The following is a 72,089-nucleotide window of genomic DNA, read 5'->3' on the forward strand; positions in this document are numbered from 1 at the left end:
TCTCTCTCTCTCTCCCTGGCTCCCCACCCTACTCCCGCCGCGTCCAGCCCAGGCCAGGAGGCACCGAAACCCGTCACTGTTCCCACGCCCCGCCTGGCCACAAGCTCTGCTGGGGATCGATGGAGCGCCGGGAGTCTAGAAGCCCCGTTCCCAGCAATAGCAGCCTCTTCGCCGGGCTTTTTGCCTATGGGAAGAACGTCTGATTCTCCTTCCTGTCCCTTATGGGCGGGGAGAAGAAGACGGAGGAGAAGAAGAAGGGAAAGTGGTTCCAGAGAGGGAAACGCCACTCCCCCGCGTTCCTCGCTTCCTCTCTGACGCGCCCCCGCGCGATCGCCCCGCTGTGGGTGCCGCAGCTGTTCTCCGGGTGGGCGCGCAGCTCTCTCCTTCGTCCTCAAACATCTGCCGGCGCTGCGGGAGGCGGAAGGAAGACCTCCCGGCTCCGCCACCGGCCTCACCCCGTAGGGGGCTGGGAGGTATCAAAAACAGGATCACCTTCCTGCTGTTTCGTCGCAGCCTTTTGGCGAGCCTACCTAGCGCGCGTTTAAGAGGGTTGGAAAGGCGAAACCGCTGGGAGCGACTCTTCCCCAGCCAAGCGGAGTGTCTAGTTGCTGAGCTGAGATCTGGTGGCATCGTCAATCCGAGGGGATCGGGCCGCCCTGGGAGAAAAGGGGATTATCTTGGGGACAAAACCCTTAAGATGTGTCCCAGGAGGGAGAAAGGGACAGGTTGCAAGCTACCTCCCTATTATCCTCATTCCTGTAAGTTGTTGGTCTAGAGGTAGGCGCAGCTCGTGATTTAAGCCAGGGGTTGGGAACCTGTAGGGTTAAACCACAGAGCCTAGGACTTGCTGATCAGAAGGTCGGCGGTTCGAATCCCTGCGACGGGGTGAGCTCCTATTGCTTGGTCCCTGCTCCTGCCAACCTAGCAGTTTGAAAGCATGTCAAAGTGCAAGTAGATAAATAGGTACCACTCTGGCGGGAAGGTAAACGGCGCTTCTGTGCGCTGCTCTGGTTTGCCAGAAGCAGCTTAGTCATGCTGGCCACATGACCCGGAAGCTGTCTGATGACAAACTCTGGCTCCTTCGGCCAATAAAGCGAGATGAGCGCCGCAACCCCAGAGTCAGCCACGACTGGACCTAATGGTCAGGGGTCCCTTTACCTTTACCTTTTGGGAACCTGTGGCTCTCCAGGTGTTCAATGGACTCCAACTCCCATCAGCCTTAGCCAGTATAATGTAGCCCAGGAAAAAAACAAAACCAAAACAACTCTCCCTTTCTCTGGAGAGCCTGGATTAAGCTCTGTGGGTTGTTTTCCTTTCTCATACACTGGACCTAGTGGGCCCTTTTTGTCCAAGCTAAACCACCTGTAGCATTGGAATCTCCCATGAACATTGTGATCTGCGATCACCTCGCAGTCGCTTTCTGATTAAGATGCTCCTGTCCTGCCTTCTTGTGCCAGAGCACCCCAAGGCATCTCGCAATCAGATTGGGCGGGTGAATCAATCAAAGCATCACATAGTAAAACACTAATTGAGCACACAAATAAAAACATACCGGCAGCAGATACATTGTTGGTGCTCTCTCTCTCTCTGTGTGTGTGTGTGTGTGTTCCCTTCCTGGATGCAGCAAGGGAAGAAATAGTTAGCGCTCCTCATGCACTGAGACCTTATCTTGCCCCCAATCATCCTTGATTCACTTAGGCTTGGAAAAAGCATACTGTTCCAATAGGAGGAGGGGTTTTTTGGGGGGGGGGTTATTTATTTTGCCTCTAATTCCTATGATAGAGACTATTTTTGGATAGTAGTAGCAGCGGGTGAGGGTATCATTAGCCCTTTCCTCACCATGCATTGGAAACCCTTTCCCCAAAATCAGCCCCCTGCAGGGCTTGAAAACAGCCTTCTGTTTGGTGCTAGTGGAGAGCAGTTTTCCAGCCTAACGGCCATGCAGAGAGGTTAACCTTTCCCTCCACACATGACAGTTTCGGGGGGGGGGGGAGAGAGAAATCATTCCAAGCAATATACATACATGCACACTCTTTCTCTCGTGCTCTTCTGCCCAGGAACTTAGTATTGAAAAAAGCATCCCCACCCCCCCCAAAGTCCAATTGCCTGGGATTGCCAGATCCGGCTCCCTGCTCACTTTGGCCACACCTACTTTTTGTTTTGGCTACATTCAGAAAGTTTGTTGCATGGGAATTGTGCTCCCAAGCTGGTAATGTTCCCCACATCTGTCCTATTCCATCCCACTCTCACACCCCCCCCCCCACCACAGAGTTATCAGTCTGTGTCCACTGAGCATGCTCAGTTTTCATTAGTCTGCTTCGAATCTTTGTTTGCCCTCTTACAGTTTTCCCCCAATGATTTTTTAGTACTTCTGGAAAGCCTGGGGTTCCCCGAATCCTGCCAGTACCTCCCTCTTGTGTGTGGATGTTCATGTTTTGGCTACGTAAGTATCCGCACTCAGAGAATGAGTTCTGCTGTCAGCGCTGAATACATTATATGAAAAAAAAGGTAGTAGAGAAATCCAGCCTGCTATTAAAAGCATGCCTGATTGGGCATACATCTTTAAAGTGTGCACCAAGGCTGGAGCTGTTAACCTTTTGTGTGAAGAACTCTTGACTTCGAGTCCTTGCTGCCCTCAAGAGTAACTTGGCAATGAATTGAATGTTAATTACAACGAAAGCCATTCATTTTCTTTCATAAACAGAAAGTCCCAGTTTCTAGTTCATCCTTTTTCTTTTTTTTTAAGGGAAGTAGCTACACAAGTAATAATAATAAAAATGAGAAAGAAAAACCATGTTTGTGTGAGTGAGACATGGGTGGTAGCCGTGGGACTAAAATTCATCATAAACCTCTCTGGAGCATTGAGTCATCATCACTGAAACCTCCTAAATTTGCTGCTCTAGTTGTAAAACTGGGATGTTGTTACCTTGCAGCAGTGCTGTGAGGACTAATTAGTTACTCCCCCCTCCCTCCCAGCACTTTGGAAATTAACAAAGTTCTAAGTATGGATGTTATTTTCAGCAGACATACGCTTTAATGAGAGAGGATTTCAGAAAACGAAACTGATTTTTACCTCTTGCTGAATAATTAAAGTTTCTCCTCACCACCCCCAAAGGACAATCCCTAAACATGTTGCTTTGAAGAGCGCAAGCAGCTGCTAAAATCATCGTTATAAATTACATTTGTGTCCCACTCTTCCTCCAAAGACAGTAGCAGGTAGGATACATGTGGAATTCTCTCATTTTAGTGAGATAGTTTAGGCTGAGATGTAGTATACAGTGGTACCTCGGGTTAAGTACTTAATTCGTTCCGGAGGTCCGTTCTTAACCTGAAACTGTTCTTAACCTGAAGCACCACTTAGCTAATGGGGCCTCCTGCTGCCGCCGCGCCGCCGCCTGTTCTCATCCTGAAGCAAAGTTCTTAACCCGAGGTACTATTTCTGGGTTAGCGGAGTCTGTAACCTGACGTGTATGTAACCAGAAGTGTATGTAACTCGAGGAACTACTGTACTGAGTTTCATGGCTGAGCAGGGACTTGAAACTAGGTTTACCCAAATCATGTCCTGCACACTGACCACTACATGATATTGTCTCTCCAGGTCAGCATCTCACAAGAATATTAATTGTCCTGGACAACATAAATACACACAAGCAAAGTCAGATGGACAGGGACAGCCTTGTTTCTGTCATACACGTGTATAGTTAATACATAAACAACGAATGATTAGATCTAAATCAAAGCCCCGGGTCATGTTTGATTTTTCTCCCTACATCATTGTTCAACTTAGAACAAATCCTTTCTCTTATCTCTTCCATATCACCTTACGATATGGCCATCTCTCACAAAACATCTTCATATTATTAGACATTAAACCTTCAGTTTAGTCACGTTTTATCACCAGAATGTTGTTATTGCTTTCTGTGGATGGTCATTCAAAATAATCAAAAGGATAAGCTCTCTCTGCATCACTGATGGGTTGCCCTTCTTCCTCCTCAGGGAAAAGCCCCCAAGAGCCGCACACACGCTCCGTGTAGCTCTTTAAAGGGAGCGCGGCTCTTGGGGGCTTTTCCGGGAAGTGGGGAGAAGGAACAGAGGGGCTGTCCTCTGTCCCTTCCCCTACTTCCTGCAAAAGCCAGCGGGATGAAGGCTCCCCGCTGCCCTGAAGAGGCCGCGCCTGGCTAAGCCAGAAACTAGAACAGCGAGAGGGAGCTCAGCGATCCCTCTCGCTGTTCTGGCTTCTGGGATAGCTGCACAGCCTGCATTCGCTCCATAAGACACACACACTTTCCCCTTTACCTTATAGGAGGGGAAAAGTGCATCTTATAGAGTGAAAAATAGAGTAGTTGTTTATTTCTTTGACATCTGATGGGAGGGCATTCCACAGGGTGGACGCCACTACCGAGAAAGCCCTCTGCCTGGTTCCCTGTAACTTCGCTTCTTTGTAATAAGTGTTACAAGGTTGCTGCCAAGTGGCATTTGTAACATCAAACCTGGAAACAAACACATCCTGAAATTCCAGGCAGGTGCTGTATTCAGGAGCATATCAAGATCACTTGATTGTGAGTGGCTAGAGAACTGGACTATATCAGTAGCAAACCATCCAATATGTCACATGTCTGCTTACTGCTCTTACTTGTCTCGATTCACCTTCATTGCACCTGCTCACATCTAGCCCTAATCATAGCTAGGTTGTGGGGAAGGTAAACAGCAGAGATATACAGCAAGCAGCTTCATATGTACTATAAAGGCAGACTCTTCAAGCATCCCTATTTTCCAGAGACAGTCCCAGATGTACAGAAGCTGTCCCAGTTTCTGATTTGATCCTGGAGTCCTTAGTACATCCCTATTTTCATTGGAGAAACGTTGGAGGGTATGGTAGGATGCCCCTATTTTCATGGGATAAATGTTGAGGTGGTTATGGCATTATGCAACCCCTGAGCCATCTGAAGGCAGCCCTGTATAGGGAAGTTTTTTAAATTTTTAAATATGTTTTTATATATGTCGGAAGTCACTGGGGTGGGGCAACCCGGTCAGATGGGAGAGGTATAAATAGTAAAATTATTATTGTGGAATAGTACGTCCCTATTTTCATCAGAGAAGTGTTGGAAGGAATGTAAAGGTGACAGATAATATGATGGACCTGAGTTTCTCCACAAGGGACTTCTGCAGTAACGGGTAATTACAGAGTTAATATTTCCCGCAGTTATTTTGGGCTGGCACTAAGGCACTACCCTTCAGCTTGTTCTTGTGGTTACTTTCATTTTCCTATTTAGCTGTGTGTTAGCCTCTTCATCAGTAAACAGTTTCTTGTTCTGGACCCACAAACAAGAACTTAACAGTGACGATGAGAAAGAATGTCAGCCAACGTGAAAATGGAGAAATTTAATCCAGGAAGAGAAGAATGGCAGCGATACATGGAAAGATTGGGCCATTATTTCCATGCTAACACAACCACTGAGGGTGACAAACAAAAGGCAGTATTTCTCACTATCTTTTAAGAAGTTCATTGCAACCACAAAAGCCAGGGGATAAAAGTTTGGCAGAGTTGCAAAAGCGCTTGTCTGACCACGGTATTCCAAGGCCAAACATAATTGTGGAATGCTTCAAATTCCACAATAGGAGGAGGAAGGGAGAATGTAGCTGATCTCAAAAAAGCTTACTCAAATTGTTCTATTGGAAATATTCTGGAGGAGAAGCTGAGAGATAGGCTTGTGTGCGCAGTTATTAAAAACTGAAAAGCAATTACTGGCTGATGGGTAGCTGATCTGCGACAAAACTGTAAAGGTGGCAGCAACCATGGAAGAAGCAGTGAGGAATTTATCTTGACAATAACACAAATCTATAAACTAGCCCACAACAGAAGCTTAGAGGTTTGGAGAGGTGTTGTCCTCGTGGAGAAAGGCATTTGTCCTCCGTAGACTGCATGAATGCTACAGATGGAGAAAAACTGGGCATTTAGCAAGAAACTGCAAAGGGGACTATCCGGTTGCACAATCAAGTCTGTTCAAGGAACAGGCAAGGGGGGGGGGGAGGAAGGTTTATCATTTACAGAAGGAAAGGAGAGAGGCAGCTGATGAGGAAGTCCACACTGTTTACTGTGTAATAGGGGAAAACTTGAGGCTTATAAAGTAGCTACAGTTCAATAATCATGCAGCAGGCATGATTTAGAGATACAAGGACTTCTGTTACAGTAGTGAATGAAGAGACTTTCCAACAATGTAAAAGGAGGTCTGAGTCCATTGGCAAATGTGAGAGTGAAATCAAGGAATTATACCCAGTCCTAGGACTAGTACTGAGGACGCAGGTGGCGCTGTGGTCTAAGCCACAGAGCCTAGGGCTTGCAGATCAGAAGGTCAGCAGTTCAAATCTCTGCAACGGGGATTCCCGGACCCCCCAGAACTGCTGCTGCCAGCACTGCCAACGGAGAGGAATTGGGGGTGCCCGGGCATCTATCAAAGGAGCCAAAACACCCCCCCACGACCTTGATTGAGCCGGAAAGGCACCCGACCCCCCCCCCCAACAGCCGAGAGGAGCTCCAAAACCCGGAGGACAGTGGAACTAACGCAAAGAGGGAGAAAGAAAGGGAGAGAGAGGAAGAAGAAGAAAGAAAGAAAAAGGAGCCCCAAATTTACCGTTGCTGCCCCCATCTCTGCCGACGGGAAAGCAGAGGAGAGGTAGGTGAGCACGGTGAAGGCAAAATAGGCTTCGGGGAGGAAGGAAAAAAAAAAACAAAAACGCACGTGGCTGAGCCCTACCGGGAGCTCCAGCGGCAAGGAGAACACAGAGAAGCTGCATAACAAAGGAGACCACAGAAAAGAAAAAACAACCTCCCCCCCCCTTTTTTTTAACACCCCCTTTTTTTAACCCTTTCCTCCCCCTCCCTCCCTCCCTTTAAAGAAAATATATATATACATCTTTCTTATCCCTCCCCCCCCATATACCTACTTTTACCACTTTTCTTTTTAAAAGAGGGGCCACTGCTGCTGCAGCCACCCTTTATTTGAATCTTTACTTTTATTTCTATCTTTTCTACTCACTATTTAAAGACACACTTTTCCACACACACATCCTCAATTTAAACCTCATTTTATTTCCACCTCAAACCCCCCTCTTAAGATTTAAAATGGCAGTACCCAGAAAACAGCCCTGAACCATCACAGGCCATTTCCTGGGACTGCCACTCCGCCCCAGACTTTCCACTCTCTTTTACCTACCCTCTTTTACCTATACTTTACTCATTTAAAAAAAAAAAAAAAAAAAAAAAGCTTTATTTAAAGACACCCCCCCTTTTTTTTTTACCTTTAATTCTCATTTTTATCTTTTACCCGTACATTTTTGGTTGCTTTTCTGCAGACGGAGAGTGGTGGCGGTGGTTGGGGGGACATATTATTATTATTTTTTAAAAGACAGAGCAGAGCCATACAATTATTCTTCTTTTCTTTCTCTTTTTAAAGCTCTTGTTCGCCTGCTCCTGAGGGGGGAATCTTTCGCCCCCAGCTACGACCACCACTCTCTTTTAAAACAAAAATTTCCTCCATATACCCATTTGGAGAACAAAAAATAACTGCATGGTTTTGTTTGATTTGTTTTTCTTAAGAATAATATTTCCCCCTGGTTATTGTTGTTATTTTTTGCTTGTGGGAAAGTAATTAAAAATGGAGGAAAATTAAACATATACCCTCTAATCTCTTGCATCTCTACCTGCTAACCCCCTTCCCTTTATATGAACTGTCTGTCCGTTAGTATACCCATCTCTACTTACCTGCCCCCCCCCCGCCTCGGCGGCACCGCTGAGGCATCTACAGAAGCCCTAGAGAAGTTCTTAAAACACAGGCTAGAAGTGACACAAATGACCACCTAATCGAAACGCTCTGTAAAAGCCACCAGCCAACAAAGCCTGATCAGCTCAGCAACCCAACAATACCCAGGAATCACCACTGCCACAACTCCTAACCACCACACGCCCAACCCCAAGAGGACGCCAAGCCAACCTCAAACCAAAACCATCAGGGAGACCGAGATGACACCAACCAGGGAGATGGCAAACAATGCTAAGATGGTAGCTCCCCTTCAAGATGATGACCACCCAATAACGAAACGAGATCTGAGGGAAATGGAAGCACGATTAGAAGAAGCACTGAAGGCCACAATGGCTCCCATGCAGGTACTAATCAACAATCTAACCTCCAAAGTGGAAGCTCTAGAGAACAAGAACCAAATGCAAGAAAGAATAATAGAACAATACCGGGAGGAGAACGCACGTGTGAACAAGAAACTGGACGAACTGGTAAACCAAATGGAAGCAGAACACAACGAGATGAAAATTAAGCAAGCCGACCTTGAAGACCGCAATAGACGTTGTAACATCCGCTTCCGCAACTTTCCTGAAAAAACAGAGGAGAAAAGCCCAGCAGACCTAATTATACGCTGGCTGAAAAACACAATCCCAAGCCTGAAACTTGAGGCAGAGGACTTGGAGAGGGCTCACAGAGCCCTAAAACCTATGCCAAAACCCAGCGCCCCCCCGAGAGACATCATTGTATGTTTCACACGCTACCGAAAGAAGGAAGAAATATGGCACCAACTCAGAAATTCAAGCAACCTTCGATATGGAGAAACCCCCATTCTGGCCTTACAGGACCTATCTCAGGATACCCTAAACCGGAGGAAAAGCCTGCGCCCATGCACCCAGCGTCTCCAACAAGCAGGGATCAAATACCGATGGGGCTTCCCCTTCCGCCTCATTGTAACAACGAACACAACACAACACATGGCTACCAACATACCTGAGGCCCTGCAACTACTAAAGAACCTTGAACTCGACCTCCCGCCGGAATGGAAACCGACAAACCCACCAAGCGACAGCCCCAACCACGAGGAAACAACAGCAAACAACTGGACAATGGTACAGAAGAAAAAGATACAACAGAAGCGGCGCAACAACGCAAACCAATACAGGCAAGCATCATGCTCAGAACCGTCCCGCCGGCCATACGACACAAGAAACCAGACCAAGATCAACCAAACCAACTCATCGCAGATGGACAACCCTACAACAACAACAACCCCGGCTGAAAGAAGCAACCAGGAAAAAACCACAAACTGAAGGACTGGTGATTCCCCCCCCCCTTTTTTCCCCTCCCCCCCCAAAACATAGATTTAGTTAACACCATCAACACCCCCCCCAGCCCCGCACCCCCACAGAAATCCCCACCCCAACACCAGTCCAGACGACCTCAACCACATTCCCCATCACCCACACCTTCAACATCCTCATACTCCATACTAAGGAAAAACAACTCCAACCTTAATAACACAACCCACAATCAGGCTAAAATCTGATACCCAACCAGCACTATGGTGGCACCAGAGCGTACCAGCACCCACATCCCCACCCCAACACACCAACAATGTTGCTCATAATACTGGCAACACTGCTTACAAACCTTATACCTGACAGCGACGTTACAAAGTCACTTCACACTGTCTCGCTGATCACCCCCTATCGCAGACAACAGGGGGGTCGGCCTGTCCTTGAACACGGCCTTCCACACCAGCTGAGACCTAGGACCAACTGGCTAAATGCCAGATGGCCCAAAATACCCCAAACAAACACCTATATGACTACATATAGGAAACTCCCTACAACTTACCCCCTACTCTTTAACCCAAATCTCACTCTAATCCTACTAGCCCCCCACCCACCACACCCTAGGTCAGCGCAACCCCACTGGTTCTTTAAACAACACGAAGAGAGAGACACAAGACAACCCGAACGGGTTGGCATGGAATCGCCCCACATAATAGATAAACAAAATGGCTAACCTAAAAGCAATTACATTAAACGTGAGGGGGCTGGGAAACCCCATCAAAAGAAAACGCATCACCTCATACATAAACACCATGAAACCACACATCACCTTCCTACAAGAAATACACAATCCACCCAAAGGCAGCAAACTCCTGAGCGACCCCCGCTTTAGTCAACAGTGGGTCGCACGAGGCTCAGGGAAAGCCCGTGGTGTAGCCATAATACTCAGTAGGGACCTGAACTTCACTGCCACAACAGTCCTCAAGGACAAAAAAGGCAGATTCATTTTCGCTAAAGGGACACTAGATGGCAAAATCAAACTGACAATCGGCTCCATATATGCCCCAAACACGAAACAACTAGAATTCTTCCAGAAAACACTAAACAAATTCCTCTCCTTCTCTGAAGGGGAAGCAATCCTAGGAGGGGACCTCAATCTAAATATGAAAGGTATATCCCTGAAAGATATCCACCCCACAACCCCATGGGCAACCTTCCTCCGAAGGAAACCCCCAACAACCAGGAACTCTTACAAGTTACTAAAAATGCTAAAAAACAGGGGTCTCTATGACATTTGGGGTGAGCAAAACCCGGGAGACATCAGCCATACATTCCAATCGGGACGCCATGATACAGTGTCCAGACTGGACAGCATTCTACTCACACAGGGTCTGATTCCCTCAGTAGAATCAACAAACATAGGTAACATTAAAATCACAGATCACGCCCCAGTAGAAGTCACTGTTAAAATAGGAGAAGGAACACAAACCACCCCATCCTGGTCCTTCAGTCCCATCCTAACTACAAACAAACAAATTAGAGAGAGTCTCACAAAAACCCTCCAAAACTACTTCAAAGAAAACGATGTAAACAATACAACAACCCCCCTCCTATGGGACGCAATGAAAGCGGTCACCAGAGGAGCTTGCATAAAAGAGAAAACATTCCTTAAAAAACAAACCTCCTCAAAAATTAGCAAAATAGAACAAGACATCACAGCCCTCTCATCACGCTACAAACAAACAGGATCTAAAAAACTCCTCAAACTTATAGAACAGAAAAGGAGAGAACTAGACTCCTTAGAAATCAACAAAACAATGATCAACATTCTATACTCTAAACAACGTTTCTATGAATATGGAGGGAAAAACTCCAGATTACTAGCAAATAGATGTAGGAAAAAAGCACTCAAAACAAGAATACACTGCATCACCAAAAAAGACGGCAACATAACATTCTCCCCCAAAGAAATAATTTCAGAATTTGCAGAATTTTACTCCAACCTATACACCTCCCATAACCCACCAGAGAGGGAAATCAAAAAATTTCTAGCAGGACTGACCATGCCTACCCTAACTGATGAGGAACAGGAATTCATGGATAGCCCTATCACCCCAGAGGAAATAGATGCGGTCCTCAAAAACTTGAAACCACACAAAGCCCCAGGCCCAGACGGCTTCACAGCAGAATTCTATAAGAAATTCAAAGAACCCTTGATGCCCTACATGACCCGCCTATTCAACGACATCATAAAAGGAGGCCCCATCCCCAAAACCTGGACCCACTCCAAAATAGTCTCCATCCCAAAACCACTAAAAGACAGCCTCAAAGTAGAATCATACCGCCCAATCTCATTAATAAACCAAGACTACAAGATATTCACATCAATCTTGGCCAACCGCCTAAAAATCTTCCTACACAAGTTAATAGCCCCAGACCAGACTGGCTTTGTCCCTGGCCGCAATATAACAGACCCCATCAGGAAACTACTGAACCTGATCGAACACAGCAAGGCAACCAAACTCCCATTGACAATTATGTCCCTAGACATACTCAAAGCCTTTGATTGCTTGGAGTGGAAATACATATTAGCAGTACTAACTAACATGAAATTTGGCCCCAACTTCCTACAAATCCTCAAACAAATATACTCCCAAGCCTCAGCAAAATGCAGAACTAACAATATGGATTCTAACACTATAGCTATCCAAAGAGGCACGAAACAAGGATGCCCACTGTCTCCCTTCTTATTTATCCTGGCTCTGGAACCCCTAGCAATCCGCATCCGAGCAGCCGCAGACATCAAGGGAGTGGAAATAAAAGGCAGGACCTATAAATTAGGGCTCTTTGCAGATGACCTAATGGTCACAACACCAGACCCCATAAGCACAGCAACCTCCCTAATCAGAGAACTCAACGCATTTGCAATGGTGTCGGGCCTACAGGTAAATTTCACAAAGTCAGAAGCTATGTGCTTCAACACCCCTCCTCACACCCAAAAAGAACTCACGAAGGTCACCAAAATAAAACTTTGCCACACCAAGTTCAGATACCTAGGGGTACAAATAACCAGAAACCTCAATAAATTATACCTCCACAACTACAAGCCCCTGTGGCGACAAATTAACAAAGACCTAAAGAGATGGAATAACATGAATTTCACTCTCTCAGACAAAATAGCCATGATCAAAATGATCACACTCCCAAAACTAACCTACCTATTCCAAACCCTCCCAATCTGGATCCCCTCAACCCAACTTCACAGTTGGCAGAGAAAACTACACTCTTTCATCTTCTCACATAAAAAACCAAGAATAAGCCCCAAATACCTGCACCTCCCCACCTCAGAAGGAGGATGGGGAATCCCCAACATAGAAGCATATTACAACGCCAACCAAATACGCCATATAATCCCATATATACTAGAAGATGAGACAAAACAATGGGTACACCTAGAGAGGGACACAATTGAAAACACCTGCACCACAACATACCCACTCCTCCCAAACAAACTAAAGAAAATTCCCACAACACTTAACAGGTACACACAGACCATGCTCAAAGCATGGAAAACACAAATAGGCAAACTATCCCCAACCCCATCCCCACTAATCCCCCTGGCATACCACCCATTATTCCACCATGCAGCACAAAACCTCAAGATAAAAACCTGGCGAACCAAAGGCTTGTATCGCCTAATAGACTTTTATAAAAATAACAAACCCTTGTCAACACAAGAAATACAAGACAAACTAGAAGACACCCAAATGCCCTGGTTAACACAACACCAACTACATGCCCTCTTAAACAACCCAACAGTAAAATCAGCAGCAACTAGGCCCCTGACAACCTTCGAAAACCTCCTCCTAACAACAAAGGGAAACGGTAAAGGGATGGTATCCGTAATATACAAAATACTACTCCAAAATCTCGCAAATCCCCTAGACGCAATCAAAAATCAATGGGAGAATGACATAGGCTATGAGATAAACCCCACTCAATGGACCAGAATGTGGTCTAAACCCCCCTTTAAATCCATATCAACGAAAAGAAAAGAACTCACACTGAAACTCACCTACAGGTGGTACCTAACACCAAGGAAACTAGCGCTAATACACCCAGGAACCTCACCAAAATGCTGGAGAGGGTGCACCTCCACAGGCACATACTTCCACATGTGGTGGGAGTGTCCCAAAATCCAACTATTCTGGACAACAGCCATACAAGAAATTTGTAAAATAACTAAGCAAGTAATAGACACCACCCCAGAATTGGCCCTACTAAACATCTTCCAAGACAACAATGCCCATTTACACCACAAAGAACTCATAACCCACCTGCTCTCAGCAGCCAGAAACACCATAACCAGACACTGGAGAGACCTGTCAGGAGTAAGCATGGACCAATGGTATCAAATAGTATGGGAAACAGCCCTACTAGAAAAATTAACTAATAAACTGAAACTGACACGGGGACAAACAGAAGAAGATGCCTTCACCCCGGTATGGCTCCCCTTTATCACACACACAGCCCAACAGGACAATGACAATAATCCACCAACAGCATACAAATCAATATGGCTAACCTGATCCAAAACACCCACCCACCTCACTCACACACGAAAACAAAGATCACCACAGCCAATCACAAGCAAACAATCACACCCTAGGCCAACCCCAACCTCTCTCACCACCAAAGGAACACAAGTGAACAACACAAGCACGCTGACACCAAACTCTACATACATTAAACATAATAGAAACACCGCCACCCAATCCCACCCTTATCCATCTTCCCTCTCTCCACCCCCTTTCTCTTTTCTCTCCTTTTTTTATTTTTATTTTTATTTTCTTCTCCCCCTAATGCCTCAACAAATGAAACGGATTTGTAAAAATGTTACATGGGGAAAAATATATATGAGGCACTACACTTCTGTAAAACAAGAAAATCCTTAATAAAATATTTTAAAAAAAAAAAAAAAAAAAAAAAAAACAGTGAGTGTCATAAAAAAAAAAAAAATCTCTGCAACGGGGCGAGTTCTCATTGATCTGTCCCTGCTCCTGCCAACCTAGCAGTTTGAAAGCACATCAAAGTGCAAGTAGATAAATAGGTACCACTGTGGCAGGAAGGTAAACGGCGTTTCCATGCGCTGCTCTGGTTTGCCAGAAGCGGCTTAGTCATGCTGGCCACATGACCCAGAAGCTGTACGCTGGCTCCCTTGGCCAGTAAAGCGAGATGAGCCCCACAACTCCAGAGTCGTCCGCAACTGGTCCTAAAGGTCAGGGGTCCCTTTACCTTTACCTTTAGGCCTAGTAAGTACAATCACCTGAGAAGAATGAGTCTAGGAAAATAATGAGAATTCTGAACTTGGTTATTTGGGGTCATTGTCTCTAGTTATTATGGGTTGGAGCTAAGACTCCACCTTTCAGTTTGTGGTGACTTTCGCTTTACCACATAAGTGTGTGTTAACCAGTTCACCAAAGCAGCCTCTTGCTCTGGGCCCACAATGTGAGTAACTTTAGGTAAAGGTAAAGGTACCCCTGCCCGTACGGGCCAGTCGTGACCGACTCTGGGGTTGCGTGCTCATCTCGCTTAAGAGGCCGGGAGCCAGCGCTGTCCGTAGACACTTCCGGGTCACGTGGCCAGCGTGATGAAGCTGCTCTGGCGAGCCAGCACCAGCGCAGCGCACGGAAACGCCGTTACCTTCCCGCTATAAAGCGGTACCTATTTATCTACTTGCACTTAAGGGTGCTTTCGAACTGCTAGGTGGGCAGGAGCTGGGACCGAACGGTGGGAGCTCACCCCACCGCGGGGATTCGAACCGCTGACCATGCGATCGGCAAGTCCTAGGCACTGAGGTTTTACCCACAGCGTCACCCGCGTCCCCAAAAGCAAAGTGAGTAACTTTGCTTTATATTAAATAAAAAAGAACTTTCCAGGACAGGTCTGAATAGGAGCAACTCCTCTCTGAACACGGGAGGACAAGTAAATAGACATGGACTAAAATTAATCCACTTTCCATTTTCTAATCTGAGAGCATAAGTTTATTTGAAAATCTGTGAGAATTTAAACAGAAACCAAACAAAGAAACAAAATCAAATGAGGAAGTGGGTGTGTGTGAATGAATTATTACAGTGGTGTTTTTACATGGTTTTGTTAACTGAGATCCATTTTCCATTCTGAATCAAGTTTATGTGCTAGATGCCTGTTAGAAAGCTCATGAACTGAAGATGTTGCAGAAGGTTTTTTAAAAACAGGAACTGAATTGTTATATACTGGGAGAAATGGGGCATTCATAATTTGGGCGAAGATGGGGAGTTTTTATTTTTCATTTATTTATTCTACTTGGGGAGGTGTTAATGCTCTACAGGGGCAAAGGATAGCCAAGCAATAGAAAGTTCCTCTTGAATTACCTCATTCTGCTTCTCACTTTTGGCAGAAACAGATGGAATTTGATTTCCCCCCCAATTACTTTGACCTGAGAATAACCACACTTTAATGCGGAGCTAATGAGGTGGAAAAGGTACAACAACAACAAAAACCCTTAAACACTGCAAATGCAGACAGTGAAATATAGCTGTATGACAGGTGGAACAATAACAAATGACATATGATTTATTGATTAGATTCCATCGTATGATGGAACCACTGCAAGTCATTTAGAATGCTTGTATCAGAACTTGGATCTCAGCCTAGAGATGCAAAGGTGAAAGACAAGCTCACTCTCAAAGTGATACAGCAGCAGAGGTCCCATTTGGTTTGGAGTGATTTTTACATCAGTGCAGCAAGATGATGGCACTTCGCAAGTCGATGCATTGTTTTTTTACTGCTGCATATAAACAACTATCGATTTAATTCATTGGCAAAGTAAGCCATGTCTCCTCAGCTTCATAGATATGATAGAACATTTCTTCAAGTGCCTGTTCAACCTCTGGTCCAACAAATCGGATATGCAATGGAATGAGGACCAGTGTATTCACAGACAAAATGGGCCGGATACGTTGCATTGCTCTTTGGAGGGAATAGGTCTGGCTGGATCCAGGAAGTAAGAAAAGTAAAGGACCCCTGGACAGTTAAGTCCAGTCAAAGGTGACTATGGGGTTGTGGTGCTCATCTTGCTTTCAGGCCGAGGGAGCTGGCGTTTGTTCACAGACAGCTTTCTGGGCCATGTTGCCAGTATGACTAAACAGCTTCTGGTGCAACGGAACACCATGGTGGGAACCAGAGCACACGGAAATGCCATTTACCTTCCCGCCACAATGGTACCTATTTATCTACTTGCACTGGCATGCTTTCGAACTGCTAGGTTGGCAGGAGCTGGGACAGAGCAATGGGAGCTCACTCCATCGTGGGGATTCAAACCGTTGACCACCTGATGGGCAAGCCCAAGAGGCTCAGTGGTTTAGACTACAGTGCCACCTGCACCCAGAAAGTGTCACTTGCTTTGCTCAGGCAAATCCTGAGATGTTTCCTAGCATTTTAATATGGGTGTTGAAGGATGCAAAGAACAAACTAGGACCATCCAGAACGCTGTAGCTCAGTTACCATGGTGCAGGGCGACAGTCCCATAGCATCACTTCTAGAATTTGCCTGCATGCATCTATGTTGATCTGTAACAGAGTTCTCTGGGCAGCTTACAAGACATAGGTAAAATAAAATTAAAAGCACAGTATAAGGTAAAACCAATTGCAAGAGAGAGAGCTACACAAACCCAAGAAAATAGAACTCACCACACACCTCAAAATTCAGAACAGAGGACTTGATCACCTAAACTATTTGAAGCAGGAGTGATCAGACTGTGCTCCATCCATTCATCTCCCACCCCTGGCAGATCCAGCAGAATACATTCTGAAATAGACATAAAGGGGCGAAACAGGGTTGCACGGCTGCCTTTCTCTCATTTTTGAACATGGACAAATAAACGCCGACAATCACATCTAGGTGGCTGTCAATATGTGCTAGTGCAGGTCTGAGTTTTGCATACTTCCACAACACCTGCTTGTGATTACCAGCATTCATGTGTGCGTGTTAACGTTCACCAGATTACAGACATATTCTGTAGCGCAAATATATTTCAGATTGTACGGTGTGTTGAGTGGGACCTACTACTCCCCCCTCCCTTTTGCATGGTGATCTACACGCTCCCTTTTTAACTGACACTGTCATATGAAGGTGTAATGGATGTGGAAGCATGACAACCGTGTTTTGGAAATGTGCACCCCCTGCATGATGGGAGTGGGGAGGGAGAACTGGTGGTTGCCGCCTCCAGGACTCACATGAAAAACCAACCACATGGTGGGGAATCAGCACAGATGGAGATTTCAGATGAGTTTCTGTGCTGTAGAAAGATGCATGAACAAAAGCAGAGGCCTCCTTGAACCACGAAACGCATCGCCAAGCACCTCCAGCAATCATGAACAAGATTGTAGTACTTTGCATCTTATCTATTAGTCCCTTGTTGGATTTTGCTACTCTTCCTCCAGGCGAGAAGAGGTTGCCAAACATATTTTATCCAATAATACAGAAGAGCTGAGAAAGGATTCAAACCACTTCATTTTTATTAATGAAATACAGATTGCCTTATGCTAGCAAGCACACAAGGTTCCTTTTATATGTCCATCATTCCCATTTATACAATTCCTCCTTTTCTTTCTTGTTTGTATGAATTTATCTTTCTGGAAAATCTGATGTGTAATTGCAGATTGAAAATAAACAAAGAAGGAAAGAGGAAGATCTGGATTCCCTTTGTATGTAGCACAACGGAGCACTGTAGATACTTCCAGCCGATTTCGCAAGGCTACATTCATAACATTCTTTTGTCTTCTTTGTACACCTGGTTTAAATTTATGTGCACTATTTTAATAGGCTGGACGGCAGGCAAGCAACAGAGGATTTTTCCTCGCTTAGAAAAAGAAATTGTCGGTAGGTTCTGATACACGGAAAGCATAGCTTTTCAAATCTCAATAATTTGTACTTCTACAGGATTGCGGGTTCTTTTTGTACTGAGAACAGACTGGCCACAGTCCAGTAGCAGTACAATAGTCGGGCAGAACTATGCAGCCCTTTTGCATTCCAGCTAAAGCAGAGTGTGACAGCTCTGCTGTAACCACCTGCTGCCATCTGCCCCTGTTCTTGCCAGCTAATGGGGAATCAAGGCAGCAGACAAGCCAGCAAAAAGGCAGACATACTGTAGCATGGGAAATAGCTAAAGAATGAAAACGGAGGAAAGCAGAGGTCATGAAGGAGGTCAGAGCTCGCTACTCCAGGCTGATTCCAGCAGGAACCAGCCACGTCTGGCCGAACAGCCACAATAAGCATCGAACTGCAGAATAAATTCTCCAAGGTCAGATCGAGTAAGTGGCTACCTTTGTGGCGACGGTGACAGTTTTCCGCCATGCTTGCTTCATAATATCATCAGGTGGCTGTAATCTGCATAGAAGACTCTTCCTTCGAAAGTATGCCGGTGGATGCTGTGTGCACACAAATGCACACCCCATGAACTCAACACAGGTGTCCACAGAGGCACAGGTCAATTCTGTGTCCAGAGCAGCTATTTATCAGCTCCATCTGGTACGCAGGCTGAGACCCTACCTGCCCGCGGACTGTCTCGCCAGAGTGGTGCATGCTCTGGTTATCTCCCGCTTGGACTACTGCAATGCGCTCTATGTGGGGCTATCTTTGAAGGTGACCCGGAAACTACAATTAATCCAGAATGCGGCAGCTAGACTGGTGATTGGGAGTGGCCGCCAAGACCTTATAACACAGGTCTTGAAAGACCTACATTGGCTCCCAGTACGCTTCCGAGCACAATTCAAAGTGTTGGTGCTGACCTTTAAAGCCCTAAATGGCCTCGGTCCAGTATACCTGAAGGAGTGTCTCCACCACCACCGTTCTGCCCGGACACTGAGGTCCAGCACCAAGGGCCTTCTGGTGGTTCCCTCGCTGCGAGAAACCAAGTTACAGGGAACCAGGCAGAGGGCCTTCTCGGTAGTGGCACCTGCCCTGTGGAATGCCCTCCCACCAGATGTCAAAGAGAAAAACAACTACCAAACTTTTAGAAGACATCTGAAGGCAGCCCTCTTTAGGGAAGCTTTTAATGTTTAATAGGTTATTGTATTTTAGTGTTTTGTTGGAAGCTGCCCAGAGTGGCTTGGGGGACCCAGCCAGATGGGCGGGGTATAAATAATAAATTATTATTATTATTTCCTAGGCTCTTTTAAAAGTGCTGCATTTGTTTCCACCCAGTGAAATACATGCTGCAGACCGTCAAGCACATGGGTACACAACCAAACAGGAGAAGGCCGCAGTGAAGCAAGCTGTACATGTAGGTAGCCAGGAACTCTTGCAAGGACTGAGCTGCAACTTTCCCAGTGTGTACAGGCCCCAAGTAAATGGCGGCCCCTTCTCCAATGGGAGCCGTTGATATATTTGTCAGCTAGCATACTTAGCGGTGATAAAACACTCTCAGTCTCTACAAAAGAAAAAGGGAGCTTTTTCTCCACTCACTGAATATCATACTGCGACCAGTTCACACCCTTAACATGGAGCAGGATTAAGGAAGAAACATTTCTTCAGAAATCAGGCTACATTTTATGGTGGACATTGTATCGCTCAGCCACAGATGCTGAGGGTAGGGCTCTCTTTCTCCCGGCCAGACAATTGGCTCAAAAAGTTATTTGAAGGTAGCATGAAATGGGTCTTCTCACATCGTTATTTTCCATCCCTCTCCCCAGCTTCTGAATCAGCCAATGGAAATGGTTATGCACTGACAAGCTCATCTTTTGTGTGCAAAAAGCAGAGGGAAATGAAAGCCGGCTGCATAGGAAGTCCTGTTAGTATGGCCCCTTTCAACAGAGATCATTGAAATTCCTTCATCCTGGACTTGGGGTAGGCAGACAAAGAAACAACAGCTGGAGGCAACTGAATGTGACAGACTCCATCTGCATTCAGCACATAGCCTGTGTGTCAGGAAAGCCTGCTGGCTCTAGCTTATTTTATAACGCTTGTGCTTGCATCGAAGTGTAAATTCAACACAGGTATATTGTGGCGGGCGGGGGGGCCCACATTAAACATCTTCATTTTAACTATATTCATCAACGTGCTTTGTAAACACATAAGTAGCAGATGCAGAAGTCTAGAGCAAACATCAGACACGCAGGACCTCGACGTTTTAAAAGCAGCCCGGACTCCTCTTGAATAGGCTAGACTTGCATCTTTCAAAGCAAAGCCTTCAAACTGATGTTTGGAAAAGAGAGCAGTTTCAGTTCTGGAACAGAGCAGATCTGTCCGCAGTTCAGCGTGTGCGTGTGATGTTGCGTGTGCATGTGCATTGCTCACATGACCATTGGCTCGTTTCCAGATTCGGCCTGCACAATTTTTTTGGCATCCTTTCATGGCAAACATATTTGCTGCCAAGTACCAGAGTCAGCTGTTGGAACCATTAAGCAGAATCCTATATATACAGTGGTACCTCGGGTTACGGGACGCAGGTGGCACTGTGGGTTAAACCACAGAGCCTAGGGCTTGCTGGTCAGAAGGTCGATGGTTCGAATCCCCGCGACAGGGTGAGCTCCTGTTGCTTGGTCCCTGCTCCTGCCAGCCTTGCAGTTCGAAAGCACGTCAAACTGCAAGTAGATAAATAGGTACCGTTCCGGCAGGAAGGTGAACGGCATTTCCATGCGCTACTCTGGTTTGCCAGAAGTGGCTTAGTCATGCTGGCCACATGACCCGGAAGCTGTATGCCAGCTCCCTCGGGCCAATAAAGCGAGATGAGCACCGCAACCCCAGAGTCGGTCACGACTGGACCTAATGGTCAGGGGTCCCTTTACCTTTACCTTTACCTCGGGTTACAGATGCTTCAGGTTACAGATGCTTCAGGTTACAGACTCCGCTAACCCAGAAATATTACCTTGGGTTAAGAACTTTGCTTCAGGATGAGAACAGAAATCATGCTCCGGCGGTGCAGCGGTAGCAGGAGGCCCCATTAGCTAAAGTGGTACCTCAGGTTAAGAACAGTTTCAGATTAAGAACGGACCCCCAGAATGAATTAAGTTCTTAACCAGAGGTACCACTGTATATATATGGCTCTGGATGTACTTCACCATAGGATGTGAGCCAATACCATGCACCCAGATGTTTGTGTGGATAGACATAGCTCAGGTGAGATAGGCTGCGGGAGTCGTGGATGGAGAATCTGTCAGATGGTAGCAGTCACAAAAGGGGGGGTGAAATATTGGTGCAGCTTATCTCTCTGGTGTCTCTGCTGTTGAAGAGCACCCCAAATTGATGATGTCTCATCTGTTTGCCAAGTCTTCCTTTTGCCCTCACAGTGAGGAACACTTCAGAGATATGGCCACCAAGGATGGAGACATTAAACAGAAAACTGGAGGGATTAAGGATAATGTTCTGGAGAAGCCTGGGAAATAATAAGCAAGATGTAAGTAGTTCAGGAAGGAGCCTGCAGAGAAACGAAAGAGAACTGTGGGGAGCCCAAGGCCAGGAATGCGGGAAATGCTACTCAGAGACAGATGTTGCTCCACAGACTGCATTTAAAATATTGTTCTGGGTTTGTGGAATTTCCAGATCAGAAAAGGGGGTGGAAGAATTTTCTGGGTGGGGGGTTGTGCTCGATTATGAAGGGAGTGGTAACGCATTTATGCTAATAATGTTGGAATTTGGATAGTGAGCCTTCAGGAAAAGACAAGCCTTTTCATGTCATTTGCCCCTGTAACCCATCATTAGCTCTTGGGATGGGATCATTGCTCAGTGTTTTCCTTTGCTTTAAACACACACACACACACACACACACACACACACACACACACACACACGGGGTTCAAGGATTACCGTATTTTTCGCTCTATAAGACGCACCAGAGCACAAGTTTTTGGAGGAGGAAAACAAGAAAAAAAATATTCTGAATCTCAGAAGCCAGAACAGCAAGAGGGATTGCTGCACAGCGATCCCTCTTGCTGTTCTGGCTTATGGGATAGCTGCACAGCCTGCATTCGCTCCATAAGACGCACACACATTTCCCCTTACTTTTTAGGGGAAAGTAAATACGGTATGTCCCTAGAGCAAAAAATACGGTATGTCCCTAGACCTGGAACTCCTTTCTTCAATCCCAAATGTATATGTGTGGTGGTGGTTACTTACTGGGGAAGAAAAGACATTCTGCATATGCCCAGAGGCATGATCTCTTCCTAAGTCACATGGCACTGAAATCACAAGATTCACGGATAAGCCATTTGAGCTTTTCCTCTGGTTGGGAACATTAACATACACAAACCTTCACTCCAAGTGGCAAGCTCTCCATATACTACTAGGAGAGGATAGAGGGAACTTCCTCAGCTTTTCTTCTGGTCAAATTTCTTCTTTTCCCTCCAAATGCTTTTTATTGATTTTCACAAACATAAATAAAATTTAAACTTTTACATTCAACATTTTGTGTCATCTTATTTACCCTGCACAATTTTGCGCCCGGACTTCCCTCCTCCCTTGCTTCGGTTTTCCTAATTTACATCTTCTCTTACAGATTGATATGTACCCTCTATTCACATCACAGGATTTATATTAGCCCTGCTACAGTTTTTAAACTTCTGCAATTAATTCGTATGTACATAGCAAATTTACTCCACTCCTCTTCAAACTTTGTCACTTTTTGGTCTCAAATTTTATAGGTCATTTTTGCCAATTCTGCATATTCCAATAATTTTGTCTGCCACTCCATTATGGTTGGGATCTCCTGGGATTTCCATTTTTGAGCCACAAGGATCCTAGCGGCAGTCGTGGCATACTGAAATAGTTTACGGTCTTCTTTTCTCACTTCATCTCCTATTATCCCTAATAAAAAAGCCTCTGGTTTCTTTGGGAATGTGCATTTGAAAAGTTCTTTCAACTCATTATATGTTGAATCCCAAAACTTTTTCATCTTTTCACCTTCCGGTCAAACTTCTAAGAGCCACATTCCAATGGTTGAGCATGGCCAGCTGCAAAAGTGGGTGGAGAAATTTATGTAAATTTTGCCTTGGTACTGCAGGCTCCCATAGCGCTCTCTGTCCTTCACCCAAGACAAGGAAGAGGCATCATCAGAGTTCAATGACACATTCCAGCCAGGCAAAAACGCTCAATGTGCAAAGTGGGGGCCAGTGAAGAGTGTGGGCTGGGGAGAGTTCTGAGGGCTGGGCTGGCGGGCCATGTTAGGCCCCCAGGGGCCAGGCCTGGGCTGCCCCATCCTTGTACTGGGCATAGGTGGGCAACCTGTGGCCTACTGCTTCCTGAAGCAGTCATATCCATCCCTTCCTCCTAGTTCATTTCTTCCTGTTCCTGAATTTTTAAACTGCCACCCCACTTTCTATGTAATTTCAGAGAAATTGGAAAGGGCAGTGTTTTTATTTGGGGAAAAGCAAACTGATGGGTTTAAACAAGCTTTTTGCTGGCTGTATGGTTTGGGCCATAAGGACACGGGTGGCGCTGTGGTATAAATCACTGAGCCACTTGGGCTTATTGATCGGAAGGTTGACGGTTCAAATCCCTGTGATGGGGTGAGCTCCCATTGCTCTCTCCCAGCTCCTGCCAACCTAGCAGTTTGAAAGCACGCCAGTGCATGCAGATAAATAGGTACCACTGCAGCAGGAAGCTAACGGCATTTCCGTGCGTTCTGGTTTTCATCATGGTGTTCTGTTGCAACAGAAGCGGTTTAGTCCTGCTGGCCACATGATCCGGAAATAATAATAATAATAATAATAATAATAATAATAATAATAATAATAATAATAATTATTTATTATTTATACCCCGCCCATCTAGCTGGGCTTCCCCAGCTACTCTGGGCGGCTTCCAACAGAATATTAAAATACAATAGTCTATTAAACATTAAAAGCTTCCCTAAACAGGGCTGCCTTCAGATGTCTTCTAAAAGTCTGGTAGTTGTTTTTCTCTTTGACATCTGGTGGGACGACATTCCACAGGGCAGGTGCCACTACCGAGAAGGCTCTCTGCCTGGTTCCCTGTAACTTCATTTCTCATGGTGAGGGAACTGCCAGAAGGCCCTCGGCGCTGGACCTCAGTGTCCCGCTAGAACGATAGGGGTGGAGACGCTCCTTCAGATATACTGGACCAAGGCCATTTAGGGCTTTAAAGGTCAGCACCAACACTTTGAATTGGGCTCGGAAACGTACTGGGAGCCAATGTAGGTCTTTCAAGACTGGTGTTATATGGTCTCGGCGGCTCTCTGTGGACAAACACCGGCTAGCTTGACCTGAAAGCGAGATGAACGCTGCAACCCCATAGTCGCCTTTGACTGGAGTTAACCATCCAGGAGTCCTTTTACCATTTTTTTATGGCTTGGGCCAATGAAGTCTCCCACCCAAGTGTCTGATAACAAATTGGTAGGCTTGTGCAGTGTGTGTGTGTGTGTGTGTGTGTGTGTGTGTGTGAGAGAGAGAGAGAGAGAGAGAGAGAGAGACTAAAGTCAGAAAGGAATGACGTGTACTTGCTTTTGTATTGATCTGTTGTACGGGGGGGGGGGGGGAATACCCTTTGTATGCTTACTGAGAAGAACTCCTAAAACCCCTCTGACTAAGGCACCACAGTTCAAGAAGGACACTGACAAACTGGAACGTGTCCAGAGGAGGGCAACCAAAATGGTCAAAGGCCTGGAAACGATGCCTTATGAGGAACGGCTAAGGGAGCTGGGCATGTTTAGCCTGGAGAAGAGGAGGTTAAGGGGTGATATGATAGCCATGTTCAAATATATAAAAGGATGTCATATAGAGGAGGGAGAAAGGTTGTTTTCTGCTGCTCCAGAGAAGCGGACACGGAGCAATGGATCCAAACTACAAGAAAGAAGATTCCACCTAAACATTAGGAAGAACTTCCTGACAGTAAGAGCTGTTCGACAGTGGAATTTGCTGCCAAGGAGTGTGGTGGAGTCTCCTTCTTTGGAGGTCTTTAAGCAGAGGCTTGACAACCATATGTCAGGAGTGCTCTGATGGTGTTTCCTGCTTGGCAGGGGGTTGGACTCGATGGCCCTTGTGGTCTATTCCAACTCTATGATTCTATGATTCTAAGGATGGCTAAATTGGACCCAGTTTGCATTTAAAGCTGATGTTACCTAATTCAGACTTTTTGAAACATGATGTCAATCCTAACAGATGGGCAGAGGATTGGACTCTTAATCTCAGGACCATGGGTTCAAGCCCCACATCAGGCAAAAGATTCCTGCATTTCACAGGGGTTGGACTAAATGACCCTCAGGGTCTTTTCGAAATCTACAATTCTATGAATCTATCATTGGCTATCATTCAAGATTTGTGCTGCTCCAATTTTTGCAATATAGTTCTTCAGCCAAGTAATATGCATAAAGATGCATATGCTACTGTAGAGTGTGCACATATTAGCGAAAGTAACTTAGAAGAATGTGTATATGAGAAGAAATTTGCCCTAAAACGTTGATGAATTTTCATGATGATTTAAAAAAATAACAACAATGAGCTGATGTAGAAATGTGGAGAACTGAATTTAAGACTGAGAAAATGGGAGAAACCAAAATGGACATACAGGGGTACCTTGGTTCTCAAACGTTATCCATTCCGGAAGACCGTTCCAAAACCAAAGTGTTCCAAAACCAAGGCACACTTTCCCATAGAAAGTAATGCAAAATGGACTAATCCGTTCCAGACTTTTAAAAACTACCCCTAAAACAGCAATTTAACATGAATTTTACTATCTAACAGGACCATTGATCCATACAATGAAAGCAATAATCAATGTACTGTACGATAAAATAAATAAGACAGTGTTGTAGATGATAAAAATTAAAATTATTTTTTTATCTTACCTGCACCGATGATAGTCATTGTTTGGATGGGGGGGCTTTTATCCATTTCCGTATCCACACAATCATTCAGTAGCTGAACTGGGTTCTACACAGTCACAAGAAGAAAATAACCAAAAAAGCCTCAAAAACACGAAATAAATAGCAAAAACAAAAGCTCCAAACTTAATCCATTCCAGAAGTGCATTTGACTTCTGAAATGTTCAAAAACCAAGGCGCAGCTTCTGATTGGTGCAGGTGCCCCAGAAACAATAGCCGACAGCCACATCAGATGTTTGGCTTCCGAAAAACGTTCGAAAACCGGAACACTTCTGGGTTTTCGGCGTTTGAGAACCAAGGTACCACTGGACTTGCTCATCCCTATTTCTGTTTAGGCCTGTATAAGATTGATAATTCTAAGACATGATGGGAAATTGGAGCAGGTCAGTTTTGATACCATTTTTCTGGCTCCAACTTTCATTGCCTCCGGCTCCCTTAGGACAAGAACCATCCACCCATTATAGAATTATACTTTGCCTCACGTAGTTCAGCTACGTGGAAGAATTTGCTGATTTCACTGGGCTTGGGATCAGACCAAAAGCTCCTTCTTTTTGGACGCAAAACAAGGAACAGGAACAAGAAGGGGGGGAAAGCTAGCCTTTGATTGATTGTAATTTCCCTTTGGGCTGCCGCACATGGCACTTAAGTTAACTTTAGTTTATCTCCTGACTGGAAACCTGTTGTGATCGAGCTTCCTTCATATAGCTGCAGATAGGTTATTTGACAAAATCAATGCTAGCAATTGAATTTAGCTCCTAGGTGAGCTTGGCATTCACAAAAGCTCAGAGGAAGCTCTCCTTGCATGTACCTACATTGTCACTCATTAATCAGTAATCCTTCATAAGCCGGCCATGTCATCCACTGCGCACAGTTGCACCGCATGTAAGTTTAAATAAAATACCAAAGCAGTCAACTGTGAAGGGATATTGGCAGCCTCTTTAGTTAATGTTGTTCACTTTTTTGAAGCGAAGCATTGTGTTCTCAGGCTGCAAGGAGACAAACCTGATATTGCCCTACGCCAGCAAAATGGTTTTGTTTTCTAATTCCATTTGTTGCTGTCTTCTGATATGCCAAAACGACCCAGGGAAACTCCTGTTTGTAATTTTCCATCCATTTCAATGCAAATGTCTCCGTGCAGCTTTGAGGGTTCAGGCCTGAAGCAGAATGTGGCAGAAAGGAGGAATCAGAGTGATGAGGTTGTAAAATACACTATGTCTTTTCAGACAACAGGTAGGGAAGGCAGTGCCATAGCTATGGGGGTGGGGGTGGGGGGTTCTAGCTGGGGTTTTTGCCCCAGGTGAAGCATCCAGAGGGGCGCCATTGAGGCCCCCAGCCTGTGTGTGTGTGTGTGTGTGTGTGTGTGTGTCGAATTGGGTCCTAGTTTCACCCCTGAGAAGGTTCCCTTGCAGCATTATTATTATTATTATTATTATTATTATTATTATTATTATTATTTCAATCTCCCTGAAAATAGAAAGTTAGCAAAGCAGAGAGTTATCCTCTCCCTGATGTGTGTGCTTGATTTATAGGGAGTCTTTCGAGTCCTGTCAGGGGGAAATAAATATAAATATAATATAAAAACAATAAAACAACAATAAGAAGTACCGTATTTTTTGCTCTGTAAGACTCACCTTTTCCCTCCTAAAAAGTAAGGGGAAATGTGTGTGCGTCTTATGGAGCGAATGCAGGCTGCGCAGCTATCCCAGAAGCCAGAACAGCAAGAGGGATTGCTGCTTTCGCTGCGCAGAGATCCCTCTTGCTGTTCTGGCTTCTGGGATTCAGAATATTTTTTTTCTTGTTTTCCTCCTCCAAAAACTTGGTGTGTCTTATGGTCTGGTGCATCATATAGAGCGAAAATTACGGTACTATTATTATTGTATTATTATTATTATTATTATTATTATTATTATTATTATTATTATTTTCTTGTTTGCAGAAGGGGTGGTATAGGCATGCAATAGATGGGATAGATAAATAAAATGTTGGGCAGCATTTGAAAACAGCACCCCACTCTTGCAGTCTGATGTGGTACAGTCCACTTTTCCACCTTGGGGGTGGGTATTATTATTATTATTATTATTATTATTATTATTATTATTACCCCACCCATCTGGCTGGGTTTCCTGCATGTATGTTCCTGCCTATATAGAACAGTATTCAGTTGTGCATTGTAATAAATACATCCCAGGTGTTCAGTCTGGTTTCCAGGGCTTTAGAGAAGAAGGAAGGGAAAACTTTGTCGTCACAAAGCAACTCTCCAAAAACTACATTAACAGTGCAATCCTAACTCTTGCTGTGCTCTGCTGTTGGGGGTTAGGATTTATTGCAGTGATGGCCAATGCCCAGAATGCTTGTTGTTGTTGTTGTTGTTGTTTAGTCATTTAGTCGTGTCCGACTCTTCGTGACCCCATGGACCAGAGCACGCCAGGCACTTCTGTCCTCCACTGCCTCCCGCAGTTTGGTCAAACTCATGCTGGTAGCCTCGAGAACACTGTTCAACCATCTTGTCCTCTATCGTCTCCTTCTCCTTGTGCCCTCAATCTTTCCCAACATCAGGGTCTTTTCCAGGGAGTCTTCTCTTCTTATGAGGTGGCCTCATGTATTGGTGCCTCAGCTTCAGGATCTGTCCTTCCAGTGAGCACTCAGGGCTGATTTCCTTAAGAATGGATGCGTTTGATCTTCTTGCAGTCCATGGGACTCTCAAGAGTCTCCTCAAACACCATAATTCAAAAGCATCAATTCTTCGGCGATCAGCCTTCTTTATGGTCCAGCTCTCACTTCCATACATCACTGCTGGGAAAACCATGGCTTTAACTATACGGACCTTTGTTGGCAAGGTGACGTCTCTACTTCTCAAGATGCTGTCTAGGCCTGTCATTGCCCTTCTCCCAAGAGCCCAGAATGCTTAACAAACTACAATTCCCAGGATTCTTTGGGGGAAGTCAAGTGCTCTGAATGCGTGCTAGAGGTGCTTTAAATGTAGGCGTTTGGATCTGCCCAAAGATTATGTCTAAAATGCGTTTGACCTGACGGTGTTTGATTTTAATTCTCCTTTGAGATTTTGGGCAAACCGTCTGTACCAATGGTTTCAAAATATAACACACGAGATGGCTGTACATTCCTTATATGAAACATCTTGCTAGTCTATGGCAGGGGGGGGAGGGGGGAGAGTAAATTGGCACTGATGGAACAAACAGCCTTGGGGTGTGACATATTTTATTGTTGTTCCTAGAAGGAGGAGCAGGAAGAGGTAAAGACATACTGTACTGCATTTTCTGGCTTGACTTGCAAGCTGAGGGAGATGCCAGAGCAAATGATGAATCAAGTAATGCGTAACCTGGAGGACAATGGAATGATGACTAGCATTGAGCATGAGTTTAAGATCACATCAAGCCATAGCAGCCTAGTTTCTCTCTTTGTTAAAGGAGCCAGTTAAGCAGGAAGGGGGAATGCAGTTGCAGGAAGATTTGCCTCAGCCTCACTTGAGTTTGGATAGATACTCTACCTGTGCGCGCACACACACCTCTGTGTACATGTGTGTGCATGTGCAGTCATGGAACCATTTATGATTTTCCTTACTGCATTTCATTATTCGGTCCTTTCTCCGTGGAGCTCAGAATGATCCCGCCTGCTTTTCACCTGAGGGATGGTTTGGGCTGAGGGATGACGTCTGGCACCTACTACAAACCTTTTCATTTAGCAAACCTACCCAAACACGCAGAAGTGGCTTGTGTTTTAATCTGTCTTTCGCTTATTGTTGATTTCAACTGCTTTTGAATTAAAAACAACAACAACCTGTTGTTATTGATATGTTTTATTCTATACAGTCATACCACGGGTTGAAGTAGCTTCAGGTTGCGCTCCGCAGCGACCTGGAAGTAACGGAGCGTGTTACTTTCGGGTTCCACCGCTCGCACATGCACAGACGCTCAAAATGATGTCACGCGTATGCACGGAAGCGGTGAAACGCGACCCGCACATGTGCAGATGCATGTCCCTTGACCTTGGGGAAAACCTGGCACCTCTGTTCTTGATAATCATTTGTGCACCTCACACTTTTCATTGCGTTTCAATGTCATCTTACTAATTGCAAAAGAAGAAGAAAAAGTATGGGTTTAGGGGTTGTTTTTCAGATGTTCTGGGACAAGAGTGCTTCAATGTAGTTTAACTATGCAAACCAACATATCCAGTATGCACTTAGATGCCTCCCACAAAACAGCGACAGTCTGGGGGTCCCATTAGTATGCTTTGAAAAGGGGCTTCTGAGATTATAATTTTCAACATGAGTCACTACAGGTACACTTCATTAACCATTTTGGTATCCATGCCTGGAGAACTTTTTGGAAACAAGCGGCTTTATCCTTTCTGGACTTTCATTTCCATTGTTTTACATGTGGACAATATTATTACCTAAAACTTACAAAGTTATTGTAAGGAAATGCCACTGGTGTGCTGTTAGATGTATGTAAGGAAGGCATTGTTAGTACCACAGGAGGAATGAGAGGTCTTTCAGTCACATTAACATTGTGCCAACATGAAAATGTGTTGTTTATGGCATGAAAGAGATTTACAGATCTCAACGCCTGCCGTTACAGCCTCCTCTTTGCCCTACAAATGCTGCACTGTTTTGTAGAGAGGACATTATCTTTCTTGTTTAGACATACTTGAACCGTTGCCCACAGAATGTTACAACAGAAGTCACTGAAAATAGAACCATGGTATTTTTTTTATTTGAAAATGCATTACCGTTTATACGGGCCACATTTCTGCCACTATTAAGCAGGAAAACCTAGTAATGAACTTGGTTTTTAAAACACAGCTTTCGGGGACTTACAAGGAACTTAAACCTGATCCATATGCCACAAAACAATGGCTCCAAATAATGAAAAACGTCTGTTGTTCTGAGCCGATCCTCGTATGCCAAACCTGTGTTTCCCAACCAGGTGCCCTCCAGCGTTAGCCATGGGACTGATGGGAGTTGGAATTCAACATCTGGAAGGCAGCAGGTTGGGGAATGATGAAAATCACCTCCCACTCCCTTGCACATATACACAGACCTTACAGTTGTCTCATTTTTCATGATGGGCTATTCCTTTGTATTGTGACTCACAATTTGTGAGGCTATGGCGAGAGACTGTATTGTGTTGCTCTCAGCTGTAATAATCCTTGCAGGACAGAACCTGAGATGTGTGCTTCACTGAAAAAAGGAGCTCTTTACTAGAGCCCTGCCTCTTTGCAAATCAAATAAGATGCAAACTACACAAGGCTTAAGATCTTGCAAGCAGAATTCATAAGAGTGGCTTAAGTGAGAATATACAGACAAAGTAGAAAACTTAAACGCATGCATATGAAACATCTTAAACGTTGTTGTTGCTATCATGCATTGGAGATCTGATATAAAATAGTGCAAACATTAAAGTATTTTACCTAATTTCCTTCGGGTCATTTTCCTATGAAAGAGATGCAGAAGGTTAAAACTTCCAGATCAGAACTACAGCTGAGATTCTATGCACTCTTGGCTTATAAGAGTCACATAGCAATGTATTCTAGGCAGTTTATAAGCATATATAACAATGGGTGGTATTCAAGAGCATTATTTCCAATGGGTTGACTCCAGGTAAATACCACCAAATGGGTTGCAAATTTGGGGTGGTTTGAATTACAGTGGTACCTTGGGTTAAGTACTTAATTCGTTCTGGAGGTCCATTCTTAACCTGAAACTGTTCTTAACCTGAAGCACCACTTTAGCTAACGGGGACTCCTGCTGCGGCCACGCCGCTGGAGCACAATTTCTGTTCTCATCCTGAAGCAAAGTTCTTAACCCGAGGTACTATTTCTGGGTTAGCGGAGTCTGTAACCTGAAGCGTCTATAACCTGAGATACCACTGTAATTAATTTGGGCTCTTTTTGGCTCAATTTGGAAATGGCCCAACTAAACAGCCTGGCCCAAGGCTTTTTGCTGCCTGAGGTGAAGGACAATATGGTGTTTTCCTTTCCACATATAGTATCTGATCATACTGATAACTGAATCTTACTTCAGCAGTGGCAATGGGATAGCCTGCTCCCAGGAGAATGAGGAAGGAGAATCTGCTGTCCCTGCTTTCCCCATTTCTCCCACCTGAGCTGAACTCCCTCTGCCTAATGGTAGGGCTGGCTCTGCCTTAGAACAAGCTTCCTCAGACTCGGCCCTCCAGATGTTTTGAGTCTACAATTCCCATCATCCCTGACCACTGGGTCCTGCTAGCTAGGGATCATGGGAGTTGTAGGCCATCTGGAGGGCTGAGGTTGAGGAAACCTGCCTTAGAAGAAGGCATTCATGGTAAGTTCTGGCACCTCTTTTTCTAGAAAAATAGCCCTGAGTGGAATCTTCATGTGGGATGCAAAAATGGGATTGGCTCAGAATGGGGTTGTCATGGTAAAATCCTCTAATTTGAAAATTGTTACAATTGCTGCTTAATGCTTGATGAGTGACAGTTGAGTATATTAACTGAACTCTGTTGCACCATTGCACATGAGGTGACATTTGGTGTCAACATCTGTGACTTATTTTCAGCTGGGTGTTGCAGTTACCAGCTAATGAACATGCATGTGTGAATTCTCTCTCCGTCCCGTCATTTGGGTTTGCTAAAATGTTGACAGGTATGAGAAGTTTCTGCACTCTGGCCATCAATTTGCTTCTGTGCATCTCACCAAGCCAAGACCTGAATTTTAATTTTTCCACAGTGTGGCATTAAATCTCTTCGCTGTTGCAAAGCAGAGACAGCCCTGCCATTCCCTTCTGAGTGATTTCGGTTTCAAATGCATAAGATTAGTGCTTGCTCCTTTAACAAAAAAATCTCCCAATGATCATTGATGTGCATAATGATATGTGATCATTTTTGTCTTGCCACGGAGGCCCTCGCTTGCATGGAATACGTAACAGATTTATTGAATGGAGACTGTCATTACAGACTTGGCCCCAAGAAGGCAACTTCCAACCCAATTTAATTGTGTTACTTCGCTAAGCTGACATTTAAAGTAGATAATAATTCCATACTGCAGACAACTGCTATTTTAAGGATTACCCATTAGAAGGGAATGGCATCAAGCAGGTTAAAGCGAAGGAATATTTTGTCAGATAAAAATAAATAATATTGATGAATACTCAATGTACTCAACAATATTATTTATTTTTATCTGACAAAATATTCCTTCGCTTTAACCTGCTTGATGAGTACTCAGAGTTAGCAATAATGACACAGAAGATCAGGCATCAGAGTAATAAAACTTTTATTAACGATTGGAATAAACTTGTATCATACATGGAAAAAAACTTAGGTAACATTAAAATAACAGTAGGTGAACTATAGAATCTGTGAAGTAAAGATAGAGGTTGAAAGAAGGAACTGCAAGATGGTTACTAAGGTGATATAGCTCACATCGTGGTGGAGGGAAGTCAGAGCGACGAAACGATAACCAATACTTATGGAGAAATGTATTTATGTTTTGATGTCTTACTGTCTATATTTGTCTATTTTTTTGTGTGTTTCTTTTTTACTCTTTGGTGAATATGTGATTTTAAAAGAGTATATATTGGAAATAAAATTTAATTTTAAAATTAAAAAAAAATAATAATATTGATGAAATCAGGGAGGAAAAAAGATTCCGATTTATTCAGAAGCGTGAAAGAATTCCTGCGCAACTCATAATCAGTATAATGTTTGCATTATACGTACACCAGAAGCAAATCTGCTCATTGGAAATTTAAAAAGAGAGAGGAAAAACAGAACACGAAATGCTAAGTAATGGAAGGGTAACCAGGTACCGACCAAAGAGGACTGGTTATGTAAATTATGTGAATATTTGGAACTAGCCAAATGGACAGATATAATAAGACTAAAGCCAGTGAATACAGTCAAGATGGAATGGAAGTGCTTGAATGATTATTTAGAAAGACAAGGTTCTAATGTAAAAAATTTGCTGTGCCTAGAATGACCTCGTGAATGGAAAAGGGGAAACATACATACAGTGGTACCTCGGGTTGAATACGCTTCACTTACAGACTCTGCTAACCCAGAAATAGTACCTCGGGTTAAGAACTTTGCTTCAGGGTGAGAACAGAAATCGTGCTCCGGCGGCACGGCGGCAGCAGGAGGCCCCATTAGCTAAAGTGGTGCTTCAGGTTAAGAACAGTTTCAGGTTAAGAACAGGCCTCCAGAACAAATTAAGTACTTAACCCGAGGTACATCTGTATATACATATCTATATATTAAGATGAAAATAATACTGAAATACAGATAAAATATGAAATGTGAAAGGAAGTGTTTGCGAGAGTGGTGGAAGTCTATTACTATTATTTTGTAAAATAGTGTTTATTGTATTGAAATATTATACTTTTCTTTATTCTTTTACAGTTTACTTTTCTTTGCATTTTTTTCTTTTCTTCTTTATTTCTTTTCCTTTATATTACTCTTTATGTATGGCTTGGTATTGATGTATTTACTTTGCAATAAAAATTCTTAAATTAAAAAAAAGAAAAGAACACGAAAAGCTACAAAACAAAAGTTATTTGAAACAGGCTAGTAACGTATTTGGTTCTATAGGAGAGGAGTTCATGCTAGAAGGAATCCAGGGTTAAGGGTTTTAAAATTTAATACTTGTTTCAATTCAAGCAGGTTATAAAAATGAAGCAGGTTTTCTTGAAGATTTACATCAGCTTGTGTTACAATAACACACAAAGTACGTGTGCCATGGTATCTTATTCTCACCCTGTGAACAGGCTGGAGAATGATATTAGCAGTTAACAAGGTCTGTTCATCAAGGATTTGGACTGGTAACAAATGTGATGCAAAACTCACTGGAAACAACTACCGAATCTAACATTCAGTAATTGGCAGGAGTAGAAATCTGTTTTGCGATAAAGTTCACTGTCTCCTAATGCGTGCCCTTTTGCTTTAATCATCCCGGGGGGGGGGGGGGGGTTAGAAACCAGACAGTGGAGTGTGGAGAAAGTAAGACCCTAATTCTTTCACCTCTCGCTGTATCTAACTGCAATTTTTACTCATTAACAATCCAAAAGCAAAAACAGTAAGAGTCACGAACCTTGCACTAACATCTTCACCCTCCACATTTCAGTAACTGAACCCACTATGCCTAACTCATGGGTAGGCAAACTAAGGCCCGGGGGCTGGATCCGGCCCAATCGCCTTCTCAATCCGGCCCGCAGATGATCCGGGAATCAGACTGTTTTTACATGAGTAGAATGTGTGCTTTTATTTAAAATGCATCTCTAGGTTATTTGTGGGGCTTGCCTGGTGTTCTTACATGAGTAGAATGTGTGCTTTTATTTAAAATGCATCTCTGGGTTATTTGTGGGGCATAGGAATTCGTTCATTCCCCTCCCCCCAAAAAAAATATAGTCTGGCCCCCCACAAGGTCTGAGGGACAGTGGACTGGCCGCCTGCTGAAAAAGCTTGCTGCCCCCTGGCTTGTAAAAAAACCCCAAAACCCTACAAAACTCATTGAGGGAATTGTTGATGGAATGGATGGGTCCGAACTTCAATGTCTAAAACTCCTGGTAGAGGACAAGGATCTAGAGATTACACTAAGGGTGGCCAAATTCTGTGCGACTGCCATAACACTTAGGGAACAAGCTGTACTACCAAAATGATTAAGGTTTTAAATGATAATTTTAGGTTATATTTTAGTGATCAAGATTTAATATATATATTTTTAACTGCCGCTATATCTGAATTGTCTCTGTTATACCCAATTGCAATTCAATGTATTCCTGTTGTGTTTTATGATTTTCCTGATATTGTAAGCGACCCAGAACTGGTCTGTGACCGTAATAATAAAATTCTATTCTATTCTGTTCATCCATTTCATATACCTATGGCCTGTATGTTTCTACTTACACCCAGTCTAAGATTGTGTGTTTTGTAGAGGGTAGGACCAATAGACATGATCCCATACTCATCCCCTGAGCCCCACTCAATGAGACAGCAGTAAAGACCCTCCAAGTGTCCCTATCTTCCGGGGACATCCCTGATTTAGAGAAGCTGTTCGAATTTCTGATTTGATCCCAGAATGTCTCGCTTTTCCTCAGGATGCCCCTATTTTAATCAGAGAAATGTTGGAGGGTATGGAGTTATCCAACCTCCGAGCCGTCTGAAGGCAATCCTGTATAGGGAAGAGGTTTTTTAAATGTTTAATGTTTTATGTATGTTGGAAGTTGCCCAGAGTGGCTGGGGCAACTCAATAAGATGTGTGGGGTATAAACACAGTGGTACCTTGGTTCTCAAACTTAATCCGTTCCAGAAGTCCATTCCAAAACCAAAGCGTTCCAAAACCAAGGTGTGCTTTCCCATAGAAAGTAATGCAAAATGGATTAATCCGTTCCAGACTTTTAAAAACAACCCCGTAAACAGCAATTTAACATGAATTTTACTATCTAATGAGACCATTGATCCATAAAATGAAAGCAGTAAACAATGTACTGCAGTCACACAATCAATCAATTAGTAGCTGAACTGGGTTCCACACAGTCATAAAAACAAAACAAAAAGAGCCACAAGAACAAAAACGCAAAATAAATAGCAAAAATAGACAGACCTCAGCATAACACTCAAAATGGAAGTGTTGCACTCAAATTGGAAGCGTAACACTCAAAACAGAGCGCGTTCGACTTCTGAAAAAAGTTCGCAAACTGGAACACTTACTTCTGGGTTTGCAGTGTTTGGGTTCCAAGTTGTTTGAGCACCAAGTCGTTTGAGAACCAAGGTACCACTGTAGTAAAATTATTGTTATGGAATAGGACGTCCCTATTTTCATCAGAGAAATGTTGGGGTATATGGGAGTATTCCTTTAAACAGTTCTGTTGCAACCATTGTTTTTAGACTTTATCAGGTGTCCTGGAGGAAGTCAGGAATAGACTTCCTAAGCAAATACATCAAACAGGTACATAGAAGTACAGAGACCTGTAACTTAAAAACACCTTTTCACCTCAGTATGCATGTGTGCAAAGGACTGAATTACTGTTTTGAATGTGCAGGAAAAGTCTTCAGCTCTACTGAGGAGTCAACAATATGCAGAAGAATCCTATGCATGTCTATTCTTTCCTCTCCAGTTTGTGAGGAACCCTCAGTTATCAGTTTTAGGTACTTCCTGAGAGCCTATCTTTTTGCCCAGACTTTTCCTGAACCCTAAGTTTGGATTTTTATTTTTTATTTTTCGTACCCGTTGTACAAAATGGGTATATGTTGTGACACGGTATATTACTGTTTAAGACAGGCATAGGGCAAACTCGGCCTGACCACTGGTCCTGTTAGCTAGGGGTCATGGGAGTTGTAGTCCCAAAACATCTGGAGGGCCGAGTTTGCCTAAGCCTGGTTTAAGATCTTATGCTGTGGTTTAAACCATGTTTTTAATGCAATGTTTTACTGTACTGTATATTGTTCACCATTTAAATGTATTTTGATGTTGAACAGTCTAGACATTAAACCAGTGTTTCCCAACCTTTTTTGGGCAAAGGCACACTAGTTTGATGAAAAAAATCTCGAGGCACACCACCATTACAGCCCCGTGACGTCAGTGCGCAGCGTCACGCCGGGAGGGACGCACGAGCTCCTTCTCCTGCTCGTTCAGGGCCGGGTCGCCGCCGTGAGGGAAGGGCGCCGGGGCGCTGCTGCTGCTGCTGCCGCCGCCGCTCCCGGCAGGCATGGGCCCAGCTGAGGCGGCGGCGGCTGTTGTGGTGGTGGCGGCGATAGCGGGTGGAGGAGGGGGCGGCGGCGGGGCCGAGGTGGCCGGCGGCGGCGGGGGAGGCGGCGGCGGGTGGAGCAGGAGGGCGGCCGAGGCCGGTGAGGGAGTAGGGTTGCCCGGGGCTTGAGGAGCCGTCGCCGGGAGTTGTTGCTGCTGTTGTTGCTGCTGCTGCCCGGACATGCCAGCCTCCTCCTCGTCCGCTGTCTCGCGCTCCTCCCTTTTGCGCGCGCTGCCCCGCCGCCGCCCCATTGGCCGGGTCCTGTCAGCTGATCCTGTGTTATTTCCTGTGTGTGTGTGTGAGGGGAGAATGGAGAGAGAAACCTCGGCACCACCACCGCGGAGCCGCCCCCGGCTCGACGCGGATCCTCGCCGCCGCCGCCCCGCCTCTCGCCGCCCGACTCGCCCGCCTCCCTCCCACGGCACACCAGGCAACGTCTCGCGGCACACTAGTGTGCCGCGGAACACCGGTTGGGAAACACTGCATTAAACACACACACACACTCAAGTAAGCCCCATTCATTTCAGAAACACTTATTCCCAGCTAAATGTGCTCAATATTGTAGCACAAATGTGATTTATATTCTACCTTTTAACTTCTGTGCACTTTTCTGTCAGCTTTGAGCAGAATAATAAGAACTTAAGAAAAGTTCTGCCAGATCAGACCAAAGCTCAATCTAGTAACGTTCTACTAGACGCAGCCTTTCTCAACCAGTGGGTCCCCAGATGTTGTTGAACTACAACTCCCATCACCCCTAGCTAGTAAGGCCAGAGCTCAGGGATGATGGGAGTTGTAGTCCAACAACATCTGGGGACCCACAGCTTGAGAACCGCTGTAAGAGGCATGTTAATAGTCCTCATCCACCATTATTACCATAGAGTTGGATACCTTCTGCGGATGACCATAGAAAATATTCACAGCCTAGGTGATAATTAAAGCAATTTCTAATATATTTTGAAAGTTACTGTCTGGTCTAAAGTTGTGTGCACACCACATATTTGAAGCACATTTAACACCCATGACTTCCCCCATAGAATCCTGGGAACTATAGCTGTCAGAACTACAATTCCCAGATCCTTTAACAAACTACAGTTTTCCAGGATTTTGAGGGGATATGTGTGCTTTCTTTCTTTTATTTTTTATTGGTTTCCCCCACAATTTTATACATTTTAACTTAACCATTTCAAACATTAAAATAAAAGGTTCTTTTGAACCTTCGGACCTCCTTCCCTCCCTCCATGGGTTCCATATATAAGATTAAATTTGCTGCATCTTTTACCATTGTCCATCTGTTGTATATCCATAGTTGTTGTTGTTTAGTCATTTAGTTGTGTCCAACTCTTCGTGACCCCATGGACCAGAGCACGCCAGGCACTTCTGTCTTCATATCCATAGTTACCATAGTTAATTCCACATTACAAGTGTCATTACATTCCTGCCAGTGATTTTAACTGTTTACAGTGGTCTTTTAAAAATACTTGATCTTCCTGGTTTCTGATCTTGCTGTCAGTTTTGTCATCTCTGCATACTCCATCAGTTTTGTCTGCCGTTTTTCTTTTGTTGATATTCTCCTTCCTTCCATCTCTGGGCTAGTAGCATTCTCGCTGCCGTCATTGCATACATAAAAAGCATTTTATCCTCTCTTGGTATCTCTTCACCTATTATACCTGATGTGTGCTTTCAATATGTTTTAAAGGTATGGTGTGTACACAGCCTTATTCTTAAGCAGCTCCGAAACACTTTCTCCTCAGTCTGGGTTGTGCAACAGGACATGGGTATACAGTGGTACCTCGGGTTACAGACACTTCAGGTTACAGATGCTTCAGGTTACAGACTCTGCTAACCCAGAAATAGTACCTTGGGTCAAGAACTTTGCTTCAGGATGAGAACAGAAATCGTGTGGCAGCAGCGCAACGGCAATGGGATGCCCCATTAGCTAAAGCACTGCCTCAGGTTAAGAACAGTTTCAGGTTAAGAATGGACCTCCGGAACGAATTAAGTACATAACCAGAGGTACCACTGTACTAAAAAGGTAAAGGTACCCCTGACCATTAGGTCCAGTCGTGGCCGACTCTGGGGTTGCGTGCTCATCTCACTCTATAGGCTGAGGGAGCAGGCATTTGTCCACAGACAGCTTCTGGGTCATGTGGCCAGCATGACTAAGCCACTTCTGGTGAACCAGAGCAGAACACGGAAACGGCGTTTACCTTCCAGCTGGAGCAATACCTATTTATCTACTTGCACTTTGATGTGCTTTCGAACTGCTAGGTTGGCAGGAGGAGGGACTGAACAACAGGAGCTCACCCCATGGCAGGGATTCGAACCACTGACCTTCTGATCGGCAAGCCCAAGGCTCAGTGGTTTAGACCACAACGCCACCCGCATCCCTATAGGTATACTAGACGCACTCATACAGTTCATAAATTTCCTCTCAAGAAAAGGCTCATACAGTTATTTCTTTGCCATTTTCTTCAGCCTCAGTAAAAATTCTGCGCAGAGCAAACAGTAGCACACCCATACGCACTCAAACACACACACACACAATAAAATAAAACACCTGCTTTTATTACAGTTTACAACATATCAGGTGGCTGTATGGCATGAAATATATGGCACTTATCAGCAAGGGTTAGCACAAGACTACTCCTTGGGAACACCTACAGCTGGTGTGAATTTTTTCCGAGGATATGAAATTTCCTTTACTGAATAATGGGCTTATGGGAGAGTCCATCATTCTTTTGTGAGGAGAGCAGTAGCAAATATAATAGGAAAATAAATAGTTGTAGCTTTCTTGTGTGCTTATGTATGATTTATTGAACGGTGTGTTTTTACTTTCAAGTTTACAGTTCACTCACCAATAACATGTTATCAAATAGAGCTTTCTCAGGGGTTTTCACCTCCAGTGCCCTGTGTCTGGAGAAAATGAATCTGGGGTGGTGTACAAGAGTCTCCCTCCACCGGGGAAAAGAAAAGCGTTTAAAACAGGAAGCACAAGTCACTAGTGGGTTCTGTTTGCCGTGCAAGTCAGCAAAGTATTTAAGCCTGCGAGCTCAGAAATCACCGGTTCAGATCTCCCCTCGGCCATTACTCACTGGTCACGGCTAAGCAACTATCAATCATCTGCTAGACAGTATTCTTGCTAAAGTTGACGAAAATAAAGCCCCTCACTCACTTGAACACTTTCTTTCCTACCCGAGTCTTAACAAATCAGATCGTTACGTCCATTAGAAAGCTACCAAATATTTTCAATTTCCTTCCATTCAGATCACTACTGTTTTCTGCTGTTGCAGGAAACCCCCCCCCCATCATTCAGTTTGTCCAAACATGACACACACACACACACACACACACACACACACACACACACACACGACATACACGACATTTCTGTTATAAATACATAGTAAATCAACCATACATAGGATTTACACCAGTCCACTTTTATTTTACTCCATGAAGGAAGGACTATCAAAGGGGGATGGTTTGATACAGGACAGCCATAATCCCTTAACCGTACCAGCACATACACAGGAGCCCTACCAGCACATACACAGGAGGCTCCCAGGCTTGAAGTTCCCACCCAGACTTAGTCAGATCTATCCCACTGTTTACAGCTCATTGAAACTCTACACGATAATTTCGTACAGGAATTTCTTTTTTTAAAAACTCTCCACACACACGAATAGTTCTAGTGCAGTCAAATGTAAGTTCCATGGGGAATTGACCATGCAGTTCTATGCACATGTACTTAGGAAAGAGCATGTCTTGTTCACCACAGAAGGATTTACTTCCAAGCAGACATGTAGAGGATTGTGCAGTCCCAAGCGAATTTTCTTACAGTCAAGTCCCATTGATTCCGGTCACGCCAACTCCCTAGTGAAGGTGCGTGCCTACAGCCACAGAGGCCAGGTTTTGAAAATGATGCTTTTAATTTTTATGAACCATAACATGCAGCAGGTATACTCTTGTACTGGGCTGTGTCATGTAGAAGTATGACAACCTACAAATTTTAATGTCCTGCTTATGACCTCTTTGTGCATTCATGGTGCAATTAAATAAATCCGTGATTATCTTCCCTAACCAATAGCTATGTTAAAGGAGAAAACTGAATTACAAATTAGAGAACAACACAAAAGAAAAGAAAAGAAATTCACTGTCTTTCCTAAATGTGGATTTTGTTGAATTGGTTAGGTAAACAATTTTATTTTTCTACATTTTAGCAGAACCAATAAGGGCATTTATGGCACTGAAGAATCCACTTATTTCTCCCCAACAACCTTGCTAAGTCAATATGCAACATGAGCAGAAAGGAAATTATACTTTTCCTGTTAACTTCAGTGGGGTGTGGCTTGAGAAAATATACCATGGATCCACTTAACCGTCGAATAAGAATAAATCTTTGACTCAGAGCTTTGATTTCTGAAAGTATAAGAGGGTAGTTCAGGATGGTTATCTATGTACTGAATTAGAAAATTCAGTATGGGACCCATTCCCCCGAAGGATGTACTAAAGATTTATACATAAAACAAACAAAAACTGTGCATCCTACAAACATAAAAACACAATCCACCCCATGGGGTTTGTTAATGTTGTTATTGTTTTCCTTTCCTTTCCATTTTATTATTATTATCATTATTGTTGTCAATACTATATTAAAGGGATGCGGGTGGCACTGTGGTCTAAACCACTGAGCCTCTTGAGTTTGCCAGTCTGAAGGTTGGCGGTTTGAATCCCTGCAATGGAGTGAGCTCCTGTTGCTCTGTCCCAGCTCCTGCCAACCTAGCAGTTTGAAAGCACCCCGATGCAAGTAGATAAATAGATACCGCTGCGGTGGGAAGGTAGGCAGTGTTTCTGTGCGCTCTGGCACTCATCATGCCAGAAGCAGTTTAGTCATGCTGGCCACATGACCTGGAAAGCTGTCTGTGGACAAACGGCGGCTCCCTCGGCCTGAAAGCGAGATGAGCACTACAACCCTATACAGTGGTACCTCGGGTTAAGTACTTAATTCGTTCCGGAGGTCCGTACTTAACCTGAAACTGTTCTTAACCTGAAGCACCAAACTGTTCTTAACCTGAAGCACCACTTTAGCTAATGGGGCCTCCTGCTGCTGCCGTGCCACTGGAGCACGATTTCTGTTCTCATCCTGAAGCAAAGTTCTTAACCTGAAGCACTATTTCTGGGTTAGCGGAGTCTGTAACCTGAAGCGTATGTAACCTGAAGCATATGTAACCCGAGGTACCACAGTAGTCGCCTTTGACTGGACTTAAATGTCCAGGGGTCCTTTACCTTTTTCTACCTTTTTTACTTCCTGGATCCAGCCAGACTTGTTCCCTCCAAAGAGCAATGAAACATATCCAGCCCATTTTTTCTGTGAATACCGCAGTCCTCATTCCATTGCATATCCAATTTGCTGGACCAGAGGTTGAACAGGTTGAACAAGTGCCCAATGCTGGCTCCCTTGGCCTGAAAGCGAGATGAGCGCCACAACCCCATAGTTGCCTTTGACTGGACATAACCATCTAGGGGTCCTTTACCTTTACCTTACTATATTTTTATTTATACCCAGCCTTTTTCCCTGACGGGGAATCAAGGAGGCTTACAGATATAATGTGCATAAGGCTAGGTTGCACTGATAAATTTCAGTCAAGAGACTTAAGTACATGCTTAACTCATCTGTTGAAATCAATGATGCTGAACTTTGGATTGTGCCTATATATTTGCAAGATGTAATCTTGAGGATTGCCTAGCGCAATGCACTCCAGATGGAACTGCCAGTGAAGAATGGTGTAAAGCTAGTTCTCTTTTCCGGCCTCCTTCATTGTAGCAGGGAGGCAGAAACATTTTTGACCGCTAATGTATCGAATGTGCTGAAAATTACCTTTTTTCCCTTCAGGCCTAATTCAAGGGACTGGTTACAGTTGCAAGTGTGTTGGGCTCAGCATAAAGAGGAAGGACAATTTTCCTTCCTCTATTTAACTTTTTAAAAAATTACGGTTCAATCGCCCTAATTCAGTGAAAAGCAAAATACAGTATGATAAGGAAAGTGGAAAATGAGAGATAAAATAGATTGGAGAAAACTGTTTACACAATTATAGATTATTATTAAATTAACATAAAGGGATTATATACCAGTGTTTCATCTGTTAAGTTTATCATTCAAAAATTTATATGAATGAACAGGGCTCATCTTTCTATTAAATTTTTATAATTATATTTCAAAGAATTTCTGTTGTAGGTCACAACATTCTCCCCAAGTTTTCTTCAAGTATGCTTGCTGGAGGGTCTTTATTGTTCCCATTGCTGAGATATTTCGATTTTCACTTTAGTCAAAAGCGTAGTTGGTTGCTAATCGAAGATTAGCATTTATATATTTTCAGATCAAAGCCTGCAAATAATTGCTTTTTGGATTTCCAGGTACTGCATAGTCTGTGCTTTCTTGCATTATATTCAAAAGTATAATCCAAAAAGGTTTTGTTTTTGCACAGTCCCAGAAGATGCGCATGAAGTCTGCCTTAGTCCTTTTGCAACTCTGGAAATATCTGTTTTGATTATATATCTTGCATAGCCTGTAGGGGGCAGAATAGCATTGAAACATTGCCTTAACATTTTTTAAAAATTTCAGATTAATGCTCAAGAGGAGGGAGCCATTTCTGTGAGTTTTCTTGTCCCTTAAGTTCCCAGGAAGCCCTTCACCAAATACCAACAACTGGACCATTGCCAGCAACTGTTGCGTCCAAGGCCCTTTTGAATTCCCTCCCTGGGAAGCTTCCCTTGTAAATGGTTCCTGCTGCAGATTTAACAATATTAAATAATCTGTGGTGTCACAGCTGCTGACTGATCATTCATTTGTTGGATTGCTAGTTAACTGTCTGAGCTGATCAGCTCATGTTCCATCGCTGGGAGGGAGCTAATGGCTAAGAGCTGGTCTCCTGACAGTTGGGAGATCTGTCTATTTTGGGTGCGTGTGGCTTTCTCGAAATGAGATGCTCATCAGAGCTTGGAGAAATGTCAGAACCCTTCAGCTAAGAGAAGAGGAAAGAGCAGTGGGTGTTTTTGAAGAAATAGATTCAGAGGTAGTGAGCAAGTGAGTGACTGAGCCATATGAGCCAACGCCTTGGGATTGATAGGGGCCTCAGCTACCAGAATAAAATATTTGAGAGGGGCTGCCCCCCCAAAGCTGATGGGCATTCCCATTCAAATGCTGTGTGTACACTGCATCATGCGATCAATTATGTCGGGTGGGGATTACCAGGGCCCCCACAATATTTTATTCAAGTTGCCACCCCTGGACAGAGCTGTGAGATCGTTAAAGAATCCTGTTTGGATATTTTGTAAACAGAGACACTTTTCTCTCATCCAAGGCTGTGGACACAACATAAAGCAGCACTCTCCTCCCCACCCCTCCAAAAAAAATAATCCTGGAAACTAGTTTATGAAGAGGGTTGGGAATTGTTAGTCTGTGAGGGGTAAACTACAATTGCCAAGATTCTTTTCTTTTGGGGGGGGGTGACTTTAAAGGTGCTTTAACTGTGTGGTGTGTATGCAGCCAAAATGAAACAAAACCTAGCAGTGCTGCTCCTGAAACTTCTTGCCCTTGGGGGAAGCAGGAAGTGTGTAACAACATTCTACACCTGATCTACCTCATCATGTTTTTAATCAAGCTGATACTGGTGACTGGTTTAATTTTGAAGATTGTGTTCTTTTTGTTCTTCTTCTTTTTAAGTTGGATAATTTTGCGATCCCCACCACCACCCACCCAGCTTTTGATTGTAGGCAACTTTGACAGCTTGGAAAGCAAAAGCAATCTAAAAATTATTTTCAATTAGATAAATAAGTAAGCAGTAAACAATTGTTCCTGCATGCAGGATCTAAATATTGTGAACGAACAAACAAACCTGGTTTGCCAAAAATGCTAAAGATATGGGCAGCACTATACTGGGCTGGGCACCATTCAAAGTGTTGGTGCTGACCTTTAGAGCCCTAAATGGCCTCGGCCCAGTATACCTAAAGGAGCGTCTCCACCCCCATCGTTAGCATGGGGTCCAGCTCCAAGGGCCTTCTGGTGGTTCCCTCACTGCGAGAAGTGAAGTTACAGGGAACCAGGCAGAGGGCCTTCTCGGTAGTGGTGCCCACCCTGTGGAATGCCCTCCCATCAGATGTCAAGGAAATAAACAACTACCTGACTTTTAGAAAACATCTGAAGGCAGCCCTGTTTAGGGAAGTTTTTAATGTTTGAAGTTTTATTCTGTTTTTAGTGTTCTCTTGGGAGCCGCCCAGAGTGGCTGGGGAAACCCAGCCAGATGGGCGGGGTATAAATAATAAAATAATTAAAATTATTATTATTATCTGTAAATCAGCGCCAGTGCATTCCTAACACCTCCCAACATAACCCAGCAAATTCCTGATGCCCTAAAACTGCAGTTCTATGAATACTTATATCGGTATAGGTACTATTGAACTCAGTGGTCTTACCTCTCAGTAGATATACAGCACACACAGAGTTCTGCTCATTCAATTTGAGTTTTCTCTCATCTCCTCTCCTCTCCTCTCCTTGCATGCCCTGTGGTCCTTTAACCCCTTGGAGCAGATTTTTGAGGACACACGGAGGGGCTCCAGAAGAGAGGAGGAGAAAGTTCTGTTGCACAAGCTGAAGCCTGCTGCACTAGAGTTACAGCAGTGCTGGATACGACCCATTTAATAATAATAATAATAATAATAATAATAATAATAATAATAATAATAATAATAATTTATTATTTATACCCCGCACATCTGGCTGGGTTTCCCCAGCCACTCTGGGTGGCTTCCAACAAAACACTAAAATACAATAACCTATTAAACATTAAAAGCTTCCCTAAACAGGGCTGCCTTCAGATGTCTTCTAAAAGTTTGGTTGTTTTTTTCCTCTTTGACATCTGGTGGGAGGGCGTTCCACAGGGCAGGTGCCACTACCGAGAAGGCCCTCTGCCTGGTTCCCTGTAACTTGGCTTCTCGTAGCGAGGGAACCACCAGAAGGCCCTTGGCACTGGACCTCAGTGTCCGGGTAGAACGATGGGGGTGGATTGCAATCATAGGATTGCACTGTAAGTGGCTATTCCAGCAATTACTTCAGTTGGGGTCTGGAGGTCAGTGCTTCTGCCTCTCTGATTCCATATACAGCAGCTTGAAACACAGCACAATTGCTCTCCCCTGCTGTATTTCAAGTCATTTTCTTATATTGTTGTACACAACGGAGTGTGGGTAGAAATGTCTTCACCCGATGCACATCAACTGACTTATTTTCCCGAGCCGAAATCCCATTCAATGAAGCTGTGATCTGCACATGCATTGTCATCTATGCGTGTGTTATGTACTGAGTTGAATAGGATCCAAAATGCAGCAGTCGGATTGGTCCTAGAACAATAGGATTCAGAATGCAGCAGTCTGATTCGTCCTAGAACAATGCAGCAGTATGATTGGTCTGCAGGAGCCACCCAATCCAGCTTCAGATGGAAGTGAATCCACAACCTGATTGGCCTACAGGAGAATTCCGGAATTAGGCAATCACGTGCAGCCCATTGTGTAAATAATGTATATAAACCAGATACTTTGGGGGAACTTCCATTCCTCCTCACCACTATAAGCTGAATAAAGAGCATGAAATCCACTCTTGACTCCTTGTATATTTCAGCATGCACAACCGCTGTCTGAAATAGACACACTTCAGCTTAATCGCAGCTGATGTTTTCAAATCAGAGAGTAGCTGGTTGGAGGGAAAGTGCACCAAACAGCCGTATTTCTCAAGAAACTACAGAATACATATGGACTGCAGCTCATGTCATGTGTACTCGGTTTCAAACACCAGCAGTGGGAGCACGCTGGAGCCAGAGTAAATGGTAATATGTACACAGCCTGCATTCCAAGAGATTGGGGTCAAAGCTTTTATAAATTGCCCACTTAATCAACTTCAACTCTTCGCATCAAGCAGAGAGCGCTCTAGGAAGAAGCAGGGCCCAAAGGATTTTCTGCACTTTTCCATAATGCATATGAAGGGGAATGTCAGAAGCATTCCATACGGCACAGCTGAACAAAATTGCCCTTAAGCTTCTTTTTATGATCTTCCAAAACCATTGTGTAGCATTGTCTCTGCTGCAATTTCCCACTGTGCTGCAATGTCTACTCTATAAAGTTGTCTAGAAAATGTCACATTGGCCCTACACTGCCTGCCAAAAAAAAGAGAGAAATTGCCTTTAAAATGTACCTTATCTGAAATGTGTGTTTTTGCAAACAAAATACATCAAAAATAACATTTTTTTTAAAGGTAGAGAAGCAGACATTCGATAAGAAGAGCCAGTCTACACAATTGCCAGCCAGAAATAATTTCTGCGTGTCCAAGCCTCAGAGTCCCACATTTACCTCTCATTTTTACACACCCACAGCCTTCAGCTATTGAACTCTTTTTTTAAACAACACCATGAAACACCAATAAATAATGCACCCAATATGGCTCTGTTAGCGGCAGCTTCCCTGTCTCAGGTTGGATGCGCAAACATAAAATGTGTACTGTACAATTCAATAGCTGCATTAAAGGCTCAGTCAAAAGCACTCACCAGTTTTTGTGAAAACATTTGACAGTGTCAAGGAATGCCTCCACCTTTTGAATAACTGCTTGACAAGGTTTTGAAAGTGTCCACCTATTAAGGAAGCATTGCCTTCACAGTACACTGACTTCTGTGTATATCTGTGATATCCACACATAACCTCCTTTGTTTGCTTATGTATTAAACAATGCAGTCACATTTGTTATGTGATCCCTGATTAGCTAGGACAACTCATCTGACTAATCTGGGAAGTTCTGACTGTCAACTCTGAATTGACTTTATTTGCCCATTGTGATGTTAGCAAGCAGGCAAATCTGACATTTCTTCCATGAATCCCAATTGACTGAGATTATTCGTCCAAGGAAGGAAGGAAGGAAGGAAGGAAGGAAGGAAGGAAGGAAGGAAGGAAGGAAGGAAGATAGATCAAGGGGGAAATTGCACCAAAACACCTGCACCTTTCAAAAATAATGGGTGCTCAGTGGTACAGTGGAACCTAGGGTTACAGACGCTTCAGGTTACAGATTCTGCTAACCCAGAAATAGTACCTTGGGTTAAGAACTTTGCTTCAGGATGAGAACAGAAATCATGTGGCGGCAGTGGGAGACCCCATTAGCTAAATTGGTACCTCAGGTTAAGAACAGTTTCAGGTTAAGAATGGACCTCCAGAATGAATTAAGTTCTTAACCCAAGGTACCACTGTATTTATAATTGTTGTCATTTTGGAATGTTTATCAAAATGGTTGTGTATCACCAGTTTAGATTTAGATACAGTCATACCTTGGTTTTCGAACAGCTTCATTCCTGAGCATTTTGCCGAACATCCGGCGGGGCAACCATGGCGTTTGCAGCCAATCAGAAGCCGTGATTCGGTTTCTGAACATTTTGGAAGTCGAACGGACTTCCGAAACGGATTCTGTTCGACTTCCAAGGTACGACTGTAGTTGCAACATTACAGTGTTTACATATTAATGCTCACTGGAAAGTTTCATAACAAGGATATTCTAAAATATATGTAAAGCCCAGTGATATTTTTCTATAGAGAGAGGTGCTGGAACTCACCACAAATACCTATCTTGTTCTCTTTTAATGTAGTGATAAGGTTTAGTTACATTCAGTTCACAGTATGGTCCTGAAGGCAGACTTTAGCTTGTAGTTACAGTTAAAAAGAAAAGTGTGGGTTCATCCTCTCTGAGGGATGAGCCCATGTGCTGCTGGCTGAGATCCAGCAGACAGCAAAAGGCAAAATGGAGAGAAGGAGTCAAGAGAGAGCAGCAGAAGAGATGGCATAAGAGGAAGATGGCTGTGTGACTAGTCCCTTTATAGGGTCTGCCAGGGTCACACCCATCTACCTGATCACACCCAGGGGGAGGATGCTCCAGACCAGGTGTGACAGGAAGTCCTCCTGGCTGGAGCAACATTCCCCTGTGTGTCCACTCTGGGCAAACAGGAAATGTTGTATTTGACTGCTACAGTGATGTTACATCCCATGGGGGGAGGCAAAATCATTGGGCCTCAAGGAATTGGCGCCACTGTCCAGAAACATCCAGGAAGTTAGAGTGCATCTGCACTCAACTGCACAAAATGCCCCCATCATTTTATTTTTTATTTCTGCATGGAAATATGTGAGGTAAACTGTGCCCCACCTTCATGCAAAGGTCACATGCAATATGGTTGGTGTGGAGGCATCCAAAGTCAACGTTCATTGGTTTCTAAATCAAGCAGAAATCAAAGGATGAACGAAATCAGTTTTGAAGCCGTTTTCTGGTTTTTAGATTCTCTGCTTCATTTCCAAGCCCAATTTTGAAAGGTTAATGGCTATTTTGAATGAAAGGGACTAGCACTTAAAATTTCAGCAGCTGAGCCCTTCGCACATTTTTATTTGTGGAAAAAGAAATGCTGAAGATTGTCCAAGCTAATGAAAGATAAATAAACAGATGAATGAATATGGAAGTTTACAAATTGTACAGAAGTCTTGTACAGAACAAATATTGAGTGTTTATGATGCATTCATTTCTTGGTCTTAGTATTGCAGTGCTGTAGGTCTCATCTAGCCAAGGCTTTAATCTGAACCAGCAAGGCAACGGAATAAGAAATGAGGAGCAGTTTGGGTGCAGGTATGTATGCAACTGAAAGCTTTAAACTTACAGTGGTGGGCTGGCACACAGTGTCAACACAGCAGGCACTGTGGGTAAAAGCCTCAGCACCTAGGGCTTGCCGATCGAAAGGTCGGCGGTTCGAATCCCTGCGGCGGGGTGCGCTCCCGTTGCTCGGTCCCAGCGCCTGCCAACCTAGCAGTTCGAAAGCACCCCCAGGTGCAAGTACATAAATAGGGACCGCTTACTGGCGGGAAGGTAAACGGCGTTTCCGTGTGCTGCGCTGGCTCACCAGATGCAGCTTTGTCACGCTGGCCACGTGACCTGGAAGTGTCTCCGGACAGCGCTGGCCCCCGGCCTCTTAAGTGAGATGGGCACACAACCCTAGAGTCTGTCAAGACTGGCCCGTACGGGCAGGGGTACCTTTACCTTTACCTTTTTATGTATGCAACTGAAAGCTTTAAACTTACAGCGGTGGGCTGGCACACAGTGTCAACACAGCAATTACATATATATTGCAAATGTGCATGTGCCTCATCTTTGGGGATTCTGAAGACCTGTTCACCATGTGAAGGCAATCTCTGGGAATTGTCTTTTGTCATGGAAGGCTTAGAGGACACACCAGTCGGAAGCTAGACAAGAATATTAATTAGAGCATGAGACTTAACCCCAGGGGCAGAGGTGGAGCTAGCTGCTCTAGCACCCGGGGGCGGGGCCATGGGGGCGGGAACAGCATCCCAGGGGGCAGGGCCAGCGTTCCAGGGGGGGGTGCCCACAGTGAGCCACCCATGGGGGCTTAGCGAGCCACCCATGGTGGGCTGCTTCCTGGGCGGGGGGCGGGGAGAGGGAGCTACACCGCTTTGCCAGCAGCCTCCCTCCCTTCCCTCTTCTTTAGACAGCTCAGGGGAGGTCCCCCCCCCCCAGGATGCAGCCCAGGAGTGGGGGACAATGGCACACCGCCCACCCATGACTCCCAAGCCTCCCCTGAGCTGTCAAAATGAAGGGGGAAAGGGGGAAGGCCGCCGGCAAGATGTTGCAGTTCCGCTCCTTCCCCCGATGTCCTGGGAGTCGTGGGCAGGCGGTGGACCTGAATGTCACCCCATCTCAGTGTGCAACCCCTTCCTCTGCCCCTGCCCAGGGGTTCAAGCCCCATGTTGGGCAAAACATTCCTGCATTGTAGGGGACTGGACTAGATGTGTTATGTATTGAAGTTCTCACCCTGGCCACCAGGGGGGATTGTGTATATAGTTTTCATTCAGGTCCACCTCAGTTAATTTAGGCAGGAAACCCTGGGTTGTTGTTGTTACAGTGTTGACAGCCGGCTGCCTATAAAAGCAGGCCGGCTGAGCTGCTCAGTTCAGTTCAGTTCTAGCTTACTATAAAGAACCACTTGGAGAAATCTCTGTGTCGACTGCTATGTCCACCCACAACTTAATAAGATGGGTCTACAATGATATGATTCTATCTGTCTCCAAAAACTACAGAACAGCACCAGGAAACATCTGACTCCACCTAGATACAATGAAGTCCATTGCCACCTTGAGTGGATGGGAAAACCCAGCCAGATGGGTGGGGTATAAATAATAAAATTGTTGTTGTTGTTGTTGTTGTTGTTGTTGTTGTTGTGACTTGATCATATAATGATACTATCCACCCAGCCAGAGCTGGCCCTACCATTAGGCAGAGTGAGGCAGTGGCTTCAAGCATTGGAAGCTGAAGGGTGGAGAGCAATGAGGACGGGACAGAGGACAGAGGGCTGTGTGCATCATGCAGTCTGCTCTAAGCTATCCTGCTGCCCTCAGATGCAGCAGAGGACATTGTCCTGTTTACAGCGCAGTTGCTAGTCCAGTAAGTTTGTGGGATGTGAAACACAAGAGCAGTCAAGTACAACATCCCTAGAGCAGACATAAAAGGGGATGTCTGGACCAGCCAGTCAGAACTTCCTGTTTCTCCCAGGCTGGGACAGACTTCCTCTGCATGTGACTAGATGTGGGCGTGACCTCACCTGCCCAGGTAACAAAAGAGCAGAACTGGTCAGCCATCTCTCTCTCTCTCTCTCACTGACTACATTCGTCGAAGAAGCAACATCTGCTTAGCCAAAGATGCTGTCTTGGCTTCCAGCCAAGAGAGAACAAAGGGACTGTCTCTTTATGGGATAGTTTCCAGGTGTATACAGTGGTACCTCGGGTTACAGATGCTTCAGGTTACAGACTCTGCTAACCCAGAAATAGTACCTCGGGTTAAGAACTTTGCTTCAGGATGAGAACAGAAATTGCATGGCGGCAGCGGGAGGTCCCATTAGCTAAAGTGGTACCTCAAGTTAAGAACAGTTTCAGGTTAAGAACGGACCTCCAGAACGAATTAAGTTCTTAACCCGAGGTACCACTGTATTACTTTTGTAACTTAAGTCTCCCTTCTGGGATCCAATTGTGAACAGAATGTGTGAGTAAACTCTTTTTTATACTTTTATAGAAGACTGTGTCATGTCTATCTTTTCATGAGGGACTAAATGGCGAATTAACAAAGAAACGTGTTTTAAAGGCTTTAGCGAGCCTGAGCAAACACATCCGCTGTGCAAGTTTAAAAAGGGGAATGTTATTCTGCTAAATTGTAGAACTTGTTAACACAAGTTGGAAATTATGTAATCAAACAATATATCCTCTCCTGCATCCCTCAACATTCCCACACAGTTTTTGTACATTGAATTGGGGAGAGGCAGCATCTCATCCTTTGCCTCAGGCAGCAAACTGTCTTAGGCCAGTCCTGCACACAGCCCTCCCCACAACTATAGTATATTCAACTACTTTACAGTACATTTCTGAAATCATGGCACTCCTTCAGAATATCTCGTGCCTTCGCAAATCAAAGAGTCTATCATTTCTTGAAAAAGCATCCCTGGAAATTAAAATACATAGCTTTCACTTTGTGCAAAAGAAAAAGTGATGTCGTACACGGATGACTTGGCTTCACAAGCTCATAGGAAACCATGTGGCTTAACCATCCAGCTGGCCTTTGGAAAATGATGGAGGACAGCATATATTTGCTATGTCCCGGGATGAGTAATGAGTTTGCCACAGCTGTAGCATATGGAAACTTTGTCCTTGTTTACAACCACCTACGGTTTTCAGTCTGTGATGTCACACTCCATTGTATCAAATAAGGTGCTGAATAGGCAAGAACTTTTATTTCAAAATTACCTGGTTTGCAATCCAGCCAACATTAAATACTTTTAAAGCCCATTTATTTGAAGAGGCAGTTAAGCACTTTCTCAGCAACCGGCAGCTTCATTCCAATGTGTGCATTGTCCAAGTGGTTTGCATTTCAAAATAGCTTTTGGAGGAAAGGCTGAGAAACCAGGAACATATATCATTTTCCGAGGCAGAAACAGAACAACTAGAAAAAGTCCATAATGCCATTTTAAAAATGATGTGGCCTGTCTAACCTTGTTTTTTTTTTTTATTTCTTCCCCTGTAATACTGTCTAAAGAATAATGGTCTTATCTTGTAGGTATTTTCTGGACAGAGAATCTTTTAACTCCTGGAGCACAAAAAAGCTCCAGGCTCTCTGCAGCCTGTAAATGAAGGAAACAGGATAGAATGTGTATGTACCCTACATTATTTTTCAGTTAATTCCTATCACAAGCCATTCAGGGCGTGAGCAGTCTTTGCCAATATGATTCTAGGGAATTACAGATACAACCTAGAAATCCAAGTATAGGCTTAACCCAATACAGATCTGAAAAAGAATGGCTGGCACGTCCATAACCACCATGACTATAACTTTTATGGGGGAATTTTCATTTTTTTTTTAAAATATATTTATTAAGGTTTTTCATATAAAGCATACTTTAAAAAAAGCACAAATCATCCTTATCCTTTTAACATCTTTCCACTGTTACATTGGACTCCCCCACACCTCCCGCATACACTTACATCGTTATAAAATTAATTTCAAACAAATTATCATTTTGCTCATAGTCTTAATTTTGATTAGCATATAATTCACCCTTAAGTCTAATTTAGTGATAGACAGTTATTTTCTATCCTGGCATCCCACTCAACACTCAACCAGATTACAATGTTTTTGTAGATAAATCTTGAATTTTTTCCAGTCTTCTTCCATCCTTTCTTCTCCCTGGTCTCGGATTCTGCCGGTCATCTCGTCTAGCTGCATATAGTCCATCAGCTGCATCTGCCATTCTTCCAAAGTGGGTAGCTTCTGAGTTTTCCAGTTCTTCGCGATCAATATTCTTGCTGCTGTTGTTGCATACATAAAAAATGTTCTGTCCTTTTTTGACACACTCTGGCCGACGATACCCAAGAGGAAGGCCTCTGGTTTCTTAGTAAAGGTGTATTTAAACACCTTTTTTAACTCATTATATATCGTCTCCCAAAAGGCCCTCACTCTAGGGCAGGTCCACCAGAGGTGAAAGAATGTTCCTTCATTTTCCTTACATTTCCAACATTTGTTATCAGACGAATGGTATATTTTAGCTAATTTAACTGGGGTCATGTACCATCTATACATCATTTTCATTACATTTTCCTTCAAAGCATTGCATGCAGTGAAGTTCAGCCCAGAGGTCCACAACCTTTCCCAATCTTCAAACATAATATTATGCCCAATGTCCTGTGCCCATTTTATCATTGCTGATTTTACCATTTCGTCTTGGGTGTTCCATTTCAGCAGCAAATTATACATTTTTGAAAGTACTTTAGTCTTAGGTTCTAACAGTTCAGTTTCTAACTTTGACTTTTCCACTTGGAATCCTAACTTTTTATCATTTTTAAACACTTCTTTAATCTGAGCATAGTGTAGCCAGTCTCGCACTTTGTCTCTCATCTTTTCTAAACTCTGCAATTTCCAATTGTCACCATCCTTTTCTATTATCTCCCAATATTTTGGCCAATTGGCCTCCATATTGGCTCTTTTTCGGGCCTTAGCCTCTAGGGGTGACAGCCACCTCGGAGTTTTATTCTCCAGTAAGTCTTTATATCTTGTCCAGACATTAAAAACTGATTTTCTGACAATATGATTCTTAAAGGCCTTGTTTATCTTAGCTTTGTCATACCATAAATATGCATGCCATCCAAATGCATTATTAAAACCTTCCAAATCCAAGACATCCGTATCTTCAAGAAGTAACCAATCTTTTAGCCAGCAGAAAGCTGCAGCTTCATAATACAACTTTAAGTCTGGCAGGGCAAAGCCCCCTCTTTCTTTCGCATCTGTTCATATCTTAAATTTAACTCTGGGCTTTTTGCCCTGCCAGACAAATTTAGAAATATCTTTCTGCCACCTCCGAAAACACTCTGTCTTATCTACAATCTGTAGTGTCTGGAATTTTCAAAGGGATTCCATTTGCTCATTTACAGTTTGGGATAAATGAACACTGGTGTCGTTGTGGATGCTGCAGTCTTCTAGAATGTCTTCCCTGTTGCCGATTGCTTTGTCCAGACCATGCAGTGCTTTCATACTGGAACCTTATCGATGACTAAGCTCTCAGAGACAGTTTCTTTATCTGATAGAATACCAGTTACCCAGAGTGTCAAAGTCACCTCTGCACTATCTCCCTTTCTTCTTAACTTTTTTTGCTTAATTATATTGTCTTGGGGTTAAGCGGTGATGAGTTGTTTCCATGACATTCAGGGATAGTAAGCTTTCTCTGCTTCTACCACAAATAATATGGCGTTCCAAGGTTGGCTTGAGGGTGTTATTTGTGGCCTTATGACTATATCATGAGCAGAACTTTGAAAATTGATTACGATGAGAAAGCCAATGTGCTAATTTTCAGCTGTAAAGAGAAACTTCTTGTTCGGCATTTTGACTCACAAAAAGTTAAATAGGTTCAGAACTACTGATATTTGAGATGGTCGTTTTCTAGCTCTCTGAGTTGAAGGACACATACCAGCACTTCTAAACTGAAGACAGACCAGACAATCATTTTTTAACAGAAGCATGAGCACTCAGTTGCAATGAGGAGACATTTCAGTTTTCAATTGCTGGCTTACTCTAGTCAATGTTTTCCCAAGAGAAGCTCTCCAAACTATGTCTTGTTGAGCAAATTCACTCTGAAACATCTAACGAGGCTTCAGAACATTGTTCACATAATGCACTCATCTGGTTTCCCTATACTTTATTATTTCATCAAGACAGCTGCTTGTTGGGAATCTAAAACTATCCCTGAAAAGGTTTCATATCCTCAAACAGAGTCAAGATGGCTCTTTGGTGCAAAAATTACTTGATCAAAACTGATAAATTCCACTGGGGGAAAGATTTCACCATGCTTAAATTTCAGTTAATTGCTTCAGTACTAGAGGGTACAAATCAAAATGTAATTTATTGTTTCATGCCCATGGAAACAGGCATGATGAGGACATGTGGCAATGTTGTCTGCCCTCTGTCTCACTAGATAAGGCTTTGGTTTGTTTGTTTTTTAATTTGAAAAATAAATAAATCATAGACATTAGTCCCAAGGAGAATATAGAACTGCCTTCCACAATCCGATGCCCTTTAGGGATTTTGGACTACAAGTCCCATTGACAGCTGACCATTGGCCACATTGGCTGGAGCTTATGGGAGTTTCATTCCAAAACATCTGGAAACCACCAGGCTAGAGAAGATAGCAAATGTTATAGAGAATGACTCAGAGAGCAGCCTTTCTGGCCAAACTCATGCAGACTTTGTTCATTCTCATGTTTTGGACTACATACCAGACCATTTTACTTTGTAAATTGTTTAAATGGCTGCACACGGTGTGTAGACTTTGTTATGGCTAATGGCTGAAACAAATAAACTGAGACTGAACGGAATTTGTTTTCAAGATGACTGAGCAATGCAACCTCCACTTAAATACTAGTTGTCAGAAGGTTGGCAATTTCTCCTTTAAAAACGAAGAACTCTTCCGCTTCAAAGCCACAGAAGAAAATATTAGGTTGTTAATCACTGGAGAGTTGTGGGAGTAGCAAATAAAATAAAATAAATCCCTTTCATTTTAAAGAACCAGAAAAGGGAAGCTCTACAAGGCAGCACGGCGGGTTGTCTAAAGGAGAATATCAATAACAGAAGCCTCCTTTGGTGATAGCCCTGGATAAGCACACTCTGAATCTCGGCTTCTTCCTTTTTTTAATCTCAGGCCAGCTCCAGCAGGTCTCCTCTCTCTTAACTGCCACCTGGGAGCAGCTGTTCTGCCAGCGAGAGAGATGGGAAGCAGGGCTCACTCCATCAGCTCTGCTATTTGTTAGCTGGGAAAGACAAATAGATTGTTGTTGTTTAGTCGTTTAGTCGTGTCCGACTCTTCGTGACCCCATGGACCAGAGCACGCCAGGCACTCCTGTCTTCCACCACCTCCCGCAGTTTGGTCAGGCTCATGTTTGTAGCTTCGAGAACACTATCCAACCATCTCATCCTCTGTCGTCCCCTTCTCCTAGTGCCCTCCATCTTTCCCAACATCAGGGTCTTTTCCAGGGAGTCTTCTCTTCTCATGAGGTGGCCAAAGTATTGGAGCCTCAACTTCACGATCTGTCCTTCCAGTGAGCACTCAGGTCTGATTTCCTTAAGAATGGATGTGTTTGATCTTCTTGCAGTCCATGGGACTCTCAAGAGTCTCCTCCAGCACCATAATTCAAAAGCATCAATTCTTCGGCGATCAGCCTTCTTTATGGTCCAGCTCTCACTTCCATACATCACTACTGGGAAAACCATGGCTTTAACTATACGGACCTTTGTTGGTAAGGTGATGTCTCTACTTTTTAAGATGTTGTCTAGATTTGCCATCGCCTTTCTCCCAAGGAGCAGGCGTCTTTTAATTTCGTGACTGCTGTCACCATCTGCAGTGATCATGGAGCCCAAGAAAATAAAATCTCTCACTGCCTCCATTTCTTCCCCTTCTATTTGCCAGGAGGTGATGGGACCAGTGGCCATGATCTTCGTTTTTTTTTTATGTTGAGCTTCAGACCATATTTTGCGCTCTCCTCTTTCACCCTCATTAAAAGGTTCTTTAATTCCTCCTCACTTTCTGCCATCAAGGTTGTGTCATCTGCATATCTGAGGTTGTTGATATTTCTTCCGGCGATCTTAATTCCGGCTTGGGATTCATCCAGCCCAGCCTTTCGCATGATGAATTCTGCATATAAGTTAAATAAGCAGGGGGACAATATACAGCCTTGTCGTACTCCTTTCCCAATTTTGAACCAATCAGTTGTTCCATATCCAGTTCTAACTGTAGCTTCTTGTCCCACATAGAGATTTCTCAGGAGACAGATGAGGTGATCAGGCACTCCCATTTCTTTAAGAACTTGCCATAGTTTGCTGTGGTCGACACAGTCAAAGGCTTTTGCATAGTCAATGAAGCAGAAGTAGATGTCTTTCTGGAACTCTCTAGCTTTCTCCATAATTCAGCGCATGTTTGCAATTTGGTCTCTGGTTCCTCTGCCTCTTCTAAATCCAGCTTGCACTTCTGGGAGTTCTTGGTCCACATACTGCTTAAGCCTGCCTTGTAGAATTTTAAGCATAACCTTGCTAGCGTGTGAAATGAGTGCAATTGTGCGGTAGTTGGAGCATTCTTTGGCACTTCCCTTCTTTGGGATTGGGATGTAGACTGATCTTCTCCAATCCTCTGGCCACTGCTGAGTTTTCCAAATTTGCTGGCATATTGAGTGTAGCACCTTAACAGCATCATCTTTTAAAATTTTAAATAATTCAGCTGGAATATTATCACTTCCACTGGCCTTGTTATTAGCGATGCTTTCTAAGGCCCATTTGACTTCACTTTCCAGGATGTCTGGCTCAAGGTCAGCAACCACACTACCTGGGGTATACGAGACATCAATTTCTTTCTGGTATAGTTCCTCTGTGTATTCTTGCCACCTCTTCTTGATGTCTTCTGCTTCTGTTAGGTCCTTTCCACTTTTGTCTTTTATTATGGAAATCTTTGTACAAAATGTTCCTTTCATATCTCCAATTTTCTTGAACAGATCTCTGGTTTTTCCCATTCTATTGTTTTCCTCTATTTCTTTGCATTGCTCATTTAAGAAGGCCTTCTTGTCTCTCCTTGCTATTTTTTGGAAATCTGCATTCAGTTTCCTGTATCTTTCACTATCTCCCTCGCATTTTGCTTGCCTTCTCTCCCCCGCTATTTGTAAGGCCTCGTTGGACAGCCACTTTGCTTTCTTGCATTTCCTTTTCATTGGGATGGTTTTAGTTGCTGCCTCTTGTATAATGTTACGAGCCTCCATCCATAGTTCTTCAGGCACTCTGTCCACCAAATCTAAATCCTTAAACCTGTTCCTCACTTCCACTGTGTATTCATAAGGGATTTGACTTAGATTGTATCTTACTGGCCCAGTGGTTTTTCCTACTTTCTTCAGTTTAAGCTTGAATTTTGCTATAAGAAGCTGATGATCTGAGCCACAGTCAGCTCCAGGTCTTGTTTTTGCTGACTGTATAGAGCTTCTCCATCTTTGGCTGCAGAGAATATAATCAATCTGATTTCGATGCTGCCCATCTGGTGATGTCCATGTGTAGAGTCGTCTCTTGTGTTGTTGGAAAAGAGTGTTTGTGATGACCAGCTTGTTCTCTTGACAGAACTCTATTAGCCTTTGCCCTGCTTCGTTTTGAACTCCAAGGCCAAACTTGCCAGTTGTTCCTTTTATCTCTTGACTCCCTACTTTAGCATTCCAATCCCCTATTATGAGCAGAACATCCTTCTTTGGTGTCACTTCTATAAGGTCTTGTAAGTCTTCATAGAATTGGTCAATTTCAGTTTCTTCAGCACCAGTAGTTGGTGCATAAACTTGGATTACTGTGATGTTAAAAGGTCTGCCTTGGATTCGTATCGAGATCATTCTATCATTTTTGAGATTGCATCCCAGTACAGCTTTCACCACTCTTTTGTTGACTATGAGGGCCACTCCATTTCTTTTACGGGTTTCTTGCCCACAGTAGTAGATATGATAGTCATCCAAACTGAATTCGCCCATTCCCGTCCATTTTAGTTCACTGATGCCCAGGATGTCAATATTTATTCTTGCCATCTCATTTTTGACCACATCCAACTTACCAAGGTTCATGGTACTTACATTCCAGGTTCCTATGCAATATTTTTCTTTACAGCATTGGACTTTCCTTTCGCTTCCATGCATATCCGCAACTGAGCGTCCTTTCGGCTTTGGCCCAGCTGCTTCATCAGCTCTGGATCTACTTGTACTTGTCCTCCGCTCTTCCCCAGTAGCATGTTGGACACCTTCCGACCTGAGGGGCTCATCTTCCAGCGTCATAACTTTTATATGCCTGTTGTCTTTGTCCATGGAGTTTTCTTGGCAGGGATACTGGAGTGGCTTGCCAGTTCCTGCTCCAGGTGGATCACGTTTGGTCAAAACTCTCCACTATGACCTGTCCATCTTGGGTGGCCCTGCACAGCACAGCTCATAGCTTCTCTGAGTTATTCAAGCCCCTTCGCCACGGCAAGGCAGTGATCCATGAAGGAGGACAAATAGATAGGGTATAATAAAAAGAAAAATTCCCCGGATGCCTAGATACAGGTTTGGGGCAAGGACTCTTTGATGAGAGAGCCCCAGCAGAGATTTAAGATCACAAAACATGCAGAACAGGGAAGCATAGAAATATAGGCTGTTAGACCTTTTAAAATTCCCCCCTTCCAATTTTCCCATTTCCCGTAGCATGGAAAAGACCACACGTTTGGCAAATTACTTACTTACAAACTCTTCAAAGATCAGGTTCATGTGATTTCCCATACAGCATCAAGACAGACAGACAAAACTGTAACTTGGGTTCCAAAAGTGGTAAATGTTTTTAAATTATTTGTATAGAAACACAAAGATGGTTTGCTTAAACCACAATGTCTAAGCTTGGAGCATCAAGTTTAGGCCTCTTTGCTGGTAGGGTTCACATGGTAGAATCATAGAATTGTAGAGATGGAAAGGTGAAAGATTTATATTGATGCTGGTAGAGTTGGAAGGGACCATGAGGGTCATTCTAGTCTAACCCCCTGCAATGCAAGAATCCTTTGCCCAATGTGGGGCTCAAACCCACAACCCTGAGATTAAGAGTCTCCTGCTCTACCAACTGAGCTATCCCAGGAAGGGTTTAGTAACCCTTCCTCCTAAGGTGAGGTGGAGTGACCTAGCTAAGCCTGGCAGGACAGCATATTCCAGGCATAGGCAAACTCCAGCCTGCCAGATTTTTGGGACTACAATTCCCATCATACCTGACCACTGGCCCTGTTAACTAGGGATGATGGGAATTGGAGTCCCAAACATCTGGAGGGCCGGAGTTTGCCTATGCCTGGCATACTCTATGTCTTAACCCCTTCATGCATTAATTAGAGTTAAGCATGTTGGTTATATGAGGATCGATATCCCATACTATTGCTAGGCCAGCTCTATCAGGACTCCTCTCCCTCAGCTGATACCTGGGAGCAACTACTCCATCAGACTGCCTCAGTTGGAGAGATAGGAAAGAGGGTCCATTCCATCAGCTTTGTCAAAAGTCCAGTTCCCTCATGCATCTCCTACTCCTGAACTGTTGCAGCTCGTCATGATAAGAACAATGGTTTAAGAATTGGTGCCCAAATTTGATTTGATTTCCCCCTCTTCCCTCCCTGTCCATTTCCCCTTGTGTGTTGTCATGGGTTTTTTAATATATGTTTTTTGTTTTGTTTTGTTTTGTTTAGTTGTTTAGTCATGTTCATCTCTTCGTGATCCCATGGACCAGAGCACGCCAGGCACTCCTGTCTTCCACTGCCTCCCGCAGTTTGATCAAACTCATGCTGGTAGCTTCAAGAACACTGTCCAACCATCTCGTCCTCTGTCGTCCCCTTCTCCTTGTGCCCTCCATCTTTCCCAACATCAGGGTCTTTTCCAGGGAGTCTTCTCTTCTCATGAGGTGGCCAAAGTATTGGAGCCTCAGCTTCAGGATCTGTCCTTCCAGTGAGCACTCAGGGCTGATTTCCTTCAGAATGGATGTGTTTGATCTTCTTGCAGTCCATGGGACTCTCAAGAGTCTCCCCCAGCACCATAATTCAAAAACATCAATTCTTCAGCGATCAGCCTTCTTTATGGTCCAGCTCTCACTTCCATACATCACTACTGGGACAACCATAGCTTTAACTATACAAATGCTATCTTGTTTTAACTGATTGTGTATAAGACACTGTAGGGGCTTTTTTGGATGAAGAGAGGGGTATAAGAGCTCTAACAACCACCACCACATCATGATGGTCAGTTGTCAACACTGGAAAATGGCCAAACTTTGTTAACTCTTACAGAGGCTTATGCAATAACTGTTGACTCAGGTTCCACACCTGTTTATGCCCATTTGTGCCAGCAGAACATTTTTATTTGGTTTTTTTGACTTTGCTATCCTATGGTTGCTGTTCTCTTGTACTGGTTTGTATTATCATTGCCTTTTCTCTCCAGAAAGGCACAAGGTGGTACTTTGAAAGCCTTTATTGGACACAGACAACCAAGTGTTAGGTTCTAGAGTCCATTTTATCAAAAGTGTGTGGTGCTTTAGTCCATAAAAGCACATCTCCTCCAACTTTTCTCAGATGAAAATAGGAATGTCCTATTCAATAATAATAATAATAATAATAATAATAATACCCCACCCATCTGAGTGGGTTGCCCCAGCTACTCTGGGCAGCTTCCAACATATGTAAAATCATAACGAAACATTAGACATTGAAAAACTTTCCTAAATAGCACTGCCTTCAAATGTCTTCTAAAGGTTGTACAGTTACTTATTTCCTTGGCTCGAGGGTCGCATAACTCCATACCCTCCAGTATTTATCTGATTAAAATAGGGACATCCTAAGGAAAAGTGGGACATTATGGGATCAAATCAGAAACCTGGACAGCTTCTGTAAATCATGGATTGTCCCTGAGATATAAGGACACTTGGAGGGTCTGGAAGCAACTGTCATAAATTTCAAGGTGCTACAAGACTCTTTGTTGTTTTGCTATAACAGAGTAACAGAGACGCCTCTGGTTGTTGTTTATCAGAGAAAATTCTATTAGCAGAAGACACCTTTCACCTTTCCGGGTTTGAACCTAAAATTCATAATCATTTTAGTTTTAAAGGGGCCACTTTAAGAGAGAATTTATATGTGACACAAAGACCCCTGACTGCTTTTGCAATTTACAACATTTCTTTTCTACAGCGTTCTTAACCTTTAATTAGGATAGCTTATTAAAACTAACTGTATTAAATCGTATTACCTTTAATAAGGTTACCTTATTCTATTTTTACAGTATTTCCCTCCATATTTCTTGCCACTTCCACAGCTAACCTAGACTAGTTCTGGTTTTAGTACAAAGAAACTTCTGTGAGTGGATGTCTTTAGGCAAGACTAAGGAGATCAATCAATAGAATCTCTTGAATTTATTTTAAATGGCAATGGCATCTGCGTGGGGGAGTGGAGGATTAAATTTTTACTGTGGGAAATAGGTTTGACCTCCCCTCTTTGTGCTATTTCCCTGCGAAAGAAAATATACCTAAACTCTGATGATGATGATTCAAATTTATAGACTGTTTCACAGTATAAATCCATTAAAATAACAAGATAAAAACAGGAAAAAACATAAGCTCTAAAATAAAACAAATTCAACAAACTCTAAAAACACTAAAACCATCTTTACAAATTCTAAAAATGAAACAAAAAAATTGTTGTTGTTTAGTCGTTTAGTCGTGTCTGACTCTTTGTGACCCCATGGACCAGAGCACGCCAGGCACTCCTGTCTTCCACTGCCTCCCGCAGCATAACAAAAAAATTATGCAGATATAAAACTGATATTCCATAAATAGCTGGGTTACATCTCAGAGTAAGCCTTCCCAAACAGAAGTGTCTTCAAAAGCACTTAAACATTGTGATGTTGGCTGTTAACTGATTGCAGGGGGCTGGAGCTGTAACACTAAAAGCCTGGTTTCTAGAATAGGCTATTTGCACCTCTGGTACTCTCAGCAACGCTCCATCTGAGGAGCACATTTTCTAGAAAGGGATATATTGTTTGAGGCATTTTGTGGTTTTTATTCTGTTGAAATTTTATTCTGCACTTCTTTTGGAGGCACCCTCTGATAAATGGGCCATGCTTCTTGAATATAAAATAAAATATGGTACTTCTACATTCCCCTACACAAGACAAATAGGTGGTTTGGGTAGGATTTTAACTGGGCAACACAGGAGGGGTGAGGGCTAAATTCTTCACTCCTTCTCTTGCCTAATCCAGTTCTCTCCTGATGCCCAATGCAACTGCTATAAAATGCATTTTTTAAAAATAAAAATCGACAACAACCGTGAGAGATCTTGATCATAGATCTGCCAGTGTGTCACATCTAGTTGTGCCGTAAGCAACCCATTTAATCTCATCTGTGAGACTTCTGCTGCCACTTCCTGGTAGCTGTTCCTTTTTTCAGCCAGCCCAGCAATTTTACAAGTTGTGGTTTTTTTAACATAGGAAGATAAAGCAGGGAGAAGAAAGGAAACAGATCTTAAGCTGAGGTGCAGGTAGCATATATTTCATCTTCCTCCTTCCAAACATAGTTCCACCAATTAATTCATCGGTCAGTGAAAGTGTCTAGAAAACCCACTAAATCATTGGACACATGGGAGTTATCCACCGACGGGCTATTTTTAGTCACACCTCCTCACACCAAAAGGCGCTGCTCTCTTTTAATTCTAACTATGGTTCTGTTCTTCAGTTTGGAAAGGCAGGTTTAGACAAGTCTGCATGAATGACTATACGAAATTTCAACAGGGGTAGCTTTTCTTGCAAGCTGAATCTTCTGCTAAAATTCCATCTTCCACATAACTATTGAAAGCGCAGGGGCCCTGTCCTTTTTTATAGCTGGCCACATGAATGTCCACTTTCTAGCTAGCCCAGCCCTGTTCTTCTTCTCCATTTGGAAGAGGTGCAGAATATTTTAAGACCAAGGGCCACATTCCTTTGTGGCAAAACATTCCAGGGGCCACATGGCAGTGGTGGAGGGAGTCAGAGACAACAGTAGGCGGAACAATGGATGTAAATCTTCTACCTTTATACAGTATAAATCCAATGTTTATATACCCACCTTTCTCCATCCAGGAGAGGAAGAGAAGAAGAAGAGGAGTTTGGATTTGATATCCCGCTTTATCACTACCCGAAAGAGTCTCAAAGCGGCTAACATTCTCCTTTCCCTTCCTCCCCCACAACAAACACTCTGTGAGGTGAGTGGGGCTGAGAGACTTCAAAGAATTGTGACTAGCCCAAGGTCACCCAGCAGCTGCATGTGGAGGAGCGGAGACGCGAACCCAGTTCACCAGATCACAAGTGTACTGCTCTTAACCACTACACCACACTGGTGCCATCGTAGTTCTATAATACATTCCAGCAATGGTGGACCTATCTTTTGGGAGCCCTGAAGCTCAAACTGTTATGGGAGCCCCTTCACAAACCACAGCAAGGTCTGCATCACCCCTGTGACCTTCTTCAAAGATCGCAATATCCCAAGGACCACCTCTCCCCATATAATCCATTCTGAGAATGGGCCTTTTCTGTAGTGGCTCCCTGTTTGTGGAATGCTCTCCTCAGGGAGGTTCGCCTGGTGCTTTCATTATATATTTTTAGGCACCAGGCGAAAATGTTCCTCTTCAGTCAGGCCTTTGGCTGATTAAGAGTCTACAGCCTTTTAAATGTGTTTGCGGGTGTTATTGTTTTCTTTTTGAGAGCCAGTGTGGTGTAGTGGTTAAGAGCGATAGACTCGTAATCTGGGGAACCGGGTTCGCGTCTCCACTCCTCCACCTGCAGCAGCTGGGTGACCTTGGGCCAGTCACACTTCTTTGAAGTCTCTCAGCCCCACTCACCTCACAGAGTTTGTTAATAAAAAATATTTGAAAAAAAGAGGAAGGCACACTTGGCAAACCCTCACCATAATCAGCTCCTGTCTGGAAACCTATGTTCCCACTGTGGAAGGATGGGTGGATCCAGAATTGGCCTCCACAGTCACTTACGGACTCACTGTTAAGACCATGTTTATGGAAGACAATCTTAGTCGGCTATGAGTCATTGCCAAAGAAGAAGAAGACGAAGACTCCCATGTTCACTGTAACATTTTAATAGGACTAATAAAACTGCCTCCTATGCTCTCCTGTGTATGCATGCGATCGAGAATCATTCCATGCAGGGAACAGTTTTTAAGGGAGCTGTAAGTAGTATTTCACCAGCATCATTAACCATAACACACACACATTCTTCTGGTGAAACAAGTTTTAAATTAAAGTTCAGAGAAGGGAGTGAAGATGGTCACAGAAATGGAACACAAGCCTGATGAGGAAAGGTTGAAGGAGATGCATATGTTTAGTTTGCGGAAGAGAAGACTGAGGGAGGATAGAGTTGGAAGGGACCCAAGGGTCAGGACATGACAGAATTTTTCAAATACTTGAAGGTATGTCACCTAGATGAAGGCAAAGGCTTGTTCTCTGCTCTTCCAGAGGGCAGGACTACGACTAATGGCTTTGAGCTACATAAGGGTAGATTTTGACTTGCGATGAAATGAAACTACTGTAATCTCCTAGAGGTGTGGTGGGCTCTCCTTGACTGGAGGTCTTCAGAATGGCCATCTGTTGGGAATACTCTAGATCTGGATGTTCTGCAGCAAAGTAGCACAGATGAGATGGGCCTTGGTGGATCAATCCAAAGGCCTATCTAGGTCAGCATTTTGACAGTGGCCTCCTATTCTGCATATGAGAAGCTCTCAATCAGGACATGAGTGCAATAGTCCTTTCCTGCTCATGTTCCTCAACTACGAGCATTCACAGGTCTACTGTCTCTGACAAGGCTCCTTCCAGCATTATGATATCATGACAAAAAAAACCAGTGGCCACACTATGAGTAATGCTCCTTCATCAAAATCACCTTCACCATTCATCTGAAACGATTATTATCCGCATTCTAGCTATCCTAGGACTAATGCTTCGGCCACAGAAAAGGGGGCAGAACTCAGTACTGGCAGTGCTCCATAGCCAGGGAAAATGTGCATTCAGGAATGAGTATTATATATCAAGTTTGGAGGTGGGGAGGACCATAACACCTCCAAACTTTTAATAAAAAGCCTGTAATTCTGTAATATGTTTCCATCTCTAAAGTTTTATGAGTTTTCTACTCGAGGGAGTAATCAGAAAAAAAATAGAGAGAACAGGCTGTTTTTCATTTCACTGTTCCGCTGTTAACTGCGAACACATTTGATTTTCATTTGTTCACGTTGTACCTTTGAGTATGACCTTTCAGTCTTCACTCAGGCAGAACCCCTATTAAATCCAAATGAGGATTTTTGCTTAAGTCAAGAGAGGAGGCAGTGGGCCCTCCTACGATTTCCCACTTTTCATAGCCCAAGTAACAAAAATACCAGAGATTGTCTCTTCCCAGGTAACAAGCTGTATATATTAGTGTTACCTTAAAATGAGTGTGGGTTCCTGTCATAATTAAGGCCGTTTATTTTAAAGCTGCTTGTCCCTTGTTATCTGTCCTGGATAGGAGATCACACTTCCCTGCTCCAATGCATTAATCATGTGCAAATACGAAACAGCCATATGAGTGATGCTCACCACTGCGTAAATTTTGTTTGGACCCTAGGTGAGAACCTGGAGGCTGAGAGGCAGAGTGTGTCAGAAGAAAAATGAACTGATAGCCATTTATATATATTAGTAACCTGTATCAATGTAACATTTTTATATGTAACTCTGTATTTTTGTAAAATTTGTGTTCAAGTTGTCTGCTGATGCTTCAGTTTTCTGTATACGGCTTAGAGATATTTTAAATATACAGTCATACCTTGGAAGTCGAACGACTTGCGACTTGAACGTTTTGGCTCCCAAACGCCGCAAACCCGGAAGTGAGTGTTCTGGTTTGCGAACGTTCTTTGGAACCCGAACGTCCGACGTGGGTTCCACAGCTTCCAATTGGCTGCAGGAGCTTCTGGCAACCAATCGGAAGCCGCACTTTGGTTTCCGAATGTTTTGGAACTCAAACAGACTTCCAGAATGTATTCTGCTCAGCTTCCGAGGTACGACTGTACTGAGCAGAATAGAAATGGTGTTGTTTAATAATAATAATAATAATAATAATAATAATAATAATAATAATAATAATAGCTGTCTATGTAAGGTACCCTAGGCTTGGTCAGGAAATAGGGATCCATCAGGAACAAGGATGGGAGGAGACCAGTAGCGTCTCCTATCTGCCAAGAGGCCACTGTAGAGGTGACATTGGGGTTGGGGTGCCAAGGAGGCAGAAGATCATGGCTCTGGCAGATGCATTCCTTGGAGACCAGATCTGTTGCTCCTGTAGATACTGCCGCCTGAGGCGGTCACCTTGCCTCATGGGCGGGCCGGTTCTGCCAGGAAGTCACCAGTGCATCGGTTACTGAAGCTAGGCATACCCTCTGTAAATGGCACTACTAGCGGCCGCCATTTCCTGTGCTTCCGCAGGCTCGCTGCACAAGGCGAACAGCAAAATTCTCACCCATCAGATATTTCCGATGCTATAGTTTTCAGGGCTACTTAAAATGGCAGGCTATCAGAATTTTAAAGAGAAATGTTTCTTTCATTTTTCTAGTCTCCCTCTAAAAATAACGAGGTATTCTCAAATCACAGATATTGGGCTCATTAAAAAGCCACTTTCATCTTCAAAGCTACTGCTCACTTCAGAATTTAATCGGAGCGAGGTAAACCAAGTAGGTGCTTTGCTACCACTAAAGCTCTCTTAATTAATTTGCTTTTGTTTCCTTAAATGAATAGTAAATTCTACTAACAATGCTTTAAGGATCATCTTGGTTTCACGATGGAGAACTAACAGGGGAAATAAACTCTCCAGCACTCTCTGGCTTCAAAGTGTTTTGCTGTGCTTTTTAAAGAAGTCTTTGCGCTACACTAATTACCCAACTTCGTGAACTGCAATGAAGTCAGCTGGGGTAGGTTTAGACACTTTGGTTCAAGAAGAAGAAAATTACTTCTTTTGTAAAGATAAAGGGGGGAAATATACAAAATTATCACCTGCATAAATCTTAAGCTGTATCTATTCCAGTTTATCACATTTATTCCAGTACCCTGTCCTTTGCTAAAAATGCTTTCTTTTCAACAATATCTGTATCTCTCTACCTACACATACACATACACATACACACACACATACATATGTGTGTGTGTGTGTGTGTGTGCGCGCGCGCATATGTATATCTGCCTAGAAATATGCAATTCTGAGTTCAATGGGGTTTACTCCCAGGTCAGTGTGTACAACAAGGCTAGAAAACCAACTTTTATTTGCAGGTTACTGAACTACACCCCTCCTCTTCCCTGCCCAGAGGCCACAACGGCCAGGTCTGTTTGGAGTTGGAGTCCAATTACAACTGGAAGGTCCCTAGTGCTGGGCAAGCTCACCTTAAAAAGGAACTCACTCTGGTACACATTTATCCTGCCCAAACAAGAACAACAAACTCAGGTTCAGTCCAGGTTCATTGAAATGAACTCTAGTTCACAAATAGTTGATCCTCAACCATTTTTCAGCATTAAATTCTGTTATTACTATTAATATTACTTATTAGATTTATATATAGTGGTACCTCGGGTAACACTTCAGGTTACAGACTCTGCTAACCCAGAAATAGTACCTCGGGTTAAGAACTTTGCTTCAGGATGAGAACAGAAATCACAAAGCGGTGGCATGGCAGCAGCAGGAGGCCCCATTAGCTAAAGTAGTGCTTCGGGTTAAGAACAGTTTCAGGTTAAGAACGGACCTCCGGAACGAATTAAATATGTAACCCGAGGTACCACTGTACTGCCCTTCCTCAAAAGATCTCAGGGCAGTTGGCAAGAAATTCTGCTATCTGAAGCATAGGTCCCAAAAGCAAACCAGGGGCTGCACACAGTAAGCCTGACAAAATGTCAACAGATGAAGTTTTCCCCATAATTGTATTACCCTACTGGAAGTGGCTTAAATAAAACAGAAAAAACACACACTAGATGTGATCTAGAAGATGAACCAGAAATAGTTCGTAGTTCTACTCCAAAATGAACCGAATCCACATTTTCCACTACTGCCATACAGGAAGGTAGCCTTTACAAACTATCACCTGTGGCCCTTGGCCATTTTTGCTACATAGCACCTGACTTCTCCTTCTGAGAAGTAGCTTCCTTAGGAAATGGGGCTAGTAAGAAGAAAGAACATGAAAGAAAATCAGATTTTAAAATGGGGTCTGTCTGACAAAATATAAGCACCTCTTGGGAAAGTGGTCTAGGCAATAGTCAGAAAATTCCTCAGGGGGAAAAGGTAATTTGAAAAATCTCGACTTACTCTCTAAATGAAGGCAAATCCACCAGCTGCAAATCACCTCATAGCTCAGCCAGTCTTCCCGCTGGTGATGGTGGTGCTGAAGAGTTTTATCCATAGCCACACTGCAAGAAATATATAATTGTCTGTTGAAAACTATCTAATTTAAAGACATGGTTTCAGCTACTGGCTCTTCAAACCTACATCTTTCATGCCTCATTTGTTACAGGCCATCTGTATGCTAATGTGACCTGAGGGGATGATATAAAAGGGAGGAGACTTTGGGAATTATCCCATTCATATTCAAGACAACCAATAACAGCAATGTTCCTCAAAGCTATTGATAGAATATGCAATTTGCCATTCTGTCATAGGATGGAGGTAGGAGGGTGGGAGGGAAGCAACACTCAGCACCAGTAGGATGCTTGATCTGACAGATGCCGGAACCTTTCATTGGATAACATCTGAGTAAGGCGATACTGGAGGAATTAATTAAAGCTATGGTTTTCCCAGTAGTGATGTATGAAGGGAGAGCTGGACCACAAAGAAGTCTGATCGCCGAAGAATTGATGCTTTTGAATTATGGTGCTGGAGGAGACTCTTGAGAGTCCTGTGGGATGCCAGAAGATCAAAGCTATCCATTCTGAAGGAAATCAGCCCTGAGTGCTCACTGGAAGGACAGATCCTGAAGCTGAGGCTCCAATACATGAGGCCACCTCATAAGAAGAGAAGACTCCCTGGAAAAGACCCTGATGTTGGGAAAGATGGAGGGCACAAGGAGAAGGAGACGATAGAGGACAAGATGGTTGAACAGTGTTCTCGAAGCTACCAGCATGAGTTTGACCAAACTGCGGGAGGCAGTGGAAGACAGGAGTGCCTGGCGTGCTCTGGTCCGTGGGGTCATGAAAAGTCGGACACGACTAAGCAACAACAACAAAAGGCAATACTATTTCAAGATGCCCAAGTCTGGTCAGCAAATGGCTGCTTTCCCCTTCCACTCAACAGAGAGTCACCCACTTCAGGACTGGCCTAAGCCAGTTTACCCTCTGATATACAGGTGTGTAGTATCTCTGATCATGTGCAGGGCTAGCTTTAAAGGAGTGTTTTTGCTTCACATCATTATGTAGAGGAAATGTAACCCATAGTATCAAACATTAGGGCATTGTTGCCTTCCACCCTTCAGCTGACCTCCATCCGGTTGAGTTGTTGCAGCCTACTGGGACAAAGAGAGGTGTTTTGCTGTCAAGGTTGCTGTGGTACAAATACACCATCCAGTGCTCGTGCCATCACACCTGCACTGTGCTGACCTTGCGGCCACACCCCTTGCTCTCTCCATCCTGGGAGGTGCATTTTCCCCTACTGGTGACCCTCCCATTTTTTAGTAACGGTTCCCT

The sequence above is a fragment of the Podarcis muralis genome, chromosome 10 (assembly GCF_964188315.1).
Source record: "Podarcis muralis chromosome 10, rPodMur119.hap1.1, whole genome shotgun sequence".
Lineage (NCBI taxonomy): Eukaryota > Metazoa > Chordata > Lepidosauria > Squamata > Lacertidae > Podarcis > Podarcis muralis.